The sequence below is a fragment of the Lathyrus oleraceus genome, chromosome 7 (assembly GCF_024323335.1).
Source record: "Lathyrus oleraceus cultivar Zhongwan6 chromosome 7, CAAS_Psat_ZW6_1.0, whole genome shotgun sequence".
Classification (NCBI taxonomy): domain Eukaryota; kingdom Viridiplantae; phylum Streptophyta; class Magnoliopsida; order Fabales; family Fabaceae; genus Lathyrus; species Lathyrus oleraceus.
In genome coordinates, this window is record NC_066585.1 from 269,343,182 (window position 1) to 269,415,270 (window position 72,089).

A 72,089-nucleotide genomic window follows, 5' to 3' on the forward strand; every position below is an offset into this window, starting at 1 on the left:
TAACCTACCAACAACATATGCTATATCAGGTCTAGTACATGTCATAGCATACATCAAGCATCCAATTACCTTTGAATATTCAAGTTGTGCCACTGGACACCCTTTATGTGGTTGCAAATTAACATTTTGATCAAATGGGGTAGAAACGGATTTGCAATCCAAATGATCAAATTTCTTAAGCACCTTTTCAATATAGTGAGATTGGGATAAGCCAATATATTCACCATATCTTATGATTTTAATCCCTAAAATCACATCTGCTTCACCTAAGTCTTTCATATCAAATTTTTTGGATAAGAAAGCTTTAGTCTTTTCTACCTCTTTTAATTCAGTACCAAAGATTAACATATCATCCACATATAAACAAATCATAACTCCTTTTTCATTGTTGAATTTACTATAAATACATTTGTCAGATTCATTTATTTTGTATCCATTGGCCAACATAACTTGGTCAAATTTTTGATGCCATTGTTTGGGCGCTTGTTTTAACCCATATAAAGACTTAGTTAATTTACACACTTTATGTTCTTGGCCTTTGATAACAAACCCTTCAGGTTGTTTCATATACACCTCTTCATCCAATTCTCCATTTAGGAAAGCAGTTTTAACATCCATTTGATGAATGACAAATTTATAGATGGAAGCGAGTTCCATAAGCACTCTAATTGATGCAATTCTTGCAACAGGTGCATAAGTATCAAAATAATCAATTCCTTCTTTTTGTGTAAATCCTTTAGCGACAAGTCTAGCTTTGAATTTTTCAATGGTACCATCAACTTTCATTTTCCTTTTAAAGATCCATTTACAACCTATGGGTTTGGACCCTGGTGGGAGATCTACTAATTTCCAGGTTTTATTACCCATAATCGAGTCCATTTCCTCTTGGATGACTTCTTTCCAAAAGGCTGAATCTTGAGATTTTATTGCCTCTTCAAATGTTTCTGGATCATTCTCTAGGTTATAGCAAATTGGTCCATAACGATTTATAGAATCATTATTTCCTTCTACAAGGAACATGAAGAAGTCTGATCCATAATTTTTTACTTTTCGGATTCTTTTACTTTTTCTAGGTTCTGAACATCCCAACATATCATTATTTGATACATTATTTTCTAAACTTTGAACATCATAATGAACATTGTCTTTGCAATTTTGAATTGAGGTAAATCTACTTTCTTGAAAAATTGCATCTCGTGACTCAATCACGGTATTAATAGGATATGAATCATTGGATTCCATAACCATGAATCTATATGCTTTGTTGTTTTCAGCATAGCCCAGAAATACACATTCAATTCCTCTTTCTCCCAATTTCTTTCTTTTTGGTTCAGGCACCTTAACAATTGCTCTACAACCCCAAACTTTTAAATATTTAAGATTTGGTTTTCTTTTCTTCCAGAGTTCATATGGGGTTATCTTGTTCCTTTTATTAGGAACTCTATTCAGTATATAACATGCAGTTAGCATGGCTTCACCCCAATATCCTTTGGATAAACCAGAATATGATAACGTGGCATTCACCATTTCTTCCAACACCCTATTTTTCCTTTCTGCTATCCCATTTTGTTGTGGGGAATAGGGTGCAGTTATTTGATGTATAATACCAGTGGACTCAAAATAATTAGGATGATAGAATTCTCCCCCTCTATCACTCCTAAAACATTTAATAAAAGTTTCATGTTGGAGTTCTACTTGAGCTTTAAATTTTTTGAATTTTTCTAAAACTTCATCTTTAGAGTGCATTAAATAAACATAACAAAATCTAGTGCAATCATCAAGTGACAAAATATTTTTTACCACCAATAGTAGGCCAACCATGTAAATCACATACATCAAAATGAATTAAATCTAATACTTTAGAATTTCTTTCAACTCTCTTAAAAGGTTGTCTTGTAATTTTAGTTAACATGCATGTGGTACAAGAATTTAAGTTTATATCAAAATTAGGAATTAAACTTGATTTCATCATGTCTTTTAATTTACTAAAATTAACATGTCCTAGTCGCATATGCCATAAATCACAAGACTCAACAGTATAAGCAGAAATCACATTATTATTATTATTATTATTATTATTATTATTATTATTATTATTATTATTATTATTATTATTATTAATAACAATATTACACATGAACATATTCTCACAAAGATAACCTTTCCCCACAAACATTCCCCCTTTGGAGAGAATAAATTTATCTCCCTCAAATACAAATTTGAAACCATACTTATTAAGTAAAGGTACAGAAATCAAGTTTTTCCTAACTTCAGGAACATAGAGTACATCTTTAAGAGTGAGTATTTTTCCAGATGTGAATTCAATCTCTACCGATCCTTTTCCTTTGACTTGGACAGTAGAAGCATTTCCCATGTATAAAACACTACCATCTTCTTCATTAATGGTCTTGAATAGTTCTTTATTTTTGCACACATGACGGGTAGCACCAGAGTCTATCCACCAAGAATTAACATCTTCTATCATGTTGATTTCAAAAATAACAGCAACAAGATTTTCTTTTATTGCACTTGAATTCTTATCTTTGTTCTTTTTCTTTAAGAACCTGCACTCATGTTTAAAGTGTCCTGGATTTCCACAATGATAACAATTTCCTTTCTTTTTCTTTAGGTTGTTATAACCTTTGTGGTTTTCATGAGAATTTTTGAAATCTCGTTTTCTTTTATTGGAATGTTTGCTTGAATTTCCTTCCTCCATCACATGGACCTTCTCTTGAGTAAATTGGCTTTTAGTATCATCTTGTTTTCGATACTCTTCTTCTAAACGAAAGTGATGACCCAATTGTTCAAGAGAAATATCCTCCTTCTTATGCTTCATGGTTCTTTTAAAATCTTTCCAAGAAGGAGGAAGTTTATCTATTATGGAGGATACAATTATAGTTTCATCCATGTGCATATTATGTTGTTTGTAATTATTGAGAATACGTTCAATTTCATGCATTTGTTCCATAACAGACCTACCATCTATCATTTTATAATTATTAAATTGAGAAACAAGAAACTTCTTACTTGTAGCGTCCTCTTGCATGTATCTTGATTCCAATTTCTCCCATAACTCTTTTGTGGAGTTACTGCTCTGATAAATGTCGAACAACGAATCGCACATACCGTTGAGGATGTGTCCCAAGCATATATAATCATCATTGTCCCACTTTTGTCTCTCTCTAGTTTCAGCAATTGTTTCATCTTCTTTTTCTTCTGGTTTTGGAATGTTAAGGACATACACCACCTTCAGTGTTGTGAGAAGAAATTTCATTTTTTTCTGCCAACGAATAAAATTCCCTCCATCGAATTTCTCTAATTTCACAAAGTCAGAAGTCATCTCTTTTAGTGAAGCAGTCATTGAATAGGAAAAAATTTGTTCCTTAAGATTGTTATTGCCTTTGAATTTTTGGTGTTGCTGCAAAACTAAGAATAAATGGAGTTGAAACAGAGAAATTAATTTGCACGATAAACTTCCAAAGCGTGTAGTTTTACACTAAGCTTAAGGAACAATTCACCCCACCAATCTTTCTATGTTGGATGCAAAAGGAGTTACCGACGAATTTCCTGCAGGATACTTTGGAATCCTTAAAGAGAATTGCACAATCTCTCTAAGCGTATCTGTTGATAATATTTTACAGAAGAATGTTTCTTTCAATTGCTCTCATGTATTAGAGAAGAGAAAGATGATTTAGAATGAGAAATTAATTGAGATTGGTTTTTTGTGTGTTTTTCCACCGTGACCATAACCTGTAATTTATATTGAAAATCACATCTGTTATGAAACAGTAGCAACTCTTAGAAAAGGCATGGCACTATTCCAATTGCAACTTAGTAACAACGTTTCGCATAAGAATAGCAAATATTTGTTTATACGTTGCAACTATTCCTAAAAGAAAGGAAACCAATTAAATGGCACTTTAGACCAATAATAATTACTATAGACCATGCAATTGAAATATGAAAAACTTTGAATATAATATTTATATTATTAATTCAAATAATATAATCATACAATTAATTATTATTTTGGAAATTTTCTCAAAAAAAAAATACAATAAAACATGAAACTAGATCATGTGTGCATATTATAGAAAGTTAAAGAAATGTATAAACTATATAGTGATTTATTTATATAGAAAAGAAAAAGAAAAACGGTTAACTAACTCTAATGAACGAGTGTGACATTGTAGCCAACAATAGCATCACCGTTGGTCAAATCAATCCAATGAGTCTTAGCAATGGCGTAACCCCTTGCCATACGGAAAAGGCCAGTGCCACCAACAACCGGCATCTCACGAACCGGGTTCATAGCCGAGTTCTTCCCAACAAGAGCAAACGTGCTACCGTTATACGGTCCATCAACAAACGAGTAGCTCAGGGACATGAGAAGTCCGAACTCCTGCTGACACGACGACGCGTAAATACCTTGGGCCCGGCCGACGAGCTTGGACTTCGGGTCTGATGTTTCTGTTAACGGGTCATCCGCCATCCAGATGCTTCCGAACTGTGTAACGAATGGCTTGCTCTTGTCTACCGGTTCAGCCACCTTAACAGCGCTTGGGTTTTTTCCGCTGGGTGTGTCGTGAAAATAAAACTGAAGGTTTGTTTGTGTTTCTTGGTTCTTTTTCAGAAAACTTTTACCCCAATTCCCTGCTTTTAGTTTCAGGCTTTGAATCGGTGGTGGAAGAATAACACTCAGTATAAGCATCATCAACACCATCCCATTTTGCTTAGACATCTTGGAAGTATCTTTGCAGGGTTGTGTTGCGTTGTGCTGTGGATTTGGTTTCTTCTATGTGTGTGTGGGTGTATATAAATAGAATAGTTCTCGTTTGAAATTTCATTTTTTTTTTCTTGTGGAGTTAGTCATTTGTGTGGTTTAACTTTTACAACAACATTACTCTAATAAGTCCACTAGAGCATGTTAGCTAATTTCTTTCATAGATGTACTGGGGTAGTTGAACTGCTTTTAGCAACCAGACAAAGGTTAAAGTTTTTCGTACCATGTCCATAACTCACTTTATTCAAGAGATGAGATTTGGTTCTATTATGGAGAGTAAAGTTGTAACCAGTCAAAAAAAGTTGGTGTAGTGGGGGCTTGTTCTTTCATGATTAGATGCTTCTAGTTGCACAGCCACAAGCTTTGGTAAAAATAGAATAATTGAATATAACATATTTGTCAATGTGTGACACAACACACCGAGATAATTTTAATGTGAAGTGTGAGTGTTATAAAAAAAAATCTTATCTTTTTAAAATTTTTTTTTTTTTAAACTTCTGATTAATTATGTCAGAGGTATCTTATGCATAATAGGGATAATTCACATATTTGGATAAAATTTGGAAACATATGTGAAAATATTATAATTAACATGAAGCCTAGATTTCAAAAGTATATACATAAAATACTTGCTAAAATAGTGTTGATGATGTTGAATTCTATAATCTCAGCTAGAGATCTCACTGGAGAATAAGGGAGCGATATTTGTGGTTGAACAGTTTAATTTTTGAAAGTAAGATAGTCACTTCAGCACTATGGAATGGGTACAAAATGATGCTTAAATCTTTTACTTTTAAATTGTTGGAATTAAACTCAAAATTTTGATTAATTTTGGACCAATTTTGATGAATAAGATTCAATCAATCGATCAAATTCTCTCTTCTTCTTCATTCTTCACTCGAGTGAATTAACTACTATTGGTTGTAAGATTGTATCGCTGCACAATGATGACGAAAACAAGAAAAAAAATTGAATTGGGGAAGAAAGGGAATTAGGATTTTTATCGAGAGGGGGGAAGAAGATGAATTGTCTCTACAGAATAGCTTTCTGCTCTCAAACTGCGATTTATTCTTTGCAACTGCAAGTTCAAGTGTTTACGATAATAGGGGTTACTCCATATTTATAGATTTGGATTTGCATGCTCCCCAAGCAAGACCCAAAACTAACCTAACTAACTCAGTTAAGCAAACAAATAAAGTTAAGTCTAACATCACCGTTGAGATACTCTTCGACATTTCGACACCTAGATGATTCAACACTTCCTTACTTCTGTCGAGCAACCTATTTCGACACGAGGAATTGTAAAGACAAAGTGTCATACAACATACGATATCAAGTTTCGATGATGACAAAAGACCATCATGCACATCTACGAACAAATGCAACACATTACCCACAATATCCTTTTCCACGTTATTCTAAATCTACCATAATCATTAAAAACATGTAGACAAAGTGTGATCATGACTAAATACATAAAGAATCACTAATCACAGTTTCTTTGCAGATTTGAATGCTTTGAGTCGACCATAGGGGTCAGCTCAAAGCTCACGGGTCAGCGCAAAGCTCTGCCTAAACTAAAGGGAGTCAGCGCAAAGCTGCATGCGTCGACGCATAGGGTCAGCGCATAGCTCACGGGTCGGCGCATAAACCCCTTGAGTCGACCACACGTTGGCGCATGGCAAAATGATGTTATCCACGGGTCAGCGCATGAAACGTTTGAGTCGACGCATAGGGTCGACGCATGCCCCACGGGTCAGCACACGCCGACCTATGGTCGACCGCTCGCGCGCAATCTCAGTTTTCTGAGTTATTTCAAATTTTTGAAATACTGTTATGTTTGTTTGATTTTGTCTGTTACTATATATATATAGAAGTCAAAACACTTCTATTAACTAACATTTGCTATTTTGAGTTCAAGTGTTCAAGGAAACAAGAAAGAGTGAAAAAGTTGTCAAAGATTCATCATCTTCATCTTCAACAGTCCACAATACATCAACTGCACACAATAACTTTTGATGTGATTCGTGATAACTTGAAGGTGATAAGGTTCGAAGTTGCGATTGAAGAATCGGGTTCGAGTTGAAGTCTTGGCAGGTTCTTTCTTGAATAAAACCATTAGGGTTTTATCCTCCAATACAAGTTTGCGTTTGGGGGTTTTTGGACGAATCGCTTCATCAATATTCAGCCGAGCGAAGGTGATTGAGAAGAGGAAGTCTTCGTCAGTCTAGTAGCGGATTCGGTGGCATTGAAGTGAAGGATTCGGGTTCGACTCGTTGTGTTTGAGATCAGCCGGGCCGAGGGTTTGAAGAACGGAAGATTCTTCAACAAAGGGGCTGGAATCGGAGGTCTAGCAACAACGATCGAAGGTCTTGATTCATCTTGAATCAAGGAGCAAGGATAGGAAGCATCATTCAACACATTGAAAATTCTGTGTTTACTTGCTTTGCAATCCTTGTATAAACGGTTAAAGTTCACAGGTGATATTTAATTAAATCATCTCAATTCTATTTTTAGAATTGAGGGCAGACGTACCCCGAAGCGAGGACGGCGGGGGAACTGCCTCACCAAATCTCTGTCTCCTTTAACTTTCTGCATAATCTGTTTTTCAGCTTAAAGTTTAAGTGATTTTAGCTTAAGCAATTTTTCAACAAACTTTGATATAAGTTGAGTAAGTGATTAAAACAGATGTTGGAATACTAAGTACAATAGCATATTGTACTAGGATAAATTGACTTACTTACTCAACTCAAATATCACTTGGAGTGCTTATGCACACCAAGTGTTTGTAAAATTGCCTAAGCCAAAGTTGCCTTAAGTTTGCACTGAGTTTTAATCTGGTATTTTGGTTCATTGGAACTAGGCTTGCTAGTGAGTGAACTCTATCACTGATTGTGCAACTAGTGTAGTGAATTGTATCTCGTTTTATCTCTTATCCATTAGCTTAACGCATATCCGGTTTTCCAATAACGGTTCGTTTTTAGACTAAATTTTCCTCGGTCGCTTCCGCACCTAAAACAATTTTAAAACCAATTTTTCTTTTAAATTGGTAGCGCCGACTCAAGTTTTTAACTGGGATCTATTCAACCCCCCCCCCCTTCTAGATTCGTGCCATAGTCTAACAGGAATTATAATTCAACACACCATCCAATTCATTGTGTCTAAGCTATCTACATTCATCATAGATCTTAACTTCTTAAATACTTCGACCTGCACTCCTTTCGTCATGATGTCTGCAATCTGATTCTCAGTTCTGCATTGCTCAAAGTTCAGCTTCACTTCTGCTACTTGCTCTCGAAGATAATAGAACCTCATTTCGATGTGTTTGCTTCATCCATGTGCTATCGAATTCTTTGCCAGATTGATAGCAGACATGTTGTTTATCTTCATGGTAATTACTCCATGATTCTTCTTTGTGATCTCTTCGACCAGATTCACCATCCACGTTACTTGACATGCACAAAGAGAAGCAGTTATGTACTCTGCTTCACACGACGACAATGCCACTATTGGTTCCTTTCTCGAACTCCAAGCAACTGGTGCACCACCTAGCATAAACACATAGCCAATTCTGGATTTTCTATCCACAACATCACTACACCAACTTGAGTCGGTGTATCCCACTAATTTGCATTATTTTCCTTCATCAGCTATGGGAAATAAAATTCCATAGTCGAGAGTTCCTTTCAGATACCTTAGTATCCTCTTCGTCGCTGCTAGATGTGATACCTTTGACTTCTGCATGAATCTAGTTACCATACCTACACTGTATGTTAGATCATGTCTTGTGTGACAAAGGTATCGAAGTGATCCAATGAGTCTTCTGTACTGAGTTGGATCGACATCATCTTCATCCGTGTCTTTCGACAGTTGCAATTTGGGTTCAGCTGGAGTTGAAGTTGGGTTGCAATCTTGCATCTCAAATCTTTTGAATATTTCACCTGCATATCTTCTTTGGTACATCATCAAGCCTCTACCACTCTTGTAGAATTTAATGCCAAGGAAATATGAGAGATTTTCCTAGTCTGATATTTCAAACTCCTTACTTAGGTCGTGTTTGAAATTTTCGACCTCCTTCTTGCAACTTCCTGTTATTAACATGTCATCGACATAGAGACATAGTATAAAAAAATTCACTATTGCTTCTTCTTACATATACTTCATGCTAAATTGTGCTATTCACAAATTCTATTTGAAGCAATTCATACATTCTTTTGTGAGTTTGTAACCTCACCTCCTTCACTTTCTCAATGCCTCCAAATGATTTCTCCAAGATGTCTCATGCTTCCTTCGCTGAATCTACATCACCAACTTTCTTAAAGTTGTCTGGATTAACACATTGATGGATTAAAAAGAGAGTCTTGTATTCTTTCTTCTTTAAGTGTTTGTGTGCAGCCTTTTGTTCATCCGTATCATTCTCTCCAATTGGTGTTACTTCATTATTCACAAGATCCCAAAGATCTTGATAATAGAAAACAACTTTCGTTTGCTTACACCAATTTTTATAATTCTTACAATTTAAGATTGGAAGATTCGCTAGAAAATGCCAGTTCGGATGATTCATTGTGATTAAATGCGTCTCAAAAATCACACAATCAGTGCTCTAGATACCAGATGTTAAGAAAACTCAAATCTTGAAGTTAACCGAATCAATCTTAATGAACAAGAATCAATATTTCTGATTGATCACATCTCTTGTTCTTCACCATTTACTCAGGTGAAACAACTACTCATTGTTTGGAAGATGATTCTACACTACACAGAGAATTGAAATAAGAAAACTATACAATTGAAATTGAGAGAAAAGAGAAATTCTAGAATAAGAAGAAGAATGTATTTATGTGCAAACTGCAATCTAAATGTTTGTTACAATGTGTAATAATCACGACTGTGATTTTTGAAACTACACAATACTACTACAATCCTTATTACAAAAACTTCATACACTTACAAATAAAATACACATCCTCTTTATTTATAGATGAAATTACTTGCACTCCAAGTATTACAAAATAACTAACTCAACTAAAATTAAATTAAATCAATTTTCTTCGACATTATTGACTCATTTAACAAATGCATGTTTCAATAAAGTGTATTTGACTTTCAATCAAATACAATTAACACATACTCTTCTACACCCATCAAATACAAATTCGTAAGAAATACATATTTCATATAACCAAACAAAATTATAGTAAAAGATGAAACTGGATCATGTGTGCATATTATAGAAGGGTAAACAAATCTATAAACTACATAGTGATTTATTTATATAAAAAATGAAAAACGGTTAACTAACTCTAATGAACGAGTGTGACATTGTAGCCAACAATAGCATCGCCAGTGGTCAAATTATACATATGAGTCTTAGCAATGGCGTAACCCCTTGCCATACGAAAAAGCCCAGTGCCACCAACAACCGGCATCTCACGAACCGGGTTCATGACAGAGTTCTTCCCAACAAGAGCAAACGTGCTACCATTATACGGCCCATCAACAAACGAGTAGCTCAGGGACATAAGAAGCCCGGGCTCCTGCTGACACGACGACGCGTAAATACCTTGGGCCCGGCCGACGAGCTTGGACTTCGGGTCAGATGTTTCTGTTAACGGGTCATCCGCCATCCAGATGCTTCCGAACTGTGTAACGAATGGCTTGCTCTTGTCTACCGGTTCAGCTACCTTAACAACGCTTGGGTTTTTTCCGCTGACAGTGTCGTGGAAATAAAACTGAAGGTTTGTTTGTGTTTCTTGGTTCTTTTTTAGAAAACTTTTACCCCAGGTTCCTGCTTTTAGTTTCAGGCTTTGAATCGATGGTGGAAGAATAACACTCAGTATAAGCATCATCGCCACCAGCACATTTTGCTTATACATCTTGGAAGTATTTTTGCAGGGTTGTGTTGTGTTGTGTTATGGATTTGGTTTCTTCTCTGTGTGTGTGGTGTATATAAATAGAATTTTTTTTTTTCCTTGTGGAGTTGGTCATTTGTGTGGTTTAACTTTTACAACAACATTACTCCAATAAGTCCACTAGAGCATGTTAGCTAATTTCTTTCATAGATGTCATACTGGGATAGTTTTGGTACCATGTCCATAACTCACTTTATTCAAGAGGTGAGAATAGGTGCAACAAGGAGATTTGATCCTATTATGGAAAGAGTAAAATTGTAACCAGTCAAAAAAAGTTTGAGTAGTGGGGGCTTATTCTTTCATGATTAGATGCTTCTAGTTGCACAGCCACAAACTGCTGTTGAAGGTGAAATAGAGGACCACATGTATAAATATAGTGTGACATAAAAGAAAATTCTAATAAAAATCTTCTTTAACCTTGTAGCATCAATACCTTAAAAATGTCTCACTTTTTAATTGGTGCCCGAAACAGACATTGACATTTGTAATCACGTTTAATTTATTCATTTTTTAAAATTATTATTAGTGTCTCAGCGTGTTAGTATCAATGTCGTGTTTTAGTGTCCGTGCTTCATAGGCTTTAACACATCATATGAAGTACAAGTAATATAATGACGATTAATTTATGATTGGAAGGAATCCATTTTCAAAATCTGATAATTAATATGATTGAAAAAAATTAAGGTAGAAGATATACATCAACGACAATACAATATTGTAGTTTTATTAATCAAAAATCTATAAGTAAAGTAAGGTATCAGCCTTAAATTTCTTCATGTGAATGAGAAATGAGGGGGTGGCTTTCTTGCCATGGTTGCTTGCTCAAAATCATAAGCAATCTCAATCAATTTTGGCTCAGTTCCCTTTAACCCACCAAAACAGATCCCAAATGGCATTCCTTGGTTATCATACCCAGCTGGGACAGTGATTGCAGGATACCCTCCAATTGCAAACATTGGAGAAGCATTGGAGCCTATGGCCAACAATGCATCCAATTGATTTTCTTTTATCACTCTCAAACCCATTTTTTGACCATTGATCTATCTTCTTCAATGCCTCAATTATTTCACTTGTTCCTAAGCCATTAGTCATTTCTGATGCAATAAATAAATCTTGCCCATACTCAGTAGTTTTTTCCTGTTACAATTGAAAACCATAAATAGTTCACTGCTAAGCTATCAAATTAAACCAAACAATATTTCTATAAAAAAGCACTGACACAAACAAAGACATCGAACATAACACTGATATGTCAATTCAGATAACAATTTGTAAAGATAGAATAATTGAATATAACCATATTTATCTGTATTTGACCTAACACACGTCTGACACGATACCTTCGGTGTGAGTGTTATTTAAAGAGACTATAATGTTCAAATTTCTATTCTTATCTTTTCCAAAAAAATTCAAATTAAAATATTATTATTAAGTAAACTTGTGATTAATTATGTCATATAAGTATCTTATGCATAATGCATAATAGGGTATATACATAAATTGCTTACTAAAATAGTGTTGTTGATGTTGAATTCTATAATCTCAGCTAGAGATCTCACTGGAGAATAAGTGAGCTCCTGTAGATATTTGTTGATGGACAACTTGAACTCTGAAAGTAAGATAGTCACTTCACCACTTTGGAAAGGGTCCAGAATGATGCTTAAATTTTCTACTTCTAAATTATCCACCAATGTTGCACCTCTTTCTCTTCAATTTGCAAATAAAACAGACACAGTCTCACTATTATGAAGTATATGCTAGTGTCATAGTGATAGCATTATGAATTATATTCTATTTTTACCTCAAATCATTGAGAAGATCCTCAAAGATAGAAATGACTTTGGATCCCTTATAAGGTATCAAAAATGGATTTCTCAAAACACCTATTTTCTTTCCTTTAAGCCCTTGTTTATTGAGGAATTGCTTATAACCACCCGAAGGTATAAACTTTTCCGCGGACTTTGTAGCTTCGTAATCTCTTGGGTCAAACCCAACAATAACATCAAGCACATGAACTGCATCTGAAACTCTCCTGCATATTGGCCTGTACAAAAAAAACATAAATTTAACTTAATTTATAGTTAGAACAGGTCTTTTTATCTTTCAATTTTTTTTTTGTTTCAATTTTTTGTTTGTTTTAAGCACACCAAAAGGTGCTGCACTTACCCAACAGTATCTTGACGAGGTGAAATTGGTATGACACCATCCCTGCTAGTGAGTCCAACAGTGGGCTTGATCCCGACTACCGAGTTGTGGTCAGCTGGACAAATGATGGAGCCATCGGTTTCTGTCCCCAAAGAAACTGCAACCATGTTTGTTGCCACTGAAATTGCAGATCCAAAACTAGACCCGCATGGACTTTTAGACTCCACATAAGGGTTCTGCATAACAAAACATATTAGTTATAGATCCATATTTACTAATCAGTAATATCTACTTCAGTATACATGATATGTCATATAGATGGATTTTAGATGAGTTACTTGTTGTGTAAGTAACTAATTAGTTAATTTAGTTATGTTACCTGTTGTGCAAGTAACTAACTAACTAAGTTGACTACGATGTTTAGTGTCTAAACAGTGCCTTGTAAGCCTAATTTATAGTGTGTATAACTAATCGCCTAACCAATTTTAATCCATTTCTTAGTGAATAAGAGTACTAACCAAGGCAAATCCACCTCTGGGGCACCAAGCTTGTCCTATCGTTTTGTAAGAGCGAAACCCATACCACACTGGAAGACTAGTTTTCCCAAGAATGATAGCACCAGCATCCCTAAGCTTAGAAACCACGTGCGCATCACGTGGAACCTTCGACCCGAACAACGCATACGATCCAGCCGTATTGTTGAGTTTGTCCAACGTGGCAATACCGTCCTTAAGCAAAACAGGGATCCCATGAAGCAATGAACGGTCCGGATCTTGTTTTCTCTCAGAATCAGCCTTGTCCGCTTGATCACGTGCGTCCGGATTGACTTCCAGTACGGCTCCAAGTACAGGATTGAGAGCCTGGATTCTGTTTAAGTAAAAGTCAACGAGTTTTCTTGAAGTGAGTTGGTTTCTGTTGAAGGCCTTTTGTATGTCTTCAATTGTTGCTTCGCTGATTACAAAATCTGACCATTCATCTACTCCATGGTGTTTGTCTATGAATCCTTTGAATGCTACTGCAATTAACACCACTAGACAAATAGAAACTATGGTTGTTCTTCCCATTTCAGAATTAGAAGCTGCGCACTAGTTCTTTGTGGGTCAAGTAGAATGGCTTGAGGAAGGTGTTGAGTCAAAGGGGGAGTGTGTTTAATGGTTTTGAGAAGAGAAGCAAGTAGGATGACTTTGAAGAACGGGAAATGCCACAAATTGAGTCAAGTCAAAGCCAATTATTATAGATATTTATAGAAACATATACTAATTTGTATAAACAATAAATGATGACATTGTACATGGAACAAGATAAAGATTATGAAAACTATACATTGTATGTCAAAAAACTGAAAATATTTAGGTTTATTTGGTGGAGGATTAAAGTGCATTAATGATTTGTTATCTACCTATTTCTAATTATATTGCATTTTTTTCAACAATTTATCCTAAATAATTCTATCGTATAAAAATAGTTTTGTAAAATTAATATTCAAATTTATTTTTGTGATTTATATTTGTAAGATAATTTTTTTTCTCATCACTGATAAAGAGTATATATAGTATATGAGAGTTGACTCGATTTTACGTGATTACAGATAAATTATTATTACAAATAAATATATATTTTATCACACATTCAAAGCGGAAGATTGACGGACACTTAGACTAGTCTAGAAATCATCAAAGAGAACTCTAAAGAGACCTTTGACGAAGATATCAACAATCTAGTGTTGCAAAGGAACATGAAAATTGTGGGCCTGACCACGAGCGACCTTCTCCCGAACAAAGTGAATGTCCATCTCAATATGTTTAGTACGCTGATGTTGGACATAATTGTCAGATAGATAGATAACACTAACATTGTCACATTACACCAGAGTAGCCTGGGAAAAGAGAAAATGAAGCTCCAAGAGAAAGATGCAGAGCCAACATGATTCTAAAATCACATGAGCAACGCCCCTGTACTCAACCTCTGCACTAGAATGAGAAAGCAAAGGTTGTCTCTTAGAAGACCATGAAATTAGGTTGTCACCAAGAAAAATGCAATAACTTGAAGTAGATCGACGGGTGTCGGGACATCCACCCCAATCAACATCTGTGTAGGAAACAAACTTCTTGATGGCAGAAGGATAGAGATGCAAACCATAATGTAAGGTGCCACGAACATAACACAAGATACATTTCAATGCAAGCATGTGGTCGGTGTAGGGAGCATCATAAGAGATGTCAGGACGGGTAAATGTGAGATACTGTAAAGAATCGACAAGACTTCGATATAATGTAGGATCATCATATGGGGTGTCGGTTGAGGCATTAAGTTTCTTATTGGTGTCAACTGATGTAGCAGAAGGTTTGCATGAGGCTATGTCGGCTCGAGTAATAATATTGTTTGTATAGGTACTCTGACTAAGAAAAATTCTATTTGCATGTCACTATAATACCCAAAAAATAGCTCAGCGATCTCAAATCATTCATAGCAAACTCAGAGGCAAGAAGCGACATGATTGATTTCCGTAGGTCATGAGAGGAACTGATGAGGATGACGTCATCAACATAAAGTAAAATGTAAGTCATGTTAGAGCCACGTCGGCAGATGAAGAGAGAGTGACATGAGGTGTTATGCTGGAACCCAATGGTGGATATATAGTCAGCAAAACACGGGTACCAGGCACGAGGCACTGACTTCAAACCATAGAGAGTTATCCGCAAGTGACGCACATAATTTGGGTGATGAGGATCATGGAAACCCACTGGCTGATGCATAAAAACAGATTCATGAAGATCACCATGCAAAAATTCATTTTGAATATCTAACTGATGCACTGGCCATGATTTGGAGAGAGCAATGGTGAGAACAATGATAATGGTCGCATGTTTCAACAGAGGGCTGAAGGTCTCATCACAATCCACTCTTGCAATTTGAGACATGCCATCACCTACAATAGGATCTTTGTAACGCTCAAAACAACCATTAGATTTCTTTTTATGCCTGAAAAACCCACATACAAAAAATAATGTTAACATTACAAGGTCGAGGAACTAAATCCCACTTATTATTTCTAGTAAGAGCATTAAATTTAGATTGGATTGGATATTTCCAATTAGGGCCAGAAAGGGGAAATTTATGGTTTTGGGGAATGGGTAAGATGGTCAGATCATTAATGGTAACATACAGGTTAAAGAGTTTCCTAGGTTTGTAAATGGGAGGTGTGGGCTCGACCAGTAGTGTAGGTGAGAGAGAGGTATCTATGTGATTTGAATAGGAGGAGATGGAAGGGGTAGGGAGGGTCAGGTATGGGTGATTGTCTGATAAGGTCATATAGTGGAGACTCTAAAGATGGATGAGTCCACTGATGTATAAGAGAGAGGTATATAACATCAGTCAAACAGTCGTATGTAGGGGAGATGTGGAGGACATGCGAGCAAATGGAAGTTGAGTCTCATAAAAGATGACATGCCGCGAGATTATGATTTTTCTGTGCAATAAATAAAAACATTTATAACCTCTATGATTAAAGGGATATCCTAAGAAAACACACGGAGTCGAGCAGGGTTGTAATTTGTTAGTGGTAGTGGAGGGATACAATGGATAATAAAGACAACCCAAAGACGCGAAGATATGCGTAAGAGGGATCACGATGATATAGAAGTTAGGTAGGAGAAAGATAAGGCATAGTTTTTCTAAGGAAGAATATTAAGTAGATATGTAGTCATTTGAAGTGCATGATGCCAAAATGACAGAGGAACGGATGCATGCGCGAGAAGAGTGTGAATCATGTTATTAATGGTGCATATTTTTTCGTTCCACCTTGCCATTTTGTGATGAAGTGTGAGGACAAGAGAAGCGAAAAATGAGATCATTAGCAACAAAATAATTATGAAAAGATATATTGTCATGTTCTCGTCCATTATCATATTGAAAATATTTGCCAGTTTGAGAAAATTGTGTGTGAATTTGATTTGAGAGAGAAGTGAATATTTCAAAAACTTGAGATTTATTTGTTAAGGAAACGTCCACGGAAAATCAGAAAATCATCAAAAAATAAAATATAATAGTGATGACCAGCTGAAATAAAAACTGGTGATGTCCATAAACCACTATGTAAACTTTCAAAGGGCGTCACAAGATGCACAAATTTTCATAGATTTCAAAGGTTTATAACTAATGAACTTATCGCTATGAAGAGACTGCAAAGGGAAAGAACTGGGATGTTCAAGACGACTGTGCCAGAGACTGTAAACAAGACCAACAAACGGTAGGAAGTAGTAATTAGATAGCGATTGCAAAGGCTATCACATCTCATGAGTGAAATCCCCGTCTAAAAGTCATTCGCCGAAAAACCAAAGGGATCAAAAGAAACAAAAACATTATTAGGATACTCAAGTACTCTCAACAATTCACAACGAGATCTCAAATGTTGGTTGTGTGGTTTGCGCTTCCCAATGTAATGGAACATATGGTTCACCTTTATTGAGACATGTATAAAGATTTCGGGAGCTACTAGTTTCTATTTCTTCGTCATTTGCGAATTTCTAAACTCTTATCCTCTCTCGCCTGCAACTTTTTCTCTTGTGACCATTCTTTATATATTGCTCATATATATCATATTCACACCGCTCTTTGGGGAAGGATCTTCATTGCGTGGGCCCTTAAATTCATTTCTTCGAGGTAACACACATGCCTCATTATCTTTTATCCTTTCTCTCTTCATTAGGGTTTTTAGAAAAGAGGGTAACAAGACTAATAGTCTTTCTATTTTGCATTTTGATGAACCTCCTTACCAATGTGTTTGTGACTCGAATCCATAAATTTTGGCAGGCATGATTTAAATCATGCACAACTTTGGTTCGAATCTTGATGTTTTTCATTTCCTAGAAGTTGGTTATGGAAACATGATTCGAACCATGAGAATGCTTAATCCAAATTATGATTAATATTGTGAAATTGGGATTTTGTTTTTGGAAATGTGATTCAAATCACGCATATACTTGATTCGAATCATAAGTGTTTTTTAGTTAGATCATGGGTTGATTTGGTTCGAATCATGAACAAAATATTTATTTGTAAAATCAGTCCTGGAAACTTGATTCGAGTCATGGTTGAGTGTGATTTGAATCACATGACTCAAATCACATGACTCGAATCACATAATGAAATTGTGAGTTCCTTATTCACTTGATTCAATTCATTCTCTCACTAGATTTAATTCAACCAAGTCTTTGACACAATTTAAATGGTCATTTTTACTCAATTTTTGGGTCTCATTTGTGAAGTTTTTTTTAAATATACAATTTTTTAAAAAAAATCCAAAAATATCCCCTTTTTAAAAAAAATTACAAAAATGGGCATTTTTTGCCCTATTTTTCACTTGGGCGCCACCCTAGTTGGCGCCTACCCTTAAGGGTAGGGCAAGTCGCCACTAGGAGTGGCGCCTACCTTTAAAAAAAAATTATTTTTTAATTTTTTTAATTTTTTTTAATTTATTAATTTATATTTATTATAAATGATATTAATTTATATTAATACATATATATAAATAATATTATTTACAAGATATATATAAGAGGATTATACAAGAGGATTACCTCTTATATATAACCCATTTCTCTTAAAAATGATATTAATATTATTTACAAGATATATATTATACAAGAGGATTACCTCTTAAAAAAATAAAAAAATAAAAAAAATTTAAAGGTAGGCGCCACTCCTAGTGGCGATTTGCCCTACCCTTAAGGGTAGGCGCCAACTAGGGTGGCGCCCAAGTGAAAAATAGGGCAAAAAATGCCCATTTTTATAAAAAAATTTAAAAAGGGGATATTTTTGGAAATTTTTTTAAAAAATTGTATATTTAAAATAAAACTTCCTCATTTGTAGTATATATATATATATATATATATATATATATATATATATATATATATATATATATATATATATATATATATATATATATATATAACCCATTTCTCTCTCTAATCTTGCATAATTTCCGAACAACCTTTGATAATATTTTTGTTCATCATTCACACAAATTCTCCTTGAGTGAGAAACTTTAATTGTGTGATATTTTTTGCGAGAACTTCATCTTCTTCCTCAAACATTTAACATCATTGATGAGTATGAGTGTTGCTCAATTCTAGGAGAGAGTGTGAATTCTTGTTGTGAGGTGATTAATTTAGAGATACTAATTATTTTGTGAATGATTTTCAAGATAGAAAATCAGATTTGTAGATTTCTAGAGATTTATTTCTAGTGAAGCAAAAAATAGTCTTCTCCAACAAGGTTTTGGAGTTTCTTACATATGTCAACAGTTCGAATCACGTCAATACTTGATTCAAATCATAAGTGTTTTTAATTAGATCATGGGTTGATTTGGTTCGAATCATGAACACAATATTTGTTTGTGAAATAGTCCCGGAAACTTGATTCGAGTCATGGTTGAGTGCGATTTGAATCACATTACTCGAATCATTCTCTCACTAGATTTATTTCAACCATAAGTCTTTGACACAAATCAAATGGTCATTTTTACTCGATTTTTGAGTCTCATTTGTAGCATATATATAACTCAGTTCTCTCTCTAATCTTGCATAATTTCCGAAGAACCTTTTATAACATTTTTGTTCATCATTCACACAAATTCTCTCTGAGTGAGAAACTTTAGTTGTGTGATATTTTTTTGTGAGAACTTCATCTTCTTCTTCAAACACTTAACACCATTGATGAGTATGAGTGTTGTCCGACTTTAGGAAAGAGTGCAGGTTCTTGATATGAGGTGATTCATTTAGAGATACTAATAATTTTGTGAATGATTTTCAAGATAGAAAATCAGATTTGCGGATTTCTAGAGATTTATTTCTAGTGAAGCAAAAAAAAGTCTTCTCCAACAAGATTTTGGAGTTTCTAACATCTGTCAACAATTCAAGGACTCAAACAAGGAAAATCCGGTGGAATCGCGAGAAGGTGGTTTTAGAACGGGATCTTGAAGTGCTTGTGAGTTGTGAAGGTGGTTTGATTCAAGGTCATGGATCTTTGAGGTTTTAGCAGCCTAGTGAGTTGCGTATAGTTGAAGAAAAATCAAGATTTAAATATGTTTAGTTTAGTAGTTGATTTTAAATATTTCATCACTTTATCTATGATTATAATATATACGAAAGAACATTGTAATATTTTCAATAGTGGAAGACTACAACAATTTCTGATGGTTTATCATCAAAGAGTGAATTAAATGATAAGCGATGACGAAACATCGAATGAGTATATAAATTCTAACATAGAATCTCTCTAACCATTTTTCTTTAATTTTATTTAGGTTTTGCATGATAGATTTATCGTTTTTGTAATTTGTATGTTGTTAGATTTTTCTGTTAATAGAGATTTAAAGGTGTAAGTGTAATTTTGTTTAGATCTTACCTTTTGAATTGATTTTCTTTTTATTATAGTGAAAAAATCATAATTTTATAATGTTTAATTATTTAAACAAGTTGTATTCAATTTTCTCCATTTGAATCTAATAGGATTAACACCTACATTGTTGTTTGTTAATTCTTCGTTATTTTACATTCCTTTAAATTTCACTGAACATTAAACCAACCAGGTAATCTTTAAAAACGTCTTTCAATCTTCGGCTCTCCCACACTTTTAAATGTCCCAACAAACAGGATCTGTATGACATATTATCTTTTGGACAGAAGCTGAACTATCCAAATTTAAACTGTAATAAACTTCTGCTATAACATATCCTTTCGAACATGTAATATGATGACTGTTAATTCAACATCAGATCAATAATACAATTGCAAAAACTAAGGTAAAAGATATACATCTACGATCATGCGATATCGTACTTCCATTAATCAAAATCTACAATCACTACAAACACATGAGTCAAGTCAGGCACCATCCTTAAATTTCTTCATGTGAATGAAATGCGAGGGGGTGGCTTCCTTGCATTGGTAGATTGCTCAAAGTCATAAGCAATCTCAATTAGTTTCGGCTCAGTTCCCTTTAACCCTCCAAAACAGATTCCAAATGGCATTCCTTGGTTATCATACCCAGCTGGGACAGTGATTGCAGGATACCCTCCAATTGCAAACATTGGAGAAACATTGGAGCCTATGGCCAACAATGCATCCAATTGATTTTCTTTTATCACTCTCTCAAACCCATTTTTCGACAATTGGTCCATCATTTTCACTGCCTCAGTTTCACTTTTTCCAAAGCCACTGGTCATTTCTGATGCCATAAAGAAATCTTGCCCATACTCATCAGTCTTCTCCTGTTATACAAGAAAAAACCATAAACAATTCACTGTTAGACTACCACAATTAAACTGATCAAATACCTACGAAGCATTGACTAAGACGCAGACATATACTACAAGATAATACACCGACATAGATAATAATTTCTCAAAATGAAAAGTAGAATATAAGCACATGTATCAGTGTGGTGTTAGTGTTTGACACTAACATGTGTCAGACACTAAACACGCATTCAATGTGAAGTATTTGTGCTACATAGCAAATTCTCGGTTAAAGGCTCTATTCATATGCTCTCCAAATGATGCATAACTCTTATGTCATATAAGCATCTTACGGACAAAATTTGAAAATATTTATAGTTATAATTAACTAGAGGAACTCACATGCTCTTGAGTATTGACCATTCAAATTTAAAAATCTATTCATACTTACTAAGATAGGGTTGTTGATGTTGAATTCTATAATCTCAGCTAGAGACCTCACAGGAGAATAAATGAGCTCCTGCAGATATTTGTTGATGGACAACTTGAATTCTGGAAGTAAGGTTATCATTTCACCACTTTGGAGTGGATCAAGAACGGTCGTTAAATTTTCTACTTCCAAATTATCAACAACTGTTGCACCTCTTTCTCTTAGATTTGCAAATAAAACAGACAGTCTCAGTGTTATGAAGTATATGCTAGTGTCATAGTGATAGCATTATGAGTTATATTCTATTTTTACCTCAATACAATGAGATGATCCTCAAATATGGAAATGACTTTGGATCCCTTATAAGGAATCAAAAATGGATTTCTCAAAACACCTATTTTCTTTCCTTTAAGCCCTTGTTTCTTGAGGAATTGCTTATAACCACCTGAAGGTATAAACTTTGCCGCTGACTTTGTAGCTTCATAATCTCTTGGATCAAACCCAACAATTACATCAAGCACATGAACTGCATCCGAAACTGTCCTGCATATTGGCCTGAACAAAAAACATATTCCCACAATTAAAATTAACAGACAAAACTACAATTAGAGACCCCTTAACTTAAAGTTTCAAACATTTCGTTTATCATTTTTCCATTTCAGGTTAGTCATTTACATTTAAAAACCTCAGCACTAACCCAATAGTATCTTGACGAGGCGAAATTGGTATGACACCAGCCCTGCTAGTCAGTCCAACAGTAGGCTTGATCCCGACTACCGAGTTATGATCAGCCGGACAGATAATAGAGCCATCCGTTTCTGTCCCTAGTGAAACTGTAACCATGTTAGTTGCCACTGAAACTGCAGATCCAAAGCTAGACCCACATGGACTTTTGGTTTCCACATAAGGATTCTGCATAACACATACCATTACTATTGTAAGCAAATATTCTCTTTTTCAGAGCCGATACATCAGTTATTCAATAAATTAACAAATATCAAATTTAGCATATTACAATTGCAAATCCACCTCTGGCGCACCAAGCTTCTGGCGCAGTACTAGAACGAACCCCATACCATTCAGAGAGACTAGTTTTTCCCAAAATGATGGCACCAGCATCCCTTAGCTTAGAAACCACGTGTGCATCACGTGGAACCTTCGATCCCAACAATGCATAAGAACCCGCTGTAGTGTTGAGTTTATCAAAGGTGGCAATACTGTCTTTGAGCAAAACAGGTATCCCGTGAAGCAATGAACGGTTCTGATTTTCTTGTCTCTCACAATCAGCTTTGTCCGCTTGATCTCGTGCGTCCGGATTAACTTCCAATACAGCGCCAAGTACGGGATTGAGGGTTTCGATTCGGTTTAAGTAAAAGTCAACGAGTTGTCTTGAAGTGAGGTCGTTTCGGTTGAAGGCTTTTTGTATGTCTTCTATGGTTGCTTCATTGATTGCGAAATTGGACCATTCATCTATTGCATTAACGATTAACACTCTAAATGTTGCTGCAAATAATAACACTATCATGCAAACAGAAAGTTTGGTTCTTGTTGCCATTTTTTTTTGTGGAAACTAAAATGGAATGATAGCTTTGTGATAACAGAAAATCTTAATCTATTGTAAGTTAATCTCTTAACTTTGGGTCAACTTCTAGGTAACGAGCAGTGCTCTCTCTGTCTCTTTTTTTATTATTTAATAAGCTAGTACTCTCTCTGTCTAATTTTAATAAAAAATGTTAGAAAATAATTGGTTGCTTTTATATTAAGAATGGAGTATTGCGTTGTTTGTTTTCAAAGAATGTGGAGGGGTGGAAAGCTGAGAGGAAGGAAAGTTTGTTGAAAAGTGAGCTTTCCTTGCTTGGTTGTTCGATAAATAAATAGAAGGAAATGATATTCCTAAACTTACACTTACATTTATCCATTGTTCACAAATACAAATACGGTGCTCAATGAAGGTTAAATCATGCATGAACAATAATAATGTGATCAGTAGTGTGATCAGTATTTGTATGAATAGTGTATAGATAATAATTTTTTATAATAAAATAAAATTAGTTAATAAAATATAAAAAATTGGTTAATAAAGTGACGTCTATATATTAAAAAAAATATTAAAAATAAAATTGATCAATGAAATGCAAAAGTTGATTAATAAAATTATGAAATTGATTAATAAACGTTTAAATATAAAAATAATTTAGTAGTAAAATAAAGTTGATTAATAAAATATAAAATATTAGTTAATAAAATTATGAAGTTGATTAATTATATAATATTTCTTAATAAAAAGATTTAATTTTTAAATATATATATTTTTAAAATTATTTTATTATTATAATATTCCACTATTTATCATACTGATGAATAGTAAAATATTGTGTAGGGTATGTTGAAAGATTCATTTGTGGAAATTCACTACTAAAATTTTGTGTGGGAGAACACACTCCCATATAAGTAGAAGTCTGATATGACCTTCTTATCCTTTGAGACAATTTATAACACTATTTTCCCTTATTTCAATATAAATAAATGGATATTATGTGTGAATAAATGGATATTATGTTTGATATCTTTTTGAGTTATGTTAGAATGCATCTTTTAACACGCTCTTTTAAACTTATTTCTATCACATAGGGGTTGGGGTATTTGTAAGTATATGGGATATTTGTAAGTATAGTTTATCGACTGGGTAGTTAGGGAAAGAACCAGTCCCATCCTAATCATTTCACTAGAGCATGAGCTTAAGAAGATCAATTATCTTCATTAATATTGTTAAGGACATTTTAAAATTGTCATATACTTAATTTTGTTTTACTTAGCATCATGGTATAGTATAACATTTTTTATCATGCATAATTTTCAAAATATCAATCAGAATAAATTTTGAAATCTACAAACAAACTGATTGAATCAATTCTCAAATTTACGTAAAGTTAATAGGCGAGAAATTTAACGATCGAGCTTGGAGACGTTAATTTTATTAATTTAAATTTCGCGTAATTTAATTTGGTGTGCTCATTTTATTTTTTGTCTTCGTTTACGATTGCATTTTAATCAATTTGAATCTTTTCAACAGAGCGCTTTTTTACTTCAAAATTTCATCAAAACCTATATATTTTTCAAAAATTTATTTTGCGCGAATCATTTTGATGCATTCGATTTATTTTTCGTCTGATTTTTATTTATTTTTAACCCTTTTTTATTTTTATTTCATTGCTAAAATATTTAAATTTTAGTAAAATAAAACTTTCTATGTTTTCGTTTCGATTTAATTTTGATTATAAAATAATTTTAATTTTATTTATTTTAGTTTATTTTTAATTTTATTTTACACTACTAACTTTCAACAAAGGTTTTATTGACATTTTGTAAATTAGGAAAATCTTACTTTTTTTTTACATATATTTTGATGCTACTGAAAAATGAAAGGGAGAACCACAAACAAATCACACACATGGTTTTATTTAAATGAAGGATATTGCAATTTGAATGGAAAATGGACGGGAATAGGGGTGTTTAAAATCCAACCAACCCAATAAAAATCGCAAATCAAATCAAATCAAATCGAAATTGCAAAAAATCGGATTTGGTTTGGATCCGTTTGGGCCAGTTTTAACAAAACCGCGCAGTTTGATTTGGTTTGTGATTTGTATTTTGCAAACCGAACTAAACCAAACCAAATTGTATTATGTTATAACCCAAACTTCACTTATCTCACATCTAACCCAAAATTTAAACCTATTATGCCTTAACCTTACAAATATTCTCTTACTCACACTTAGGATTTGAGTTTCAACCTTCTCAAATCTCTCATAGTAGTATGGTGCATTCTTCTCATCTTTTTTGTCATGTACATCTCACATATTCTACTCTAATCTCTCATCTCTTATGTTCTTTATTTTTTTCAGCTTCTCATTTTTATGCTATTATTTTCTCTTTCAATTACGTTTTTGTCGCACATTTCTTCTCTAATCTTGCATCTCTTACGTTCTTTCTTTTTCATCTTCTATAATCTCTCCCCCTCTCTGTTTTTTCTTTTTTATTATAATATTTTTTTATATTATTTTATGCTACTATTTTATGTTTTTTATTCCACTTTTGTCTAATCTTATTTTTCTATATTGAATGAGAAGTTTTTGTATAAATATGATGAGTTTTGTTGTTATTTGAAAATGTATGAATGACTAAACACAAAGTTATGTTGTTCTCTATATGTGTATGTATGATTCAATAAAAATCTTGTAAAAACCGAACCAACCGAACGAACCCAAACCACATTGGTTTGGTTTGGTTTTATTTCTAAAAGTCAACCGAACCAAGGCAAACCGCATGCTTTTTTCTCTTGCGGTTCGGATGATTTTTAACGTCAAAACCGCCAAAACTGCACCGCGAACACCCCTAGGCGGGAGACCACGCATTGCCTGTCAGCTAGCAAGAATCTCTCTCTCTCTTTCACTCTCATAGAAAAACGGTTATGTTAGAATAACAAGATCCAAACACGCCCTTATATCATATTTTCACCTTGGAGAGGAGAATCACACAAATAGCCACTCTCCTTCTCCCACGCGTTATTTTTTTGGGTGCTTTATCCACTAACTTTTGAGTCATTCCCCTCTCAACACGTGGACACACATCAATAGAAAAGGGGACCAATAATTGTGCTGAAAGGGATCAAATTTCTCTCAATCCTTAAAAACCAAAAACCGTGGAAAAAAATCAGAGAAACAAGAGAGTTTCTTATCATCTTCTTCTTTGATTTACCAAAACCATAACTTGCAAAATCAGAGAAACAACTGTAACTTACGACATAACCAACACCCAACTCAACCACGTTTATCTTTCAAGTTTCCACCTCTCAAAAACGATTTCTTCAACACCAAAATAACTCATTCTTCCCTCTCCATAATTTTTTGGACCCAACAATTTTCCTCTTCTCACCATTCACAAAAAGAAGCTTCATCTCCTTTTTCACCTCTACCTATGCAACTCACAAACATACCCTCTCACCACCTACAACCACCCACATCCTCCACAAAACAACCATGAATACACTACATACACACAAAAACATAACTCACCAGAAAATGAAATACACCCTCATGCATATCACCATATTGCTTCGTGCTTTCTCCCGCTCAGGCTAACAACCACCACAATCCATCTTCAACAACTTATAACCAAATACCAAAAGAAAAAAACATGACTGAACAAAGGAAGGGAGTGTTTCTCATTGAAGGAGATCTTCACTAAAACGAAAATGAGGTCCATTCTCCAAGAGGAGACTCAATCTGTTACTCACCCATCAAAGAACCGTCGTGCAAACACCAACATAAAAATCGCCGTACAACGCAAAATAACTACTTCTCCTTTTGTCTTCGACCTTATGCGTCAGAACCACCGTGAATATCTTGTTCGAATCACTTTATGGTTGTTTTCTATCAATTTTCTAGTTATGTTGTGTATTTATGATTAAGAGAGAAAGCATGTGATGAGAGATTAATTTTGTTTCTTTTTTTCCTGCATTTTTTTCTTTTGAGAGTAGCAAGAGCATGAGAGGGATGAATATGATATAAATTTTATTTTGTGTTTTCTGAAAATACATCGTGAGTGAGAGACCAGTAAGAGAGAAGAAGATCGGAGAGTATTTTATCTCCTCTTATTTTATTTCATTGTATTAAATCAGACTTTGATCCGCGGATTCGGTAATTTTATGTTGTTATGCCGTCGAAATTTTTGATACATTGATAGATATTTCGCCGCATTTGATCATTGCGTATGACATTCTACTAATGTTGTCATTACACACAAATTAGTTTTGAGCACATTGTGATTAATTTTCTTTGATCCTTTTGCAATCGATCTTGTTGCTTATTTCTTTTTTTAATTAGATTAATTAATTAAAGTTTTGTTTAATTGAATAATTTTGTTAATCCATTTTAATCGACTTAATTATTTGATTACATTAATTTTTTTTAAAAATTTCGATAATTAATTTTGATTTGCTTAATTAGGTGACTTAATCAAATTTTAATTAATCGATTTTGTTAACTAAATATTTATCGACTTATTTTACTATCGCAATTTCACATTCATTTTTAAACTAAACTCATTCAACCTTTTCAATAAGTAAAAAACCTTAGTCCAACGCCAATTAACCTTTTCAAACTCGATTAAATCAATTCAATACAATTCAAATCTTTTCCCGTGACATTAAAAAAAATTCTTACACAAACACGAAAGAAGAGGATCTTTGGAGTCTTGCATTCCTTGAATTCTTGAATGATCGCTCTCGAGGCACACGTCTTGGGCTAGCTATTTGTTCAATCTTTCATTTTTAAAAACACTTGAATGGAATATATATTATTTAAATCTAGTATTTCGATAATATCCCAAAGACTTATCCCAAAACTCATGTCTCGAAATTCGAAATGTAAATTTGTGCATGACATAACTTTGTTTTTGTGAATTTAAAGAATTATTTATTTTTATATGTATCTATCAATAAAAAGTATTGTTTCAAAGGATATAAATCTAAATCTGTTGGATGCAAATAGATCCCCTTTTAATACAATCTAAAGTGAAGAATCTTTGATTATTTTATTTACTAAACTATTGGTACAAACTTAATTGACATCATAGTATAGTTGATTTTATGTCTTTCTCTATCTCTCTTATGTACTCCCTCCGTTTCTTTTTAAGTGTCGTTTTAGAAGATTTTTTTTGTTCCTATTTAAGTGTCGTTTTGATGTTTTAATGTTACAATTTGTCAATTATACCCTTATTATTTAAATAACTCAACTTTATATTTTCCATAAATTTTTCTTTCTTAATATATGTAATAACTCACTCCACATTTTCCATAAAATTCTCTTTCTTAATACGTACTCTCATTCCCATACATAACTCCCATTCCTATTCAAAGTATTGGCTGGTCAATAAAAATTAAATTCAAATGATAGCTTCCAATGTTACATAGAAAAATGTATTAGCATTAAATTTTGTCAAAGGAACAAATTTACCAATTGAAGACTTAAAATTCTATAAAAAGGATCAGTAGCATTGTTTAAATTATCAAGTGCAAAACAAAAGAGCTCTGGTGGAAACAACAAAAGACTCCATGGATGTTCAAAAAAAAGAAAGAGTGGAAGACTCATTGGAGCAAGAAGAAGGAGAAATAGTGGAAGACTCTTTTGACAAGATACAAGAACAAGATGACAACGAAGATGAAGTATTATCAAGAGTTGTATTGGATTTTGATTTAAATGAAGAGGCAGATTATGAATTTGATTTGAACAAATTTCCTGAAGAAGAAGAAGAAGAAAACAGAAAAGAATCTTCCCACCATGTTGAGTTTCGACCTGTGATAAAAAGATGATAAAAAAACTTCTTCCAAAATTTTATTGAAAAATATTTGTGAACTAAGTATGGAGTATCTATTTTAGATTTGGCTTAAGTGCATAAGGTATAGGAGTTGTTATTTAAGAAGTCATTGTTATTGTTTTTTTTATTTACTCCTTGTTATTGCTTAATAAGTATGGAGAAGAATTCCTTGTTATTGCTTTTTTTATTGATACAATTTAGGAACTGCATTTCTTACGTTCATTCTTATTGTATTTTTTTTATTGAATTCCTATATTTGCTAAAGTTTTGGAACTTAACTTGTTACGTGCAGGAACATTATTTTTTTATGGCTAAAGTTTAGGAATTTAAAACAAAAAAAAACTCTATTTGATATTTTCAAATGTGACTACATCCCAATTACAATAAGTATTACTCCATGTTTAAGTAATTTTTGACTTCTTGTACTAATATTGGATCACATTTAATTTGAATTGGTAGTTGTCCTACTCTTTCAAGCCTTTCCTTATTTATATGAGGAATTTTATATTTATTGGAACCTTTCTCTTTCATGATCTCTATCATGCATAGTTGCAATGATACAAATATACGATTGGACTTAATTGAAGGAAAATTTTCAAATGACTTCACCACTGCACTGATAAGTTCATCAATAGTTTTCGGTGCTTCCTTGTATTGCAATGATTGTATAGCCGAGAAAAAACCAAGGTCTAAGATATTCAAATCTGGAGAGTTTGCAGGCTGACACATTAAACGAATATCAAACCCATCCTTGGTGGCAGCTTCACGGAATAAAGGATCATCATGGTTTATATGCGTCCTTGCGTTATCCTGCTGGATAAATATTGTTGACTCAAATTCATCTCTTGGCCATTTTTCTCTTATAGCGGGTAGAACTTTGTCAATAAGGAATGATCTTACCACATCTCTATTTACCGTAGTTATTGCTTTTGTTACCATTGTTCCCGCAACTCTGTTAATACTTGACCTTATAGCCGGTTCATGGGTAACAAACGGAAAAACACCAATTTTACCCGAAAAAGTTTCATTTTCTTCTGAGTCAAATCGTGGTCGAGTTTGAGCAACTAAGAACATAACTTTGGCAATGAAATTTTTGCTCTTACATGTCCGATATGGCTCATCTTCATCTGGGAGCAAATAATATTTCTCGGATGTTTTAGTCATATAAAACCATTTTTCATCAATATGAATAATATTGTGCATGCTCTTAAACATTGGATCATGTGGTGTACCTTCAAGCATTGATAAACAAAATTCCAGCCTAGATATTTTGTTTTCTTCTTTCAACAGTGGTTTTATGGCATTTGAATTACGCCGTATAGCCCCTGATTTTATAAGCCTGAACACCGATGTTGGATTGGTTTTCAACGCAAAAGCTAAAGATCGAATGTTTGTTCTTTGACTGAAAGGAAGTTCACGAATTTGATTCTCATCAATTGAAATTCTCTTACGTCCACAATTTTTTGTCTTCCTATGAGAGACATCACGTGTTTCACTTTCTTTTGCTCTTTTCCAAATACGTTGAACAGTTCTTAGAGGAACCGAATTTGATGAAGCCACCTCATTTGTAGCTCCTTTACGTAATTTTCCATCAACGCTTTTTTGTAGTAGCTCATGATAAATATACATGCGTTCTTCATTGCTTAAGATTCTTAATCTCTTTTTTTCTCTAGGTTCTGCTTCAACATTTTCTGCAATATACACTGTAAATTTTTAAAAAAACAAAACGATTACTAGAAACAAGCAAAACTTAGATTTGAATTACGCCACAATATGATTCCACCATTATTTTACATAAAAACATGAGATAAAAACATGAGATAAATTATAGGAATTAAAAGTAACCAAACACACATGAAATTAAAAATATACCTGTGTCATTGTTTGTTTCAACCTCCTCTTGTAAGTTATCTTCACAGGACTCATCAATATTATTGGTTGCTTCAAACTCCTCTTCTAAGTTATCTTCATCAAACTCATATAACTCAAATATATGTTGGTTTGTTAATGATGTTTCTGTATCACTATCTAAATCCATATTTTATGAGTTGTAAATATTTTGAACTTATAATATGAAACCATACTATATGTACTACTGGTTTTAATTTTTCGGTGGGAAACTTAAGTTTTTATTAAAATAATTGGAGGGAATATTTTTTCCTTTAGCCATTCATTGAAACAATAAGCAATAAGTTTTCCTTTAGCCATTAATGAAAATGCAAGCAGTACGTATTCCTATAGCAAGCAATATTAATTCCAAAAATTTAGGAGTAGTTGAAAAATGCAACGGAAGAGAGAGAGAGAGTTATGTGGAGAAAATTGTGGAATTAGTTATTTGAAGTAAATAATTTAATGAGTACTTATATTAATGAATTTTATTTAGAAAGAGAAAGTATATGGTGGATTAAAATGAGGGTACAATGGGAAAAAAATTATAACAATTCATTTATCTTGGTTGGAGAGCTTTATGCTAAAACGACACTTAAAAAGAAACGGAGGGAGTAGCTTCTAGATTGACAAAAAAAATATTTTTGTTTTTATCACATAATTCTTTTGGCCTTGACCTACATAATTAAAATGTAAATTAATATTTATTTGGAAACTCTCTATTATTGAGGAAAAATCATGTGGAGATTTCTTTTTTAATATTGCTCCACAATGGTTATGATTTTTATCTGGGCATTGTACAAGTCTTAAACTGGTATTTATATATTGTATAATTATATAATGTAATTGTGCACCAATTGACTTACAGATTGCATCTCTTATTGTCATGATGGAAATATTTTTTATTCCATTCACATCCTCCTTATCTCCTACTATGAACATATTAACTTGATTAGAATTTAACAAATGGTAGCCCAACCAACCATTTCACCTGATTTTTTGCTTTAGCTCCTGGTTCATAATGCATATATTCTTCATAAAATATGTATCTAAAAATTCAGGATGCCCTTCCCACTCTAACCAACCCGTCATAACACTTTACTTATGTTTGAGTTTTGTTCTTAAGTAATACTTCCATGGTCTAACCCAAGAAATTTGAGGTTGAATTAGTTGAAGGTAAAAGATCATAATATGGAAAAATTGAAAGATGATACGAGTTTGTATTTCTTGGTATGATCCTTGAGCAGCGATCGTGTTTGTTTGTAATGTCTTATTTTTTACTGATATTTGACAACTTCGAACATTCAATGTAAAACCCGAAGACGAAATATATTTTGCCACTAATTTTACAGTCTGATAAAATTTTCCTTTCGCGTTGGCACAAAGACTATTATGATAACCAAAAATCCAAACTCTATATAAGACAAAGAAATCAGAGTCTAAATAAAAGACAATTGATTGGCCATTTTATGGCTGAAGTTGTTAATAGAGATGAGTTCTAGATAAAGAGCAAGGAAAGAAACGCCAAAAAGAAGGCACACAATGTCAAGGAGCGTGTTTCTAACACCGATAACTCATACAATCAGAGGAAGAGCAAATACACCTCACCCATAAAGGAAAAGGTTGTGTTCAAAAAGGTAGGTGAGGCAACAGATAACTTCACACCAATAAACACTCATCGTGAGTAGATCTGGCACGAGGTACTTCACCCGCATAACATCTCCACATATCCCACTCCTAAAGAAGATGTGATGGGTTCTGAACCAAGAAGATGGTGCAAGTTGCACAGGGTAAAGGGACATCACACCGAGGATTTCTACCAGCTCAAGAAGGAAATTGAATGACTAATACAAGAGGGACACCTCAAGAAATATGTGAAGCGCGACTCATGTTGTTCGTCAGACAAATCTGATTTGTATGGGCGAGACTACACTGGAAGCCCCATGCCCAACAAAACCAAAGATGCATCACAGGGCAAGGACAATAAACCTACACGCCACACGCTCAACACTATGGAGGGAGGGCTTTCCAGAGGCAGAGAAATTATAAGTATTAGAGTGCATAACCTAAGAGGGGGTAAATTAGGTTTACTAATTTTTTGAGATAAAGTAACAAGCTTTCTACTTTATAAATTTTCGGTTTACTTTTACTAGTTTTATGAGTAATAAAGTGATGCATTTATTTTTCTGGTTTAAGATATAGAAGTGATATGCAGTAAAGTAAATGAACACAGAGAATTATACTAGTTCCCCTTATCAACCAAGGATACATCTAGTCCTCTCACACACTATGGAAGATTTCACTATTGTTAGATCTTTGTACAAGCCTCACACTAAGACTTCTACTATAATAATCTAACAATAACAAAGAAGTACAACCCACTTCTTTGATTTTACAACACAATGAGAAAGAACCCTACTTTCTCAGTTCTTACACTTATTTCCAACAACCATAGATAACAAGATTTTACAACACTTTGAATATAAGAATAAAATGTTACATATCAATTTGAGTACAAGTGAATTTTTGAAATCCCACAAAAATTCAAACTAATCTTCCCTTTCAAATATGAACAATTTAAAAGTATATATTTTAGGTGCTCAAGAACTTATCTTTGAATGATATGAAAAATATGCACATAAGTTCTTAAGAGTATTTGACAATTTATGAAGATGAGTTGTTTAGAAATTTATTTGAAAGAGGTGAATCTGAATGATAGAAAATGTTTGAATTTATATTGCACAAACATACCTCTTTGAATCATGAAAAAGCTTTGAAAAAGTCATGATAAATTGCAATGGTTTAGGAAAGGTTATGTAATATCTCATATTCCCTTAAATGCTCAATCGGTTGTCAGTTGAGATCAATTGAGTACCTGTGTACTATATCTTTTGTTAGTTGTAACAATTAGAGCTCCTTTGTGCTCTAAATGTTGTCGATTGGGACCAATAGAGTAACCAGTGAACTCTGAAGGGATTAATTATGAATAAAGAGGCAGACCAATATTAATAATTACAAGAAAGGATATTTTTGGTAACATTAATAATTGGTCAATTGGTGCTGGAAGATAAAATATCAATTGGGATATTTTGGTTACTACTTAATATTATACATTATATATATTATATGGTACGTGTGGTGGAAAAGGAAAAAGAAGAAGTGGATAAGAAGAGAGGTGGTAGGTAAGAGGAAAGAAGATATATCAGAAAGAAGAAAAGAAAGGAAAGAAAAGAAAGGGAAGAGGAGAAAAAGAGGAAAAGAGGAAAAGAGAAAGAGGAAGAAGACTCATGGGAGAAGAAGAAGATGAAGCCATGGGGGGAAATAATCTATATTTGTGGGGTTAGGGTTTGTGTAAATTGGGATAAAGTTGTTGTGTGCATACTCCCTATCCATGATATGTGTTGAAAAATCATGTTATGTTGAAATAGTAGGTAAAAATGGTATATGGAAAGGAAAATAAAAGAGGAGTTATTTAAGGAAAGTTAACGGTATGAGGTAACCGGTTAACGCGCAGCAAAGAAAAGAAAGGGAAGAGGAGAAAAAGAGGAAAAGAGGAAAAGAGAAAGAGGAAGAAGACTCATGGGAGAAGAAGAAGATGAAGCCATGGGGGGAAATAATCTATATTTGTGGGGTTAGGGTTTGTGTAAATTGGGATAAAGTTGTTGTGTGCATACTCCCTATCCATGATATGTGTTGAAAAATCATGTTATGTTGAAATAGTAGGTAAAAATGGTATATGGAAAGGAAAATAAAAGAGGAGTTATTTAAGGAAAGTTAACGGTATGAGGTAACCGGTTAACGCGCAGCAAAATTTTCACTTTCTGGGCAGTTTCGTGAGTGGTTAACCGGCGGTTAACACTGAAACAGAATTATATCTTCTGTTTGTGCAAAATTTGTCACCAGTGGGGTTCGAACTCAAGACCTCCTTGAAACTATACATGCCTTACCACTAGGCTAGAGAGGTTGTTGTTGAATACTTATGCAATGAATAAATATTAATCTAAATCTTGATTAAGATAGATTAATGAATTAATTGAGCATTATAGCTCCGTTTTGGATGCGGACGGATGCATTAGTAAGATAATGAAAAATGCTATTATTATAATATCATATTATAGTAAATTATGTGTCTTACAAATTAAATGAATTATATTTATGATGGGTGTTAAACATGGTTGATATGGTTGATTGTGAAATAACACGACTAAAGATAACGTAAAGGACTATTATTATTGTTCCATGTTATAAAATAGGATGTGATTTATAAATGCCATGAATTTTATCATGATGAAAATTAAATATTGTTGTTATGTGAAAGGTGAAGTAACATGATTAAAACTCTACAAAGATGAGTGAGGAAACCTAGGAGAATGACGTGATTAATAACTTAGAAATATGATCTAGGTTATGGAACATGTGTGATATGTATGAGAATACAGTATTCATTCGTACGACGCTTATGTGAGGTCGTGGACGAATTGTTGCCATGATTGAGAATGAGACGCATTGTATGGAACATGCCATGTTATTATTTGTGTATTGTGGTGAATGAAGTCACCTATGATTAATGAATTCTGTTATGGTTCATGGAACCAATGATTATGGAACCGATCATGTATTCAGAATGTTGGTTTTTCTATGGTGGTACACATCTCTTGTGGTATGCTTAGATGAGTAAGCATTGGGATGTGGGACTAATGATTCGAGCCTCAATTGGGTTTGAGCCCCAACCATGGCGGACATGGGGGAAAGGTGGACACCTATGTGGATTAGAGTCCCATACGGTGAAAGATACCCTAGGTGGGTTAGAGTCCCATACGGGTGATGGTTCTTAAAAGTGGGTTAGATTCCCATAGGGGAACCTGATATCCACTGCAAAAGTCGAATCATACGAGCATGCATGAACCGAGGCTGGCTTAGACGTAAGTCCGATCGGGAATTGATGTTTCGTGATCTGAATAATGATCGTGGTTGAGTTATGAGAACTCAGATGCATGTTGCCATACAATTGCGAGATAGTTTCCCCATCGCTCAAGTCTTCGTTCCCTTGTTGACTTGAGTTGGATATGAGTTGAGTATCGATTAGAATACCCTGTAGAGCCGAGTGGACCCATAGGATAGGAGAACTCACTGAGATTATCATCTCATCCCATCATTGTTATTATTTTTTTCAGGTATTCTTTACAGGTTGGATCTAAGAGAAACTGTTATGGATGTTTCAAGGGTTGCTGTTTATTAGAATCTTCCGCTGTGGAGTGGTGTGCAATGAAGATATTGTACATAGTTCTTAGATTTTTATTGTTTAGGCATTATTGTATGACATGTTCCATTGATGTTTTAGTTTGGACATGTATATATATTGTTGCCATTAGGCACTTATGTTGTGACAGTACCAAAATTTAACACTTGTATGATATTATTCTAGATATATATTATACGGGTTGTTACAGGTTATGAGGAATGAGTGTCATGAAAGATGCGTGAAAATATTTAGAATTTTCAAAAATACACCAATGACAATTGATTGTGTATCCCATACAATCGATTGGCATGTTTGATTTTTTTCACTTTTTCCTTAATGACAATTGATTGTTGATTCCATACAATCGATTGTCTTGTGTAATAAATTGAAAGCTTCACTAGTATAATGCATGACAGCCAATTAATTCATAACATTAAAATTATTGAAAGTTTTAGAAGTAAAATGACACACTCAAGGTTCAAACCCATGACACTTGAGTACTTGGACACGCCCAATCAACCACTAGGAAAAATATTTGCTTGTTGAATACATTCTCATTAAATACTCTCATTTATAAGGATATGTAATGAAAACTTATGATGCATGAAAGTTTAAGAAAAAAATTGAGAAGGTTTTAGATGAAGAGATTGAGCACCTAAAATATATACACAAATGAAATTCCATTGGTACCTCAACCTTCGTGATTCAATCCTTCAATTTTCTAAAGCTCACGCAGTCTGATATTTGATTTCAATCTTTTTCTTCTTTGATATTTCTTCTTATGATAGCCTTTAATCTTCATCAAAACCAAGCTAAGAATGATGATCATGCCTTCTTCATAGAAACCAGTTACGCTAGGAACATGTACGCTTGCCAGATCGTGAGTGTAGAAAACCTCCCTAAGGTCAAGATTAAAGGCGAGCTTCAAGCACCGGAAGCCACAATCGCCTTTTAGGAGAAAGATGCAACTCACATTCACCCTGATAATAATGATCCCATGGTCATTATTGTCAAATGCAAATACTGGGAGATTAAAAGAGTTTTCATTGATCAAGGGAATTCTGCAAGCATATTGTATCGAGAGGCATTTGAAAGACTTTGCATCGACCTAGAAGACTTAAAGCCCTTCAGGGCATCGCTGGTTAGATTCTCCGAAGATAGGTACAAGTAAAAGGATATATCATCTTGAGGATCGCCTTTGGAGAAGAATATCAACCTAAGGAGATAAAGGTTAGGTGTCTGGTTATTGATACCCAATCTTCATATAATATGATTATACGACAATTAGCCTTTAACCGGTTGGGCGCCTCCTTGTCTACTCTATATTTATGCATGAAGTAACTGCTCCCAAATGGGCGAGTGGGGTTCATCCAAATAGATCAAGCGAATGTCAAGAAGTGTTATACAGAAAGCCTCAGGTTGAAGAGTGTTGCACCCCATAATTTGCCCTCTATTTTTAACTCTAACCAATTTTTTTGTTTCACATTCATTTGCATCATCTTCATAGCATAACATTTTTTTCTGTCTTAATATTAGCCGGAATAATTTCTCGGAATTTACAAACAGACTGGTCAAATTAACTTTTTAACTGTGCCTAAAATTAGTCAACGAAAAAATGTCAAGTTTAAGTTTGCAAATGTCGGTAACATTAATCTGCGGTTCACGTGGTTTAATTTGACATGCTAAAAATATTTTTACGACTATTTTTGGTCATATGTTGATCAGTCTGATCGGTTTAAATGGTCATAGTTTTTATTTCAAAATCCGATCAAACGCTGTATTTTTCCGAGTCATTTATTTCGCGCTGATTATTTTGACGTGTTCATTTTATTTTTTCGAGCATTTTGGTGCCCGACTTTTTTTTGAGTCTATTTATTTTTATATTGGGTCTAGAATAAATAAATAGGTTAATTAGTTTTTATTTTAATTTTAACTATTTTAATTATTTAACTTTATTCAGTTTTTAATTTTATATTGGGTCTAGAATAAATAAATAGGTTAATTAGTTTTTATTTTAATTTTAACTATTTTAATTATTTAACTTTATTCAGTTTTTAATTTAATATTGGGTTTCAAAATAAACTTAGGCCCATTATCATTAACCTAATTTGTTCCTATATATATTTACTAGCATGACTGATAGAAAAAAAAAGACAGAACAAAGGAGAGAAACTAAGAGAAGAGCTGACAGAGTTCAGAGCAACCTCCAGAGGCAAACCCTCAGATCGCTCTGCAAACCTCACGGGTGCAACTCAATTTCAATCGATCCTCCCCAATCAGGTTTGCCCTATATCCATCATCTTTATGCCTTCAATTTGAATTTTCTGAACATATGAGGTATTATGGGTGAATTTGATACCCTTTTGATGCATGTGTTTGACAGGAGGTTTACATTTTGATTTGGGGGCAACCCTTGATTACCCTATTTTTTTTCTCTAACCTGTTTGTTGAGTTTCTTTTTGTGAGGGCTCACATGATTCCTGCAGAGATGGTTTGCGTGGTTTTCCACATTATTTGTGGGATACCACCTGGAGGTTTCTTCCGATTACCTGTGCTTAATGGCTTAAGATATTTGTTTGTGACTGCTTATTCCAAAGGATGAGAGCTACTTGGATCATCAATATGATCTCAAGAGGGGTACTCCCAATGTGGTTTTATTTTCTTTTCCCTTATCTCTTGTATGTTTAGGAATTTAACCTTTTTTTTTCCTCCATTCTAACCCAAGCCAAAACTTTTTGTGCAAACAATAACTTTTGTTTTCAACATTAGAAACCTAAGCCTTATGCTTTTGATTGTCAAACTTATTTTTTATAACACTTATTTTGAATTGAACCTTTTAATCCACTTTAACCGTGTTATTTCCTCTAAACCATAAACCTTTTCTTAAACCTTAACAAACCTTATTATTATTTCCTATTTTCGCTCTTATTTATGTTATTCATACACTGTAATTGTTTCGCCTTTGTAATATTTTAAGTTTTAACTTGTAATATTTTCAGTTTTACTTTTCGCCATCTTTATTATGTAACTGCACCAAAGCGTTGTAATAATTAGGATTTTATTTTCTGCCATTTATTTTCTGCCATTTTATTTTTCTGCCATTTATTTTTCTGTCATTTAAATTCCTGCCATTGATCCTATATTAACTGCGTGGTTTAGTAATGTAGGGCGTGAAAACCTACTAAATTAATTATTTAATATTTTTCTATAACCTTTATCTTTTTTTTGTAAATAAATAATAAATACTAACTATTTTAATAATTTTTTTTTATTACTTACTTATAATAATAAATCCTTATATATTTTGTAAATAAAATCTAATTGACCATTTTTCTAATTGAATAATAATAATAAACCTATTAATCTAATAATTTGATATTTTCTATAATCTTTATTTATTTTGTAAATAACAAACTTAATATTTTTCATATAACTCTTTTATTTTATAATTTGTACATTAATATATTTTAAATTCTTTTATTATTACTAAATTATTTTAAACTCATATTTTTCTAATAACTTCTAAAAAAATCTAACTTGTTTAACCTAAAATAATTTCTTTTAAAATTCTAACCTTTTTATTATCACTTTATTATTATTGTTATTTTATTATTGCTTTATTACCATTGTTTATTTATTATTTTATTATTATTTGCTTTTATCTATTCTATTTTTGCTTCATTATTTTCCTTATTTTAATTTTGTTTTATTTATAATATTAGAAACAAATGTATAGGTTGTAAATTTATTCTTTTTCGCCTGATTATTATGTATCTGTCCCATAGCCATGTAATAGTTTAGGAATTTATTTTTCTTGCTTTTATTTTTGTAAATATTTATTGCGTGGTTAGTAATTTAGGGAGTGCAAAAAACTAACTGTAAATAATTGAACTTAGAAAATTAAATTCAAGACAAATATCTGAAAAATAACACTCACACACGTCAGTCGATCTTTGATCGCCATCTGTACTTCCTAGGGTATTCCTCTTGGTTGCCTTCTTTAAATGGTCAAGTCCCTCGAAAACAGGGGTGTCTTAAGCAAAGTCCCTTCAAACAGAAAAATCATCAAGTCCCTATAAACTTAAAAGATCAAGTCCCTACGAGGTTGCCTACGATATAATGATCTTGTCCCTTCGGTAAATATGATGATAGTCCCTACGAGTTGCTAAAGACACCCCTTATGTTGCCTTCATTGACCATACGATGACCCTACGCCCGTCCCTTAAACACATCCAAGGTAATGACTACCTATTCCTTAATAATAGGGACAGTCTTACCATTGAAAGAATATACGAGAACACGAAAGACTTAATCTAGGGTAGGTATCTCATAGTTACTTGCTCACACTTTTCAAAATTACTTTTACACCTCACAATTTCTAAACTAGGCTTTGTATACACCCATACGAGGGTCATTACAAAGTACTTAAAGAAATTTTTCGAATCACACACTACACTCTTGCAAACAAACAAAGTGAGCTAAGTAACTAAGAGCCCATGGATAACCATGGATATAAAGGGTGCTAATACCTTCCCTTTGTATAACCTACCCCCCGAACTCAAAATCTTTTTAAGGTCTTTCCTGTTCTTTTATGTCCTTTCCTTTTGGATAAAATAAAAGTCGGTGGCGACTCTTGCTATCCGCAACATTTAACTAAAGTCAGTTCTCCCACCGTGTTACAAAGAGATCCACACTCAAGGCAGGAACACCGGGAGGATTAGCTCTGGAATAAAGCCACCAGAAGAAATCTAAAAAGGCGAGAGGAGTTGAAGGCTAAAGGTCCAAGAGAGATACCCTCTAGAGATGTCAGGATAGTTGTAATTCTTTTTCGTTAATATTGTTTGATTGCTTTATTTTTAAAGGTGACTATTGTATCTCTACAGATTGTAAAAAAATAAGTTACTTCATGGGGAGCACTCTTTTCTCTTTACACTTTTACGTGAGGCAAAGATTTTTAATGAGGCACCTCACTTTTTATTAAGTTAAAATCTGTATGTTTGGCTATCTATTTATTTGCATGAAACTTAAAAGGACGAGAGAATATTTCTCGTTGAGGCGATCAAAATTCGCCCACAGAGGCGATCAATCTCTGGATCCAAAAGTGAGATTATTTCTGCCCATTGAGGATATATTTCTCGTTGATTGCTTTATTTTTAAAGGTGACTATTGTATCTCTACAGATTGTAAAAAATAAGTTACTTCATGGGGAGCACTCTTTTCTCTTTACACTTTTACGTGAGGCAAAGATTTTTAATAAGGCACCTCACTTTTTATTAAGTTAAAATCTGTATGTTTGGCTATCTATTTATTTGCATGAAACTTAAAAGGAAGAGAGAATATTTCTTGTTGAGGCGATCAAAATTCGCCCACAGAGGCGATCAATCTCTGGATCCAAAAGTGAGATTCTTTCTGCCCATTGAGGATATATGTTGGATTCTTAAGTGGGATCCTTGTCACCCATTGAGGTGATAATAATTGTTGGATCCTTAAGTGAGATCCTTGCCGCCCATTGAGAGGATCATAATCATTGGGCAAATTTTACGCGAGGCGAGGATTTTTAATGAGGCACCTCACTTTTTATTAAGTTAAAATTTGTATGTTTGGCTATCTATTTCTTTGTATGAAACTTAATAGGTCGAGAGAATATTTCCCATTGAGGCAATCAAAATTCGTCCACAGATGCGATCAATCTCTGGATCCAAAAGTGGGATTCTTCCCGCCCATTGAGGAGATAATAATCGTTGGATCCTTAAGTGGGATCCTTGTCACCCATTGAGGTGATATGAATTGTTGAATCCTTAAGTGGGATCCTTGCCGCCCATTGAGACGATCATAATCATTAGATCCTTAAGTGGGATCCTTATCGTCCATTGAGGTAATTATAATCGTTGGATCCTTAAGTGGGATCCTTACTGTCCATTGAGGCGATCATAATTGTTGAACCCCTAAGTCGGATCCTTGTTTCCCAACGAGGAGATAATATGTTATGTGGTGGAAAATGAAAGAGATGATTGTGTGGGTGAGAAAAGAAGAAGATAAGAAGAATGAGAAGAAAGAGTTATCAGAGAGAGAGGAAATGAAAACGTGAAAAAGGTAAAGAAGAGAAGAGAGGGGAAGAAAGAAAGAGGGAGAGAAGAGCTTGGGATGAAAAAGAAGAAAAGCCATGGAGTATCATCATCTTCATCACCAATTTCATCTCCTTTTCATCAATCTCATCATCATCTTCTTGTATCATGTGAGTTCTAGTTAGAACCTTATGATTTATAGAAAATAGGGTTTGTAGAATCATAGGATAGTTGATGAATATTTCATTTTAACTATGAGTTTTACCATGAACTTTACTTGCTTATGTACCACCAATGAGGATTGAACCTAGGACCTCTTTGTCATTGTGCAAGCATTACCAATAGACCAAGGATATTGTTGTTGAAAACTTATGTAATTGTATTCTACTTGTCTTCTAATCTTTAACCATGAATTATATGTTTTACATTAAATATTATTTGAATGGTTGTAACTAAACCATGAATTTTTTATGCATATTGTGACTCATTGTGTTATCATGTGTGTTCTTGCATATATTATGCTATTATATGTTTTCCATATGTGACATAGTATATGAGATTATGTATGCCATGAAAATCCTATGATACAAGGATCCGTGACCCGTGTCGGAAATCCTAGACGTAGGGTTGGCCGGGGAAAGATACCTTGATATGGTTTTCGACTATTGATTGTTTGAGTTAATGAACTCAAGAGACATGTTTCCACACATTGTGAGTTTTGTGTACTCAAGTCTCCTTCCCCCTTTGGACTTGAGTTAGGATTTGATTAGAACCTTGTATAGTCGAGTGGTCCCATAAGATAGGGAATTCACTGGGATTATTATCTCACCCCAATATTGTTGTTGTTTTTCATGTATTGTTTTGCAGGTTATATTACAAGAGGAGTTATGCATTAATGTTTCAAGGGATGCTGATAATTGTGATCTTACACTGTGGATTTTGTACAATTGCAGATGTTGTACATAGTTTTTAGGTTTTTAATTAGGAACTATTGTATGACATGTGCCATATGTGTTATTTTATTTATGGACATGTATATAAAGATGTTGTTAAACACTTATGTTGTGACAGTATCAATAATTAACATTTGTATGAATTATTCTAGGTATATATTATACGGGTTGTTACAAAACTAGTGTCGACCATAGCCACAGTGGTCCTAATGACACTAAGTACCAATTTTAACAATTGACATATAAATAAATAATGACAAATAATAATAACATTATTCATTTTAATATCAATAGCTCAAAATAAAAAATACTTGATAATCCAACACTTAAAGTGTCTAGAATAAAATATAATATGATAAGAAAATGGCATAAAGAACAAACTTCGACTAACCAAGTACATCAAAAGAACTCGCAATGCCCATGATCTCAACATGGTGTTTGAACATAATGGGCCTAAGTCCCTTAGTTAGGGGATCGGCTAGCATGAAAGCAGCACCAATGTACTCAACAACAATGTCATTTTTCTTTACAAGATCTCTGATTGCCAAATACTTTAACTCCAAATGCTTAGAATCGTTAGAAGTTTTATTATTCTTAGAGTAGAACACAACTGCATTGTTATCACATTAAAGCTTTAGTGTCTTAGCAATGGAATCAACAACACAAAGTCCGGCCACTAAATTTCTCAACTAAACAGCAGGAGTGGTAGCAGCATAATAAGTAATAAATTATGTCTGCATAGTAGAAGAGGCGACAAGAGTTTTCTTTTTACTCTTCCATAATATCGAACCTCCATCCAACATAAAAATGTAACCAGACATAGATTTCCTATCATTAACACACCCAGTAAGATCATAGTCAGTATACCCAACTATTTCCAAATTGCCAACTCTCCTAGAAAGAAACATATAATCTTTAGTTCTCTGTAAATATCTCATAACTTTCTTAGCAGCAATCCAATAGTCATTACTAGGTTTGGACTGGTATCATCCCAAGACGCCAACTATGAAATTAATGTTAGACCTAGTGCATACTTAATCATACATCAAGCTACCCAACACACTGTCAACGGGTTTTCCCTTCATTTACGCCAGCTCGATCTCATTTTTGGGACATTGATCTTTACTTAATTTGTCACCTTTAGTAACTGGAACATCCCCTGGCTTACAGTTCTGCATATTGAACATCTCCACAACTCTATCAATATAAGCCCCCTTAAGATAGATACATTGCTTAACTTTATTTTCTTCAAAACCCAATGAAGTCACCACCTCATCAAATTTCAAGTACCATTATCTGGAAGCTTGTTTCAAACCATAAATGGATATTCTTAATTTACAAACCAAATGCTCATTACTACTTGTCACAAAATCCTCATGTTGTTGCATGTACACCTCCTCATTAAGATCGTCATTCAGAAAAGAAGTCTTAACATCCATCTGATGCAATTCCAAGTCAAAATGTGCTACAAGAGCCATAATTATTCTAAAAGAGTCTTTAGTGGAAACAGGAGAAAAGGTTTCACTAAACACAATCCCCTCTTTTTGTGTGAAGCCCTTAGCCATAAGTCTTGCCTTAAACCTCTCAATTTTACCTTTTGAGTTCGTCTTTGTTTTGAATATCCACTTGCAGTCAATTGCCTTACAGTTTCTTGGTAACTCCACTAGTTCCCAAGCATCATTACTTACCATGGATTTCATTTCATGATGCATTGTATATGTCCACATGCTAGATTGAGAACAAGTAATATCTTTTAGATCATTTTAGGATCAATAACAATACCAACATCATAAGCATACTTACTAAGATAAACTACAAAATCATCAGGGATATCAGGTCGCTTTTGTCTTAATGGCCTTCTAATATGAATTTGCTTAACTGGCTCATCAGGTTGTGCAAGCTCAGCTATAATAGGATGATCTACTACATTTTCAACAAGTGGTACAACCACATCTTCAACTAGATGTTCGGCCATATTCTCATTTGGAGCAAAAACCCCATGAGCAGTGGATGATCCAACATTATCAAAATTAGACAGTGACAAAGTAACAATGTCAGGCATAAGAAAGTCAACATTATCAGATGCAATGACAGGCTCAACAACGTCAAGCTCAAGGAATTATGCATGCATGGACTCCATAATTTTATTACCTCTACCTGAATAGAAGAATCTGTATCCTTTAGCTCGATCTGGATATCCAATAAAAAAAACTACTAGTTTTAGGGTCAAGCTTTATCTCAAAAGGATTATATATTTTAACCTCTATGGGGGCAACCCTAGACACGGAGATGGTTCAAACTGGGCTTTCTACATGTCCAAAGCTCAAAAGGTGTTTTAGAAATTGATTTACTAGGAACTTTGTTAAGTATGTAGAGGGTTGTTTTTTCAAAGCATCACCCCATAAAAATTCTTGTAAATTATACCTATTCATCATGCTTCTTATCATATCCTTAAGAGTTTCATTTCGCCTTTCGACTACACCATTTTGTTCAGGAGTACCAAGCATTGTGTATTGTGGAACAATTCCATAATCTTGCAAATATTTTGCAAAAGGCCCCATGTGTTGCCCAGTAGAATCATATCTACCATAATACTCTCCACCACGGTCAGAACGTACCACCTTCATCACCTTTCCTAGTTGTTTTTCAACCTCAACTTTAAATATTTTAAACTTTTCAAGTACTTTTGATTTTTCCTTAATCAAGTAGAGATAGTCATACCGGGAAAAATCATCAATAAAAGTGATAAAAGATGTATTACCATAAATAGTGGGAGAAATGGGGCCGCTAATGTTTGTATGAATAATTTAGAAAAAGGTTTGAACTTCTAGTTGAACCTTTCTTATTGGTCTTAGTAAATTTTCCTCTAATGCAATCCACACAAGTCCCTAAATCATTGAAATCTAAGGAAGGTGAAACATCATCTCTAATTAACCTTTCAACTCTTTCTTTAGAGATATGGCATAAACGCTTGTGCCATAACAAGGAGGATTTTTCTCTAATTTTAGACCTTTTAGCAATTGAGCTCTCAACATTCAAGGATGGCTTCTGTGAGCCGTTTCGTTAAACATCGAGATTCAGCATTGTCAGATGTCTGGAACCTCTCTCCAATAGCAGTAACATATTCTTTAGAATTCTCTTTCTTATGCAATCCACTTGTCAGATGTTCAGAAATTATCCTCTTCATAACACACAAGCTAAGTCGGTCACTCCTCTCCCACTTAGCTAATTTTTCTTCCTCTTCAGGTGCACTCTAATCATTGATCACATGATTAGTTTCACGCAGTGCCGTGTCAAGATTAGTAATCCCTAATGAAAACTCAAAGTCTTTATTCCATTTCTTAATATTATACCCATTCAGTATCTCAATAGCAGCATAGCAATTGTTAATAGAGAAGGTCATTATTGAGACAAAACAGAAATGCATTAGAACAAATGATAAATGCAAGATATAGCTTTAATGAACATAAGTTATCACAAAGAGACCAACATTATCACACAATCGCCTTTGGATGGAATGCGCAAAACTCAGGTTACAACCAAGGTCAGAACCTCATATGAGTTACTCAATGAGCATACATTGGGTTCGAAAATCTATCTCATTTGGGTAGACAAATTCTCTAAACCAAAACACCTCCAACAACTTCATCTACAAATTTCGAGAATAAGCTACTCAATGAGCATACATTAAGTTTAAACATTTATCTCCTTTGGATAAATAAATCCCTTGGACTCAAGCGTCTTCAATAGCTATATCTTTAATCATAGTAATAACTTAAAACCATTCCTCAAACTACAAAGAGACTTTTATAAATTAAAATGAGTGATATCTCTTTGGTGGTAATCACACACAATTATCTATAGAATTTCTTGCATAAGAATCAAATTTTTCTTGGCAAAAAAAAATTCATGAATCAATCATGAATTTAAACAATATAGATACCTCAATATTATAGAGGATATTAGATAGTATTTTAAAATATTTAACCGAACAAATGTATCACAAAATCATACAAACAAATATTTATTTAATAAAATGTCCAAAATAATACAAATGAAAACAATATAAATGTGGAGATGTATTGTGTCATTATAATATTGATTCAACTGATTTTATATGTATAGTAAGTATATAGCTTCAATGAATATAAAATTCAATTATGATAATAATCGTTCAATTATAATAGTATACTGTGTAATATATCAATTGAAATTAAAATTGAATTAATTTCCAAATATACATCAATATGTCGTGTAACAATAATTGCTCAACACAGAAAATCACATAATGTGTAACATTTCAATTGAATTTGAAATATTAATTTATATTGAAATATCAATTGAAATTGAAGTTGATAAGTCAATGAAAACTTATCAAAATTACTTAATCACCACAGAACTTTAATAATTACATCACATCACCACTTGTTGAAAGAATATAAACAAAAACACAAAACTCGAAGTGGAACAAAGAGGGGGAAAATTGCACATGCAAGTGTTATACTGTATCATTGTTAATTGGATTCAGTTGGTTAATAATCATCCTATCACACATATTAGTTAATAAGAAGCGAAAGAATCAAAACAAAATTCTCAAAACTATAGGTATACCAAAATTATGTCTACAACATCCTTACACATATCAAACAAACCCTGTTTAAGGTTTTTTTTAATCGATGGAATCGGATGTAACGGAACGAAATAAGATGGAGTGGAATGATATTCTATTGTTTGAATCATTTAAAATTCAATGGAGCATAGCGGAATGAAGTGATATGAATTCCATTCCATCACAAACCACCATATTTCTTCCTTGCGGAATAAAGAATTTGCCTTATTCAGTTCTAAAATTTCCACTACGCTCCACTTCATTCCGCTTGGCTCATTTTATGATATCCAAACATAGCCAAAAAATTAACCGTACTTTTACGGTACTTTTAATCAATAAATTATTATTATTATTATTATTTTAATTAAACATTTTAAAATACAATATTTTATTAAAATAATATAATTGATTTTTTAAAATTTTAATTAACTTGAACAATATTCTGAAAAATCTAATTGGAAATTGATTACAGTAATTGTTCAAGATTAGATCATAATAATTAGAACCCTTAATTCATAATAATTGAGTTTTAACTCATATAATCTTAGTTCTAATATCAAAAGTGGAAATATTTAATGATCGATTATATGAAATTAGAATATTAATAATTATTTGATGAAGTCATGATTCGGAATCCCGAAAAGATGAATAACGGAATCTTCCTCTATATCACACACTCTCCTTCACAATTCTCAATGGGATAAGTTGTGAAATTGTCTGTTATGTTTCTGATTCTTATGATTATAGAGAAGACTTATTTATATATATATATATATATATATATATATATATATATATATATATATATATATATATATATATATATATATATATATATATATATATATATATATATATATATATATATATATATATATATATATATATATATATATATATATATATATATATAACCCTAGTCCCTATCCATTGTGCACACAGGGTTAAAGTTCACACTTTTACCCACACCAATCGGGTTTGAGATACTGAGTCTTTAATTAAAAAGATTACTTAACCAATAAAATGACTTATTTATGCACCCCGTCAGAATCACAATTAACTCATTTTTCACAAACTAAATAACAATTGATGTTGTTTTCCTAATAAAGGGACAATTGTTAATGTCATTATCTTCACATAAGCTATGTGTAAATCTAAAAAAAAAAGGTTGATGTGGTGTTCAAGATAGATCTTGAAAAGGCCTATGATTATGTTAATTGAGATTTATTGGAATTTCATTTGAAGTGCAACGAGTTTTCTCCCATTACTATAAACTTGATCCTTCCCTGTGTAACTAACTCCTCAATGTTTATTTTTTGGAATGAGAGATAACTACCAAATTTTGTTCCGACTAGAGGATTACGACAAGGGGACCCTCAGGTAGGGATCATTTATGATATCTTGAATCGTTTTACCATATTTTTTTGTCTTAAAGTGAATGTTACTAAATCAAATGTGTTCTTATCTGCTGCCACTAAGAGGAGTAAAATGGATTTAATCGTCTCCAGCACAGATATCAAGCAAACTCTTACTCTAAAGAAGTACTTGGGTTTCCCTATGTTGCATTATCATCTTCAGCGCAAGGACTTTGAGTTTCTAGAGGATAACATTATTCAGAGGTTATCATCTTGCCAATATAATTTGTTAAACAAAACTGGTCGATTAACTCTGGTTACGTCTATCATAAACTCCATCCCAAATTATCATATACAAGTGGCCTGGGTACCTTAGCCAACTTGTGATTTTATTGATAGGATGACTAAGATTTTTTATAGAAAAATCATTCAAACTCTAGTGTGCAGCTTATTGACTAGAATAAAACCACTAAGCTCAAAAGTTGAGTGGTCTTGGAATCCGGAAAGCATGAAAGGTCAATAACTCTATGTTAAGTAAGTTGATTTCGGATTTCCACTATGATTGTAATTCCATATGGGTTCATATTTTGAAGCTAAGTACATCAAAATATTCCTTAATATGAAAAAGAAATAGGGATTAGTTACTTGAAATGAAAATATGAAATCTCTCTCGACTCTTAAAAATGGATTTGAATTTATATTGGGGGATGGAAACTCCTCTCTCTAGTTTTTCAATTGGTCTGGGATAGAGAAATTATCAAAACAGATTCTCTATGTGGATATCCACAATCTGGAAATGTGAGTGAATGATGTTTACTTGGATGAAAAATTTAAACTTCAATTAATTATATACTAATATTCATTCGGTATTTCGTGACCGCCTGAAAGCGTTTCTCGTTTGTTTGAATTCACCAGTTCCTGATCAGTTAACTTGGAAAGACAATTTATACATATATATATATATATATATATATATATATATATATATATATATATATATATATATATATATATATATAATGTTTTGGATGGTTATAACTGACTCAACAGACTTGAATTTATTCAGAATACAACAAAACAATAAATCTTAGAAGTGTGTGTGGCATATTTCTGCTCCTAAAAATGTGAAATTCTTCCTTTGAACGATTTTACATAATCCCTTTCTACGAGATCAATATTGTTTCATCGTGGCACCCTTTAGACGAATCTTTGTCATATATGCAATTCGGGACGCTGAGACGACTCAACCCTGCTTAAAAGATAATGAACTTGTTATTCGCTTTTAAAAATCTATTGACTTCTTGGACTCACTATTCTTTCAAGGGTATAGTTATATGATTAGATTAATCATGACATCAATAATGACTATCTTTTTTACGGCTTGATGGTGGTTGTGGCGCATTAGGAACAAATTTTGTCTTGCAAATGAAATGATATCTTTATATACTTTGAAATTCATCATAGTGAATTATGTTAATCTGATAGCTAAATATATTCTCAAGCATAATATGTTACATCCAACAAGAACAATCACGTGAAATGCACACAAAAATAATAATATGAATTTGAATGTTAATGGTAAGAACTTTGATAATCTCAGTGTCTCAAATTTTGATAGATAAATTTGAAATGTTAATGGTGGTTGGCATAATTTGACAATATTATGACATATTTTCGTATGGCCTAGCAACTTAGTATCAAAGATCTCATGTATTATTTTGACTTCAACTCTCCTATTTATTTCATCCCTATGTCGTGATTTTTCCTCTCTCCTAATAATTCTCGCACTTATTTGTCACGTAACCCAATTTTTATCATTCATTGTGCATATAACATTCCTAAGCAAACGAAATCTTTTCTCTTTGGCTCTTCCCAAGAGGCAATCTGAACGTCTAAGGTACGCATAGGATTTAACATTCAGGCATCCCTAAGAAAACGATTTTTTTCTGACTCTGGATGGAATGAATATCTAAGATATGTAAACAAATATTTTGAAAGTTGAACATCAATGATGTCTATCAAAAATAGGAGAACCAGAATACCACGTGAATACCAAAGCTTATACAGATTATGAATGGATGAAATTTTAACCAATTACGGTAACATTCAGCTACAGACATAGCCATAAATACTGAGACTGCCTAAACTACCAACAAACCTATCAAAAATGTCTTTTACCAGTTTTAGCTGTGTCTCACAATAAAAAAAACATAAGTAAAAACAAAACTTCAATGGGAAACAAAAAATAAGTTTGTAACATTCCATGTTCCTTTCCAACTCCCTTGACAATCTACTTCAGTTTTTTAGTTTTCTTCAACGTATGATGATGCTCTTTAGTTTTCTTCAACGTGTTCTTCCTCCACTTTCTCGGCACTGCATCACAAAGTCAAAAGCATTGTTAGTAAGTGGAATAGGAAATAAGTCAAAAGCACAGTTAGTATGTGGAGTAGGAAATAAACATTGGCATTTGGATCTTGCTTAATTAATAAGAAGTCCACCATTTATACGGGCAATATCATCCCCGTAGTCAAGGGGCAACATCTAAGATTTTCCTCTTAAGTAAAAACAAAGCTGATAATCACAAGTCATGAGTAAACAAAGCTGATAAACACAAGTCGTGAGTCCATCATTTATCAAAGTATGTTATTAGAAATATAGAAATTGCCTTATACTTTTAATGCATGGTATTGTGATAATCCAACAATCAAGCATCATCACGCATGCTAAATGACGCATAATCTAATAACATCTTGTCCTCTAGAAGAAACAGAGTCAATACTTAACAACCACATCCTCACAGAGAGGACAAAAAGTACATAAACCAATGAATGTTCAACTCAGTAGTATTAAATGTTGGCCAGAAACTCTTGAAAACCTCAAATAAGTACCTTAAAAATTGTTTAGATGCGACTAAGAGATAGACATATATTGCAAGGTTTAAGTTTATAAATCATATTGTTTTTATGTGTTTTATAATGTGTATTATATAAAGTAACATTTATGAGAAAAAAATAGTCTTGGCATACAAGTTAATAGTGAAGCAACAGTTTAGAAACTGAAAACTACCATCACTGAGCACATCAGAGCCATTTGTTTGTGAACTTACCGGCTGATTATCGGCTAGTAGCAGGGCAGTGTCTGAATTATATCAAAGTATATCATGAAAAACCTAACTATTATAATCAGAAACACTCCAATTTCTGATAAGTATAAAAGGGGAACCAAGCAACTAACAAGAATATTCAGAGAACAAATAATGAAAATAAAATAAAATCATACTACTACTAGTATGTTGGTTCACCTTTCTGAACGACCATCATCAGATGGTGAAGATTTCCTCCAACTCCTCTCAGATCGATCTTCCGCACGTCCATTGCCAGAACCAAAACCCCTCTTTCCGAACCCTTCCACTGCTGTCTCCTTAATCTTCATGCTCTCAAGTTGTTCATCAATCTTCTTCCAATCCTGACCTTTCTCTGCCAAAACCTGCTCCCTTGGCCTAGCTTCACCAAATGGATTTGCACCCTTAGGCTTAGCCACAATCCCAGAAACAGCACCAGCAGCAGGAACATCCTGGTTTTCATTACTCGCAGATGGAGACCGCGGTTGCAAAACAAGCCTCGGCCTTCCACCAGCAACCGTCTCGGTTCTCTCACTTCCAACACTAAATTCACCTTTTTTCCTATTCCAATTATCCGAATCCGCACCACCGCTGGTACCAAACCCTACTTTCCTCTCTCTATCAAATCCTCCACCACCACCACTGAATCTCCGTCCCTCCGACGGCACAAAACTCTTACTCGAAACCCAACTATCAGATTCATCAGCACGAGACTGCGAATCAAAAAACCCACCTCTCTCCCCTCTTTCCCTATCCCTTCTCTCAAATCCATTCCCAACCGCAGGCTTCTTTGCAGCCGCCCAATTATCAATCTCATCCGCCCTAGACGGTGCAGTCTCCCGATTCGAATCCCTAGAACCAAACGAATCATTCCGCCTCAATTCACTAGAAACCCTAGAGGAACCCCATCTCGAAACAGAACTCTCATCTCCACCAGAACCCCGATTAGGACGGTCCCCATAAGATCTAAACCCTCCTCCTAGACGAGTCCTATCACTTTCAATCTCCTCGGCGGTCCTTTGACGAGGACCGGTAGGAAGAACCACAGGATCTTGATGTGTAAAAGAAGAAACCGGTTTGGCGGTAAACTCAGCCAAACTTAGGGTTTGGGCTTTCTTCTTTTTGGGCTTGGTTGCGGCGGCGACGGCGAGAGAAGGAAATTCAGCGAGCGGTTTGGTTTCAACGGTGTTGCTGCTTTGAAGGAGTTCGGCTTCGTGTTCCTCAGAATCGAGTGCCCATGCACCAGGCTTAGACCAAGCAGATACAGTAGCCGCCATTCTCTTTTCTTCGATCTTTTTTCGTCGCAAAATTCACAGCACAATCTTAGCTTGCGTTTTTTGGCAGCAAATCTCACCCAGCCCTCTTTATATAGGACTTGAATCAACGGTGCGGATTTTTATCTTAATTTAATGAATCTGTTTTTTTGTTGAGGATTAATTGCGTAATTATTTAAAAGATAATTCTGTTTTTTTAATATTTAAAAGAGGATTCTGTTTTTTTAATATTTAAAAGAGGATTCTGTTTTTTGGAAAATTTTAAAAGATAATTCTTTCTTTCTTTTTGACTAGTTAAAAGAAAAATACTAATAAACAAAATAATAACTTGTGCAAATTAACTAAATTACGCAAATATATATTCTGTGGGCTATATTCAGTTTTGGGTTTTCCAGGAAAGGAAATCAGATTTGAATATTAGAAATAGTAGGTTGTTAATTCAAAATCTCTTTCTTAAATTGTCTTTTCAAACAAATTTTTCATCTCTTAATTAGAATAGTGCGGTCAAAGTCGAACCGTTAAAATGGACTGATTTATATAAGTCGATTTGTCAAACACAAAAAATTATAAAATTTGTCTTAAAAATTAGGGGAATTTCTTAATGCACCATAATGTTATTTAAACAACACGTGAAAATACTTAATGCACCTTGAAACGTTAAATGAACCGGAGATTCATCTACGTAATAATTTAAAATATATATCATGCATCACACATCATTTTACAAATTTATTGTACTAGAGATGCATCTCCGTTTATTTTACGAAGAATATCTTTGTAACCTATCAAAACAGAAAACTACATGTTATGTTTGTTTATGTGTATTCGGATGAAGATTTATAAGTGTTATATATCATGTTATGTGACGAGATTTAAATTATACAATCGATATGCAAAAAATATCGTATATAAATTCAGATGGTCCAAAATTGTCATATATAAATAAAGTCGAAACAACGATATAGTAGCATGAGGTGAAAATAAAATACAATCCATAATGAATTCGAAGTACAACTACCATATATATTACTGCACTATTGTGTATGTCGTACTACATCCCATCTGGCTCCTCAAGCTCATCGGCCACCAATCCCCCACACCTTTCACCAATGTCTCTAGTACATCAATGCCCATGATGCGTCTGTCATGATGGCATATAGGACCTGCCTCACATCAGTCCCATCAGAAAGATACCTTTATTAATGCTTGTCTTCGTAGTCTCCACTATGCGACGATATTTAGGCAAGACATCATCAGCATGATCTAAATGTGTCTGCTCATCCTCTAGTATCTCCTGACGAGTTGGTCTCGGTGGATCTTCTGATGAGCCCCTCTGGTTCTGGCTATCTTCGACAATGTAGCCTCTGGGTCAACTCTGAGATAGTTTACCATCAACTCAAGTGACTTGTCTTTGGTAATCCTCCCATGATATAGAAGTTTTCCCCTGATCGAAAGATGGAGCAAACACGACAATCATCAAGTATGATAGATATCTCATCAAGCGGGAGATGAAATGACGAGGTCTCTGTGTGCCATCACGCTATAAATGCATTAAGCATCTCATGGTTGACCGTAATATAACCGGTCATGCACAAGTCCTCCATCCCAGATTGAAACAAAGCTGCTTGTAATCATTCCTCATTCGACTGAGACAAACCAATAATCTTCCGCCTGTGTGTAATAATCTTCAACGGATCAAGGTCCTGCAGAAAATAAAAACTAATGTCAGAAGCTTATAATATATTTAAAATAATGAATCCAACTAATGCCTCTGGATACAAATGCAGGAGTGACAACTCTATAGGGCCTCCTCAAAATGCCTCTAGCTCAGCATCCTCAACAACCTCACCATCTGGAGATGGCACTAACTCAGCAGCACCAGAAGCAGGATGGGGCACTGGCTCAAAAGTATCATCCATAGGTGGCACTGACTCAGCAGCATCAGAAGTAAGAGGTACCACCAGTGACTCGGGTACCTCTGGCGCCTGAAGAGGTGAAAACTGGCGGCTGTAGGAGGATGGAATGAGTGATGCGTCGGTAGGTAAAATATGTCTCTTATGGGAAAAAAAGATGGAGAAGTGTGAGGAGAAGCATGGACCCCAAAAGTATATATCTGCATGGCCATAGTGAACAAGATCCTCTAAAATCTGACTTTTCTCCCGACACATTGATGCATGTTGTGAAATCCTCTTGTGCCTCAGTCTATCGTGTCTATCAGCCATAATTCCTAAAAGTTAAAGTAAACCAAACAATTAGTGCAAGCAAGCAACACTACAAACAAGAAAAGCAAAAAACAAATCATACTACTAATTTCTAGAGATGCATTTTCGGTTACTAGGAAACTTAAACGTTCAAAATTTTCGGAGATTCATTCCAGAGTTTTCTGCAATATCTCAGGTGCGTCAATGGCGACAATGCAGACAAGTAAACATAAAAAAATAATGCTTTGATCATCATTTTCAACCAATAAACATGTTTTACACTATGTCTAAACTATCATTCATGTAATTTCTACTCATTTCTCAACTTAATCATCAATTTCTACTCATTTACACAAAAACTAAAAAAACTTATAAAAACATCAAAAACTTACAATTTTTCACTTTGTTTCAGTGTTGGATGATGTTTCTGATATCCTTTATGTTGATTGAAGATCCATTGAGCTTAGTTGTTTGACTTTGGAGTTAGTTAGGGGAGAAATTTTGAGAGAGTTTGATAAACTTATGAGTTTCTTTAGAAATGAGGAATGAGAAGGGTTATGGCGCGATTTAAGCTCCAAAACCTCCCGGAGATGCATCTCTAAAATAAGTTTGAAGATGCATCTCTGGAAAAGTTTAACATTAAGACATAATTGCGTGTGTCTAGAGATACATCTTTGGAATCTGGGGGATCTTTTAGTATTTTCACATGGTGCATAAGTGACATATATGGTGCATTAAAAAATTTCAAAAATTAGAGCCCATATTTTTTCATGGCTTTTTTAGCCTGGTCCTAAAAAGTCGTTATCCATTAGGGCTAGCCTGTATGGCCAGTGAGTACCCATTAAATCCGCATAACTATAAATTAAAAAAAAACTATATAAATATGTTGTCTCACATCAAACAACATATTTATTTCTCCCATTTCACTAAATTGTATCTATATTTTATTCAATTTTTCACTTTAAATATTATACATTAATATAATCAGTTTAGTATTCAATTGGTTTGTGTTTTTATTCACAACTTTCTCATATTCTATTAGTTTTTCTTATTTTAAACATTTGATTATTATTATTTTATTATATTCAATTTAGTCATGTGTTTTATTTAAAAACATATTGTAGTATATAAAATATAGTATATGAAAATGTATTTTCATGGCTTTTTTAGCCTGGTCCTAAAAAGTCGTTATCCATTAGGGCCAGCCTGTATGGCCAATAAGTACCCATTAAATACGCATAACTATAAATTTAAAAAAAAAACTATATAAATATGTTGTCTCACATCAAACAACATATTTATTTCTCCCATTTCACTAAATTGTATCTATATTTTATTCAATTTTTCACTTTAAATATTATACATTAATATAATCAGTTTAGTATTCAATTGGTTTGTGTTTTTATTCACAACTTTCTTATATTCTATTAGTTTTTCTTATTTTAAACATTTGATTATTATTATTTTATTATATACAATTTAGTCATGTGTTTTATTTAAAAACATATTGTAGTATATAAAATATAATATAATACTTAAAAATGTATTATCTTTAAGGTCAAAGTGGTCAAAAGTTTAGATCTTTAAATATGTGATAATATGTGATTACATATGTATATGGAAATTTATGATATGGTATAGACAATTCTTAAATGTCAAATCAACTTTTATATGAACTAGTATATGAAAATTCAAGAAAGATTGTTTAAAATAAAAAAAAAAAATTGTAAATTTTTGTAATCGGTCTTTGTTTAGTTAAAATTTGTGATATGTGTTCTGGGTTGGCCATACCCTCAGCAATCTGGCATATATCCCGAGATCTGACCACTAAACAGAAAGCAGTCCTCAGAATAATCTGATCATTGCATGATCTTTTTCTAGTCTGGCCATCTCCAGGCACAACACTCTAAAGCCCTTGGAACGTTCCTCCGACTATTGTACCTTAAGTAAGCTAAAAGCATGGGGAACCATCTCTCAAAAGCATCCAACGGTCATCCACATCTCATGTCGGTTAGTTAGCAAGTTAGTTATGCAACTCCTCTATATATGTGAATTTAGTCATTTCAAGTAACAATTTTGAACATAATTTTGAACACTCTCTCTCTCTCTCTCTCTCTCTCTCTCTCTCTCTCTCTCTCTCTCTCTCTCTAACTCATATACTAACTTTAGCATTGGAGTACTAACCTTGCATGTACACCCCTTGTTTCGTCGCATCCGAAGCTCTCTTCCACCGTAGCTTTCGTGATCACACATATTTCTGGTTTAGGTATGGAACAATGGCGTTATCTGTGGGAAACGACTTATGATTCTCGCATCCCTTATGATTCTCTATTTCCAAGCACGCTCCTCTGGTGTGAGACTTTCCTCGACTTCGAACCAGAGGCTTCAAAAGATCGAAGGAAATTTGGTTGTGTCCAATAAAATTGAGTTCAACATCGATAAAGATACATTGATTCCTTATATCTTCACTTTTTAGAACTTCGTCGAGATACATAAATGACTGGATCGATAAGTACTCATTTTGCCACCCCACAAGAAGCCATTTTGGCAGCCACTAGTATGATACAATCAACCACTAGTCAACCAAACACCACTCCTCTAACTGGCGAGGTAAACCTCAATACCAACACTCTTCAACGACCTAATGTGGCACTCCCTCCACCACGAGCGGAAACTGTAACACCCTAATTTTTCGTTTATTTTATTTTAATTGAGTTTAAAATACTTTAAATTATTTTATTTGAGTGTTCTATTTAATTTATTGGTATATTGAGAATTGGTAAAGTTTTATTAGAATCATCATTAATTTTAATCATGTACATAATATAAATAATGAGAAATTGAACTTTTGGAAGAAAATTATAATTTAAATTAAAATTAAGGAATATGGTGGAATTAGTGAGAGTTGAGTGGAGTTTGTGGAGTTAATAAAAAAATAGAAATTAGTTTTTATTTATTTAAGATGAAAAAGTTGGGAGAGAGTTTTGTCGGCACGTAGAAGTTGTGAGAAAAGTGGAGGCAAAACCCTATGAAAGCTTTTGAATGAGAGAATAGAGCTTCCATTGTCAAGAGCTTCAACCTTTGTTGCAAATTCGAGGTAGGGGGATTGTTCATGATATGGGTGTTTAAGCATGAAGGATAAAGAGGATTCCTTATCCTCATTCCATTTTTCCTTCTATTAAATTTTACATTGATGAAATTGTTGAATCTTGAGATGGTTTGTGCAAAACCTCTCTTAATTTGATGAACATGGTGATGATTTTCCCTTTTTCGTGTTGAATCTTGGGAGAGTGTTGTATTGGTAACTGATTTTCGTATGAAATTGTATGTACAATTTCTGAGTTTTGAAGTTCATGAATATATGTTTTAATTTGATGATCATGGTGATGATTTTGTGACTAACTAATGATATAGATGATTAATCTATACGTTATTGATGTGCCAAATGTTATATGATTGAAGTATGATGATTTGTTGTACATATGGGGTTCTCTAGAATCAAAATCAAAGGTCTATGTTGAAGAAAAATGGGTTTAGGAGTGAAATTCCTGTGAAAATTTAGCTGAAAAACAATGCAGACAGGTTTGATTCGAATCAGTATTTCAACATGATTTGAATCATAAGTTAAAATTTGGAAGAAAAAAATCATTTCTACCTAATTTTATTCGAATCACAGTTTCAACATGATTCGAATCAATGGTCAAATTTTAGAAAAAAAACATTTCTAACTTATTTGATTCGAATCAGGAAAATAACATGATTCAAATCAGAAGAGGTTGGTTTTGTTCAGATATTGTTTTCACCCTAACTTGAGTTTTATGACTCTGATTGAGATGCAGTTCGAAGCGTTGGAAAGCTAATGCATACGGATATATTATGGTGATGTCCCAAGATGTTTTAAATGTGTGAATGGGGTCGTTTGACTCGAGTGTTTGTGAATAGTTTTGACTATGTCGACTGATTCATTTTGTTTGATGAGTGTTGATGAGAAAACTACTTATTTTAATTATAATGATGAGTTTTAGGATGAATGTCTCATAAGAAGAAAAAAGGTGTTGATTTTATGATGAGATTTTTGTTAAGAGAGGAATATTTGTTGTAACCTTGTAATGGCGATATTCATGCGGAGTTTTAGGTTCATAGAGGAAACAATGATAAGTATTGGAGTTGGAGATTTGAGATGAGTATTGCATTTGTTTGTTGCATTCATGCATTATGTATATCGAAGATAGGTAGGAATTTGGTCTAGTGACGAGTTTAATGGTTTAGAGAGGAACCAGGTTTATAGAGGAACCAATGACGAGTCTAATGGTTTAGAGAGGAACCAGGTTTATAGAGGAACCAATGACAAATGGATGAATCAGTAATATACCTCTAATATCCAAAACCTTGGTACCACATGCATTGGAGTAAATGAGATGAATACATTGCATACATAACTGCATTTGTGATTGATTTTTGTTGTGGATGATTTATGTGATTGATGATTGATATTAATTACAATATCCTTGTTGTTTTATTCATCACTAACATATATGAATGTATTCTCACCCCTTGTTTATTTTGAAGTTTCAAGAAACACAAGAAAGGGGGGATTGAATTGGGTTTCTAAATTAAAACTTTTTGCTACCCAATAATACAAACAACAAGATATCAACAAAGGTGAATACACAAATATTGTTATCCTGGTTCGTTGTTAACTAAGCTACGTCTAGTCCATCCTCCAGAGTGATTTCGCCTTCAATAAGGACTTAATCCACTAATAAAATAATTGATTACAAACTCAAAGACAATCTGTTTAAGACTTTTTGAGAATTCTGACTATACCTTAATCTCTCAAGGAACTTAACCAAAGGTTAATACAACAAGATCATGTTTACAAGTTGCTTCTAAAAATAAGCATATACACAAGTTTAAAAACAAGTATTACACTTAAGAAAGTGTTCTAAGTGTATGAACGTGAGAAACACTTCTTTTACACAAGCTAAATGTTTGAAACCTTGATAACATGTCCTCAATAGTTTCACTATCCTTCATTTTGAAGGATTCATATTTTTGAATAAAGGCCAAAGCCTTGGTTTCTTTAACTTGTTCATTTCTTTCACGAGTCATTTTAAGAGAATCAAATATAGACTTAGCAGAGTCTTTATTTGTTATCTTTTAATACTCATTGTATGAGATATCTTTAAGTAAGTTTGTTCTTGACATGTGATGTTTTTTTATCTTTCTTTTGTTGGTCACTCATCTTACTTCTTTCCATCTTAGTACCATTTGTATCCATGGGATGTGTATAGCCATCCATGACCATATCCCATAAGTCTGCATCATAACCAAGGAAGAAACTTTTGATTATATCCTTCCAATAATCAAACTTATCTCCATCAAAAATTGGTGGTTTATCAGAGTAGTGATTTTTATCATTGTTAATAGCTAACATATTGTGTTTCAAAAAATGGATCTTTTATTAACACAATTAAGTGGTGGGTATGAAATGATCAAAGCTCTGATTCCAATCAAAGGTTTAAGAAACACAAGAAATGGGTGTGGGTGGGTTGAGGGGGGGGGGGGGGGGGGGGGGGGGGGGGGGGGGGGTGAATTGGATTTCTAGATTAAAACTTTTGTTATCCAATAACACAAATAACAAGATATTCAACAAAGATAAAAACACAATTATTTTTATCCTAGTTCATTGTTAACTAGGCTATGTCAAGTCCACCTACCAGAGTGATTTCGCCTTCAATAAGGACTTAATACACTAATAAAATAATTGATTACAAACTCAAATAAAATTTGTCTAAGAATTCTTGAGAATTCTGAATATAACCTGGTCTCTCAAGGAAATTAACCAAAGGTTAATACAATAAGATTGTATTTACAAGTTGCTTCTAAATTTAAGCAGATACACAAGTTTAGAAACAAGTATTACACTTAAGAAAATATATTCAAGAAAGTGTTCTAGCTGTATGAACGTGAGAAACAGTTCTTTTATTTTTCTCTTCAAGTATGTTCTTTGTGTGTATTAGTTGTAGTACAAATCAATAGTTTTCCAATCTTCCAATACCTCCTTATATAGGTAAAAATAGATCTGTTGGAGAGTGAATTTGGAATATCCTTAATATCATAGTTGTAGGAAGGTCACTTGTTTCTACAACAGTAGAGTGGTGCTTGCAGCAAATAATGGGTGAGGATGGGACGTGAGGAACGACATTGGTAGAATAGTACAGTTCTTTTCCTGATATTCAGGGTAATGGAAAGGATATTTTCTTTTTGTACTGATTATACTTGCCACATGTTCTTCTCGCAATCCTTGAATTTAGGTCATTAACTTCTAGTCATAGGATTTGTATTAATGTTGATGAAGCTTGAGTAGAGTTTAAAGTCTATCTTTAGAACCTGGTGAAAATGAGACTTCAAAGTCTATAGAGTTTAGAGTCCTGAGACTTCAAAGGCATGAATTATCAGAGTCATTCTGGATGGTTTCTTTAAGAAGCGTTGACTTGGTAATCTAGATATTTGACTTTCATGTAAACATGCCTTTGATTGATCCATTGATTCATAGTGCGTCTTTAGTTCAAAGTCTGGCTTAACCATACTTGACTTCTTCAGAGTCTGGTTCACTTAGATTTGATTTCTTGAGATTCAGAAATTGGATTCTATGATTTGTGCACTTAACAAAATAATATAGTATAAAATTGTTCTCTATACATATTAAGCTTTTTTATCATCAAAACTCAAGAATAGTTTCATAACCAAACCTGTTTCAACATGTTTGTCTATGTTGTTCTTTACACCTATGGTGAAGATACTCATGTAGAGGAGCCTTAGTTGCTATTGTGTTTTTGGAGGATGGTGTAGTTGCCTTCTTCGTGATTTATCGCTTTTGATTTTATTTTAGTTTTTCGTGTGTCACTCTGATAGTGTAACACTAGGACAGGTTACCTTTATATTTTGTATTCTGAGAGTTATTGAACTAATTCTTTTATGATATGAAAGGAAGTTGATTTTGATTTACGATACAATTATAGTTGAGTTGTTATTATTTAATTTTGCTGCTATAATATGATAATTGAGAGAGATTTTATGCTGAGAAAACATGACACCCCATTTTTGAGTAAATCATTCGCATGTTTTAAAATAAGTGTTTGGGGTTTAGGGTGTTACATAGTTGGTATCAGAGCTAGTCTGCTCATTCGGCATAAGTTTTATGAACTTGTTTATATCCTGGTGTGCGACATGTGTGTGAAACATTGGTGATGCTTGTTTTTGTTAACCACTATTTACTTTACTATTACAACTGGTTTTATGGTTGATTGTGTAGGAAGAAATGGATAGCAAAAACGAGACCGTGTTGTTTCTCAAACATGAAGAAAGTACGAATTCGAGATTCATATCCTCTAATCAAGTAGAGATGTGCTTGGAGCGGAATGATTAAGTGCTCGTGATGTTCGCTTCCTTGAGGGTGGAGATCAAAGTGGTGGTTGTTGATCTTCCTATTATGTCTGAGTTCCCTGATGTTTTTCCTGAGCATATTAGTGATTTACCATTGGAGCGTGAAGTGGAGTTCGCCATAGATTTAGTAACTGGTAGTAGACATGTGTCGATGGAACCGTATAGAATTTCTACATTAGAGTTAAGCGAGTTGAATAAATAGTTAGAATATATATTGGAAAATAATTTTGTTAGGCCTAGTGTATCACCATGGGGAGTGCCAGTGTTGTTGGTTAAGAAGAAAGATTGGAGCATGGGATTGTGTGTGGATTTTTGGCGGTCGAGTAAGGTTACTATTCAAAACAAGTATCCTCTTCCTAGGATTGATAGTCTTATGAATCAGTTGTTTGGATCTTATGTGTTTAGCAAGATTGATATGAGATCAAGTTACCATCAGATTAGAGTAAAGTCTGAAGATATTCTGAAGACTGCTTTTAGAACTCGTTACAATAACTATGACTATTCGATGATGTCGTTTGGTGTGTCTAATGCACCAAGAGTATTCATGTGTACATAGATATGATTTTTCATCCTTACATGGATTAGTTTGTTGTGGTGTTCATAGATGATATTTCGGTGTATTCCAAGCCAGATGAAAAGTATGCAGGACACCTGAGAGTTGTATTGAAGACCTTGTAAGAGAAGAAGTTTTATGCTAAGTTGTCGAAGTGTGAATTTGGTTTAAGAGAAATGAATTTCCTTAGTTATGTGATCTTAAGTGGTGGAATAGTAGTTGATTCGTCGAAGGTAGAAGGAATGTTTTAGTGGGAGACTTCTAAGTCTGTTATTGAGATCAAAAGCTTTATGGGTTTGGATGGCTACTATATAAGGTTTATAGAAGGATTTTAGAAGTTGGCTTTGACTTTAACTCTATTGATTCGGAAAGGGAAAGCTTATGTGTGGGAGGTTCAGTGTGAAGAAAGTTTCCAAGGGCCGAAGAAGAGGTTAACGTCAATGTCGCAGCAGGAAAAATTTGAGATTAAGCTATTGATTAACTTAACTCAGAAAAGTAAGAGTTGCCACCGAACTTTATTGTTTTCAAAGGGAAGGGGAAAAAGGTTGAACAAAACCAAAAAAGGAAAAACAAAAGAGAAATCTGGATATGGGGATTGGTTATGCAATATGAAGGTATTGACACCCATCACGTCTATGATACTCCATAGGAACCACTTGCAAATCTGTCTTTAAAAAAAAGCCGGATTGTTTGTTGATTGATTTTAATTTGAAAAGACATTTTTATAGTATTCAAGTGGAAAACTCAGCTTATTACCCATAAGTATGAGGAAATGAGCATTTGCATCATCTTGATATGGAGAAATTTTACTTGGACTTTCTCACAAGCACGTCTAAGCATTCAAGTGGAAAATATCAATCGTTTCTCAACATATTATAGAAGTATAATGGTTTGCATTACTACAAGAATAGACTAATATCCAATCTCTTTAAAAAAGGTCTCTTAAAAGAAAGTGCACAAAGGCACAAAAAGGTTCGATGAGGTTTGTCTTTTTTAGAAGTATGAAAAAAAAGAGAGTTTAAGTATGCTTAATTGTTTTAGCATTTATTGAGAAAACTATTTTCTGGATCACTTGACAAAGTCAAGGTTTATTAAGAAAAGGTGTGAAGTTTGAAAACAAGAGGTTTTTGAAATAGGGATAAATTTTGAAAATTGAAGAAGTGGGAAGGAGATGAAGAGACTATCCTAAAGCATAAAGTAAATGGCATGAAATAAAAGGTCTCATTGTAAGATGGTCCAAGATAAATCCTTTGTGTGTTTAAGTGTACTAACCACAAGATGGAGAAAACATTTGACATTGGTCAAAACAAGCATTCCTTTCCCTTTAGATTGATCCACAAGATGAAAAAAGCACATAAGTAGATGAATATCAAAAGATCCAGATGAACAACAAATCCACAAAGTCACAAAGAAACATCCAAGTCTTGAATTTGAGATCAAAGAGTCCAGAGGAATCACAAGGTCTCAGGTGAATCACAAAGTATCAGATATACTCCAAGCAAGGGGAAATCACTAAGTCCTTAGGTCAGAAGTCCAAAATACTCCTCAGACAAGGGATAGTAACACAAAATCCATACGACCATATTAAGCTTTGTAGGGTTTTATCCATTTTATAATGATTTTGTTCTTTTGAAATAAGAAAGCAAAAAAGGCCCAAAGTAAAAGGCAAGAATGTAAATGACATATATGTAAAGACATAAAAGTAATTATTAAATGTTAGCACAATTAATATGTCAATGTTAATATTGATGAGGATTCAGCCAAGTTAGGACAATTTAGCGCTACGTTAAGCAATCATAAGTGCACTTATGTAGAAGTCACACATATCTGAGGTCGGTCAATAGCAACTTATGTGTCATACATGTTAGAGAAATGATGCAAAAATCACTCTCCTAAAACAATGTAACACAATAGCTAAAAACAAAAAAAGAAGAGAGATGGAGACGAGGAGAGAATGGAAAACAAGCTCAAGCCATCACAAGGGATTGTCTATCATCAAGTCCGAAATTCCAAACATATGTTACACCAAGGGATAAACCTATCATTAGTCCAAAGCGCAAAAAATGGTTAAATGGTCACTTAATCAACATGTTTGAAATGATGAAGGTTCATTCAACCCAAGGGCCATCTTTACAACAATTGGAAGTGATGAAGAATTGATCAACCAAATAACTTATCAAGTCAAACAGAAGTCAAACCAAATTTGGATTAAAAAAAATTAAAATGATTTTAAAAGGAAAATAAAGACAAAATACAAAAGAAGCATCAAACATAAAAGAAAGGGTTGAGAAAATTATGAGAAGTCAAGAAAAATATGAATAATTGGATCTCAAAAGTTGGACGTAAATATGTTTGAAAATGATAAAAAAATAAAATTGAAAAATGAAAATTAAATGAAAAATAAGAGAAAATCTCAAATAAATACAACAACGATTTTAAAAATTAAGCAAAAAATATATGTGATGCAAAATACTTTTAAAGATTTTCTGTAAACAAAAGTTGAGTCAAAAAGGTCAAAGGACCAATCAGAAATTAATCTGGAAAGTTAATGAAAAAGAAAATACAAAAATAAAATGGAAAATAGTTTGAAAATGGCGATAACGGCCAGATTATTTGAAAAATGTGTGTGGTGTGTTTTCATTGGCCAAGGAAATTTGAATTTCCCTCAAACACGCGCGAATGCACTCCTCTTTAACCTCTGAACCTGATCTTTGGCAAATCATGAACTCTAAGTTTTAAGCTCAAACAACACACGTTTAAGCATCAACTAACATCATCGTTCATGTTTTTTGCTTCAGAGCTATAGATTGGCTCTGAGCAAAGAGAATTTGCTCAAGAACACGAAGAACCCTAGTTCTTGAAAATAAAATTAAATGACCAATACGTAGTATAAATTCATGGTAGGTGGGGGATTTTGATCAATGAATCAAGACGAAGAGAGTGGTAACTTGTTTGCTCACAAATTTAACTCGTATCTACCTTTCTAGTTAAAGCTTTAGAGAACAACAATGGTGGATTTGGAAGTCTAATTCCAAGGAGTTTTAAGCCACTACAATGCTTCAATTAACTTCAGAGGATGCCAATGAGTGATTTTGGGCGAAGAAACAAAGCTAAATACTTGTCTTCCTTTAGCAACTTGTAAAATGGTAGTGTGTGTTGAGTTGGCCTCGAAATGAATATATTTAAGGCTATGAGCATCCTATTCAGCTTCATTACCTCTTTTTTAGTGGCTAATACTTCCATCTTGATGATTGCTTCATATTTGTTCGAGTTGGCATTTATGCCTCTCTCTATTAGATAGAATCCCCAAAAAAATGACTCTAACTCCTAAAGTGCATTTCTCTATATTGAGTTTCATGTTGTACTATTGGACCCGAAGAAACACATCAGTCTAGTGACCGTCATGTCGCACTTCTTCGCTGGATTTGATGTTCATGTTGTCCATGTAAACCTCTAATGTTTCCCATATTTCTTATTTTAATATGTTTTCATCATCCTTTGGCATGTGGCTATGACATTCTTCATTCCAAATGGCATAACTTTGTATCAATAGTTGGCTTACTGTATCATTAAGGAAATCGCGTCTCTATCTACCTCATATATGGGTATCTGATTGTAGCCGGAATATGCATCCTTGGATGATAATATTTTGTAGACGGATGAATTATCTACTAGTTTATCAATGTTTAAAAAGTGGGTATGAGTATTTCAGGAAGACTCGGTTAAGGTCAATGTTAACGCACATTCTCCATTTTTTAGATCTCTTCTTTACTAGAACAATGTTTGATAGCCATTCGATATCCCTTATTTCAAAAATAAACTTGGTGTCGAGTAAGCCCTAAATTGTATTCATGGTTGCTTCGACCTTTTGGGGGGGTCGTCTCCTTTTTCTCTAGACAACATAACGATAGAGCAATCGACATTCAATCAGTGGCAGACTACAATAGGGTCTATATCGAGCATCTCGTTTGGAAAGATTATAAAAATATTAGCATTGGCTTTGAGGCATTCAATTATTATTTCCTTTAATGTAGCCGACAAATAAGCTCCCGCACATAACGATCTTGTTGGATTCTCATCAAGTGACACCACTTTAAAGTTTCCATCTTGGATGGGTCTTTGGCTTTTGATTTATTTTATGGTGGTGAGTTGAGGTCATCATCTTGTAGGACTTCATCTTCTCGTACATTAAGGTTGATAATGGTGATGGATGACATATGAGTCTTCTTTCTTTTCTTCTTGGAGATGAATGTGGTCGTGTTAGGGTTCTTTAGCATTGCTTTGTGTATCAGATGAGCTCCATGTAGATCATCGGGGATGACAACTAGTTCCTCAGAGTCATTGTGATATTTCACATTCATGTGGATAGTAGAAGTCGTTGCATCTAACAATGTGAGGAAAGTTCTCCCCAAGATACAATTGCAGACACTCCCTCAAGGATTAACCAAGAAATACACATTCACGTTCCTTTTGTCCTTCCCTTCTTCGAGGGAGATTAGTAATTCCACAACTCCCCAAGGGCAAGTGGTAGAGTCGTTGAACACCAAGAGGTTCATGGATTTATACGGTATGGGGTCTCAATCTTGTAACCCTAGCTTCGTGAAGACGTTGGCGTATATGACATCGCAAGAACTCTCATTGTCAATAAGGATCTCTGACACCAAATAGTTCGTTATAAAGGCAATTACAACTTACTACCAATGGAGGTGTTGCATTGGGAATCCCGCTCACCTTCTCGTTGTCACAAAACCCTAAGATAGGTTTGTCTTCTCCCTGCTTTTCAGTTGCCACTAATGATTTTGAAGATCCTTGCATTGAATGATTTTTGTTTTATTTCTCTATGTTAGATGATCCATCGTAGATCAAAGAGACTATGAGGCGAGGGGATGGTTTTAAGGTCGACGAGCATACGGTGACTTCCACAAATGGATAGGATGTCGTCTTCATTCGAGCGACATTGTTGTAACGATTCATGACTTTTGAAATCAGAAGGCTCTGATTGTGAAAATTCATGAGAATCAAAATTTGATTCCACATACGACTCCATTGTTCCGTTCTAGAACCATAAATAATTGATGATGGAGTGAAATATGACTTGGGTTCGGTGGAGCGAGAAATGGTATAAATGTGAGAATGAGTCGTATACATGGGTCTTAGCGCATGAAAAGCTTCTTTATACATGAAAGATGGTTAAAACTGTCTCAAGTCACCCAACGTGGGATGCAAAAGACCCTTCAATTAAATTTGACAATGGACAATCACCCAAGGGCAATGATCGGGTGTTTGCCCCTTCACTACGGGATCACTCGAGCTTCAATAACCCACCATTCGTGTCTTTGAATTGGATCTTCTTGTAATTGATTTCTATGTCTTCGGACCTAAGGCCAATTAGTTTGGATGATGATAGAAAGATATAGATTCTTCTAATGAATAAATTTTAGATATGAGTTCTTTAAATAAATAAATTCTATAGGCTGACAAGAGAAACGCCAATTTTACCGTAAATTTCACCAGCTAATAATATATGCATCTGTTTTATTTTTTATAGCTCGAATCAATTTAAATATCGTCAAAAACAATTGAAAATTGATCATTAATGTCAAAATTAATATTACTAATAATTTCCATACCTATTTTTTTAAATCATTTACTCATAATCTTACAGCAGGAAATGTATATATACCGATCAACATAGCAATTTTCGGTTTATCACTTCGTTTGTTCCCTTCGAGTCAAAGCAACTTGTAAAAATTTATAAACACATACTCACTCGAACATTCTACCAGTGAGGAGGAATAAGGAGTTTTCTAAATATAGAGATATACACAACGCAAAAGCTCGTTATAGTCGCCACATGTATATTTTGGTGCGCATCGCACACAAGCATCGTCAACCATAATTACCATTAGGTCATCATCTTTATTTGCTAATGCTTTTGAGTATCGAGTCTTAGGCACGCAATACTCTAAAAGATAGGTGATAAAACAATATCCAACGAACTGATCCACCACAGAATATCAAAAGAATATAATCTTCAACATTGTAAATGGGATGCAAGTATACAATGAATCAGTATAATTTATCACATCCAATAAATGAAATGAAAAATATATCCAATTATTAAATGAGAAAATATATAGAGATTGAACCATATAAACAATTTCTCCCTTTCTACAGAAGAATTATATTGACTACCATGAACAATTATAACATACAACAAGATCAGTCCAAAAATCTCAGTTGTTGCAATTAGACAGCAGCACCAGTTCAGTTGGAAAATGATTCAGCCGTCAAATCACAATTTCCAGGTCACTCCTGCTTTGAGATGACTCCAGAAAATAATAGTTACATTCACAGCCTGCAAAGAAATGGTCAGAAAACTATAGTACGATGGAGTGCTTGAATTCAAACTCCACCATGAAATATAATCAATCCCCACTTCATCCACATCATGACCATGGGCTGGCACGTCTATATAATAAGTTCTCTTTCATCAACCCTAAAAGGAATGTCAATTTTCACGATCATCCGGTCCATTTATAACAATCAGATGTTCATCCTCAACACACTTTGTCGAATCTTCATTGATAAACCATGTCAAGGCCCCTGCGCCAAGTAGTGAACATACCATCAATTCATATGAGGTTCAATTGTTATAGAGAAATCACTGGTTTGTGAGATATTCTACTAATGCATTGCAAACACATGGAAACTGATTGAAAGTAACATGTTGTCCTATACCTTTCCTAGTAGTTTCTTCCTGTTCTTTAGTCCCGTGCAAAATTATTGTTCCCGTCAGAACAGTGATAAATCCACATATCTCAGAGGCTATGCTGCTGATATTCTGACCAGACCAATCCTGCAAGGGAAAACAACGAAAAAATACAGTCAAGTTTTGCAGATTCCAGAGCTCAACAAATGAAAAGTTTAATACATCACCAAAAGAATCCAAGAGACGCGAATAGATTATCATACCTTGAACATTATTGCACTGGCAATAATAGTAAGAGTTGTGAACATCACATAATATACAGGAGAAATAATTGTTGCGTTGAATGTATCCAGGGCCTGAAACAAAGTTGAATAGTGAAATAAAGTAAGCTCAAGATTCATTAAAAGAATAAGGAGCTATAACTTATTGATATAACATAGGTGGACAACAACAAAATTGGTGTATGTATGTAGGAACTGGTACATATCAATTGAAAATATTACTGCCACCGTGTTCCTCGGTTTGCAAAATTACATAAACAAAGATAAAATTGTTCACAAGATTGCATTTTAAGTTTCTAAGTATTAATTGCAATAGACTGTGTTATGTTTTTGCAATTTGGTAACCTATTATTATTGACACGCTCCTGAATGAAAATCCTTACTAGATTTTTAGTTATTAAGCAGATTAGAAGGGAAGGACTTCTCACTTGTAATCCATCACTTTATAGACACACGAGTTTTACATATATTCTTGACTAACCTAATTTAAATAGATCAGCTCTTTTGCTATCGATGTTAAAACTAGAAGAGCAGCCATGTAACTGAGCTTTCATAAGTTTTTATTATGCAGAACTGAAAAACAGAAGAGGCCTTGCCTCGTGGAACCACACTAGTGTAAGAAATCCCGAATCAAAAGCAAGGTCAAGCTTGCAAATTTGCCTCCATTGCATTGCATTAAATGATAAATAATGTATAGTTTCAGTTATAATTTGCACCTGCTAAATTTCAAAATTCTGCACTCACCTTATTAAGGTAATTCAACTGTGTAATGACGCATATTATGGCCACTGTAACAAAAAACCAAGTCTGAGGATAACCTATTTGATTTATTCCATCAAGTGTTAGCTTTATTGCAATTCCAATGGCTTTTATGCTCACAACCTGAATAATTTAAAAAATCATTGATGAGCAGGCCAAACTACAGTTAGATGCATGCACTGAATTTCAACGAGACACTGTTGTCAAATATTATCTATACTATAGCATCACAGAATTTGGACAAATCACTAATGCTCCACAATCTTCTATCTAGACAGTGTTGTCAAGTAGAATCACAGTAGCATGGCGGAATTTGGACAAACCGCTATATTCCACATTCCATCATTGACAACACTAATACTCCTCTATTACATTGTAGCATAGCAGAGTATGTCATATGAGACTTCCTTCTAAATGATTGTTATTATAGACATAATTACCGTAAGTGAGCCCATTAATGAACAGATTCCCAAGTAGACCAGCATATTTTTCTGTCCGTAGCGAGGTTCAAAATTTAAAATCAACGCCAAAACTACCGAAACTGTTGCGATGACATAAATCATAAATTCTGTTGAAAAGGAAAAAGATAGAAAACATTAACTAAAGACAGAATATGAATTTAATTTAAGAGTAATAAAAAATTGGTGATACCATCCAACCTGGTTGAGTGGCTAATTCCCATATTTCTTGGACAGAATTTGGAGTGTGTTCTTGTGGTGCATGAATGACTATAACAATT

The 72,089-nt window shown here is 33.7% G+C and overlaps 6 protein-coding genes and 1 pseudogene across 6 annotated transcripts in view; all 7 read right to left on the reverse strand.

Moving 5' to 3' along the window:
- Window positions 1-3,969: 3,969 nt before the first annotated feature.
- On the reverse strand, window positions 3,970-5,017 carry LOC127100697 (dirigent protein 23). Its single transcript, XM_051037952.1, has one exon. It carries the CDS (start codon window positions 4,739-4,741, stop codon window positions 4,169-4,171), a length of 573 nt encoding a protein of 190 aa, XP_050893909.1. The 5' UTR covers window positions 4,742-5,017; the 3' UTR covers window positions 3,970-4,168.
- A 4,578-nt stretch (window positions 5,018-9,595) lies between these two features.
- Window positions 9,596-10,933, reverse strand: LOC127100698 (dirigent protein 23). Its single transcript, XM_051037953.1, has one exon. The coding sequence runs from the start codon at window positions 10,657-10,659 to the stop codon at window positions 10,087-10,089; it is 573 nt and encodes a 190-aa protein (XP_050893910.1). The 5' UTR covers window positions 10,660-10,933; the 3' UTR covers window positions 9,596-10,086.
- Window positions 10,934-11,370: 437 nt separating this feature from the next.
- Window positions 11,371-14,110, reverse strand: LOC127100699 (probable amidase At4g34880; annotated as a pseudogene).
- Window positions 14,111-20,545: 6,435 nt separating this feature from the next.
- LOC127100700 (probable amidase At4g34880) lies at window positions 20,546-23,230 on the reverse strand. The gene is made up of 5 exons (XM_051037954.1): window positions 22,528-23,230; window positions 22,210-22,424; window positions 21,825-22,067; window positions 21,534-21,732; window positions 20,546-21,115 (listed from the first exon to the last, which is right to left on the reverse strand). The coding sequence occupies exons 1-5, from the start codon at window positions 23,065-23,067 to the stop codon at window positions 20,753-20,755; spliced, it is 1,560 nt and encodes a 519-aa protein (XP_050893911.1). The 5' UTR covers window positions 23,068-23,230; the 3' UTR covers window positions 20,546-20,752.
- Window positions 23,231-29,279: 6,049 nt separating this feature from the next.
- LOC127103377 (uncharacterized) lies at window positions 29,280-31,365 on the reverse strand. The gene is made up of 2 exons (XM_051040643.1): window positions 30,762-31,365; window positions 29,280-30,592 (listed from the first exon to the last, which is right to left on the reverse strand). The coding sequence occupies exons 1-2, from the start codon at window positions 30,925-30,927 to the stop codon at window positions 29,280-29,282; spliced, it is 1,479 nt and encodes a 492-aa protein (XP_050896600.1). The 5' UTR covers window positions 30,928-31,365.
- A 19,674-nt stretch (window positions 31,366-51,039) lies between these two features.
- Window positions 51,040-53,486, reverse strand: LOC127100701 (eukaryotic translation initiation factor 4B3). Its single transcript, XM_051037955.1, has 2 exons — window positions 52,302-53,486; window positions 51,040-51,373 (listed from the first exon to the last, which is right to left on the reverse strand). Exons 1-2 carry the CDS (start codon window positions 53,396-53,398, stop codon window positions 51,334-51,336), a joined length of 1,137 nt encoding a protein of 378 aa, XP_050893912.1. The 5' UTR covers window positions 53,399-53,486; the 3' UTR covers window positions 51,040-51,333.
- Window positions 53,487-69,615: 16,129 nt separating this feature from the next.
- Window positions 69,616-72,089, reverse strand: part of LOC127102389 (probable magnesium transporter NIPA6) — a 4,148-nt gene continuing 1,674 nt past the window's right edge. The window contains exons 4-9 of the mRNA XM_051039760.1: window positions 72,010-72,089; window positions 71,791-71,918; window positions 71,336-71,473; window positions 70,574-70,666; window positions 70,340-70,457; window positions 69,616-70,204 (exon numbers count right to left, since the gene is read on the reverse strand). The exon at window positions 72,010-72,089 is cut by the window's right edge and continues 81 nt beyond it. Coding sequence (XP_050895717.1) covers window positions 70,110-70,204; window positions 70,340-70,457; window positions 70,574-70,666; window positions 71,336-71,473; window positions 71,791-71,918; window positions 72,010-72,089 — 652 coding nt within the window. The 3' untranslated portion in view covers window positions 69,616-70,109. The remainder of the gene's footprint in view (window positions 70,205-70,339; window positions 70,458-70,573; window positions 70,667-71,335; window positions 71,474-71,790; window positions 71,919-72,009) is intronic.

Bases quoted from the DNA above. Each gene is read 5' to 3' on its own strand.
- LOC127100697 (XM_051037952.1), bottom strand. From the start codon at position 4,741: ATGTCTAAGCAAAATGGGATGGTGTTGATGATGCTTATACTGAGTGTT.
- LOC127100698 (XM_051037953.1), bottom strand. From the start codon at position 10,659: ATGTATAAGCAAAATGTGCTGGTGGCGATGATGCTTATACTGAGTGTT.
- LOC127100700 (XM_051037954.1), bottom strand. From the start codon at position 23,067: ATGGCAACAAGAACCAAACTTTCTGTTTGCATGATAGTGTTATTATTT. The intron at 21,733-21,824 runs GTAAAAATAGAA...TGCAAATCTAAG, and splicing joins GATCATCTCATTGTATTGAG to AGAAAGAGGTGCAACAGTTG. The intron at 21,116-21,533 runs GTAAGTATGAAT...CTTGTATAACAG, and splicing joins ACATCAACAACCCTATCTTA to GAGAAGACTGATGAGTATGG.
- LOC127103377 (XM_051040643.1), bottom strand. From the start codon at position 30,927: ATGGATTTAGATAGTGATACAGAAACATCATTAACAAACCAACATATA. The intron at 30,593-30,761 runs GTATATTTTTAA...AAAAATTTACAG, and splicing joins TGAAACAAACAATGACACAG to TGTATATTGCAGAAAATGTT.
- LOC127100701 (XM_051037955.1), bottom strand. From the start codon at position 53,398: ATGGCGGCTACTGTATCTGCTTGGTCTAAGCCTGGTGCATGGGCACTC. The intron at 51,374-52,301 runs GTGAACCAACAT...TTTGTGATGCAG, and splicing joins GATGATGGTCGTTCAGAAAG to TGCCGAGAAAGTGGAGGAAG.